Genomic DNA, 72,089 nt, shown 5'->3' on the forward strand with positions numbered 1-72,089 from the left:
CTTGTGCATACCCTTTGCATACTAGTCTTGCCTTGTTTCTAACAACTTCTCCATCTTCATTCAACTTGTTTCTAAATACCCACTTTGTACCAATTACATTTCTATCATCAGGTCTAGGAACAAGTGACCAAGTGTTGTTTTTCTCAATCTGATCAAGTTTTTCATTCATTCCATTTAACCATTCATCATCCTTAAGAACTTCTCTAACTGTCTTCGGTTCAACTGTAGAAATCAAACAAGAGCTTTCTCTTATTTTCCTTCTAGTCTGCACTCCAACATTCTTGTCACCTATGATCTGGTCTTCAGAATGATTTAACCTTATATATATAGGAATTACTTGTTCTAGTTCAACAACCTCTTCTTGTTCTTCATCTTCTTCATCTATCGATTGAGCTTCTTCCACTTCATTGTTCTGCTCAACATCTTTCTGTACATTTGATTCAATAAACACAAGTTTTTGTTCATCATTTGTTGGATCAGATTTGTTGGTATCAGTAGTTTTATCAGGAAATTCATCAATTATTACATTCACACTCTCCACAATCTTCTTTGTCCTTTTATTGTAACACTTGAAATATTTTCTCTTAGTGGAGTATCTAAGAAATGTTCCTTCATCACTCTTAGCATCAAATTTACCAATATAATCATCTCTTTTTATAAAACATCTACTGCCAAAAACTTTGAAATAACTAACACTAGGAGTTCTACCATACCATGACCCATAGGGTGTCTTATCATTACCTTTCTTCACCAGTACTTATTTCAATGTGTATACAACTGTGTTGTCTACTTCTCTACAAAACATCTTGGGTACATCTCCCTGTATCAACATAGTTCTTGCAGCTTCAACAATGGTTTGGTTTCTCCTTTCTACAATTCCATTCTGTTGTGGTGTCCTTGGAGCAGATAATTGCCTCTTTATTCCTTTTTCATCACAATATCTCACAAACTCATTTGATGTAAACTCTCCACCCTGGTCAGATCTCAGGCACTTAAGATTCTTACCGGTTTTCTTTTCTACTAAGGCCTTGAATGCCTTAAACTTGCTGAAAGCATCTAACTTTTCCTTCAAAAAAGTAACCCACATCATTCTATAAAAATCATCAGTAAATATCATGAAATACTTGTCACCATAAAAACTTCTAGTCCTCATAGGACCACATAAATCAATGTGCACCAAATCTAGAATATGCTCAGAAGAAAAAGATTTGCTCTTAAAAGAAGATGTAGTCATCTTACCCAACTGACATTCTTTACACAACACATTGTCTGGTTTAACAAGTTGTGGCACACTTCTCACCATACTAGATTTGCTAACCTTAACCACATTATCAAACTTCACATGACAAAACCTTCTATGCCATAACCAGCTATCTTCAACCTTAGAAACCAAACAACTGTTCACATTAGCATTCAGATGGAATAAGTTACCTTTAGTTTGCTTACCAGTAGAAATCAGTTCTCCTTTGCATCCTAAATTCCCGCAAACTCCATTCTTAAACTCAAGATGATAATCTTTGTCATTCAACTGACCAACACTCAACAAGTTATGTTTTAAACCTTCAACCCAAAATACATCATCAACATTACTTGTACCATTCAAAGAGATGGAACCTTTACCTTTTACCATACAAGGTGAATTGTTTCCAAATATTACTACACCACCATCAAATTCTTTAAGAGAAATAAACTTGTTCTTATCACCGGTCATGTGGTGTGAGCAACCACTATCAATAATCCATTCATTACTATTGTCAATGTGAGATACTAAAGCCTTCTTATCAGATAGCTCTTCCTTAACATCAACAAAGAAAATCTCCTCATTGTCTTAATCCTCAGATTCCTCATCAGTAGCACCTTCATCAACTACAACATAACACTGTTTCTTCCCTTTTCCCTTATATTTTCTAAACTTTTCCTTTTGATCATTATTAGGACAGTGTGCAGCAATGTGTCCTATCTTGTTACAAGAGAAACATTTGAGAGGCAACTTACCTTTGTACTTACCAGTGCCTCTAGGAAGTCTTTTAGCCAATAGAGCTTCAAACTCCATCAGATTACCTTCATCATCCATATCAAGTTTAACTTGACCTACATTCATGACTTTGACAAACATCTTTACCTTTTCTCATCGATACACTAGATACAGATGCTTTAAAAGTAGATTATGTCTTAGGTACACTGTTATCAAAAATATTTAACTCAAAAGAAATGAGCTTACCAATCAAAGAATCAATAGTAACCTTATCCTTAGTAACTGACCTCAGCTCTTGAATAGAAGACACTCTGATTCCATAGGCAGGTAATAGAGTTGTAAGCATCTTACTCACAATAGTATCTTCATCTACAGTACCACCGACACTTTTGATTCCACCAGCAACCTCTTTAATTCTCTATACATACTGAGTAATATTTTCTCCTTCCAACATTCTCACATCATCAAACTTTCCTCTAAGACTCTCTTCTTTAGCCTTTGAACATGCTTATCACCACCATAGTTTAAAGCAGTCTCTAAACCATGGACATCAATATATTCAGTATTAGCCAATGTACTTACTATGGCTTCCAGTGCTTGAATGTTTTCTTGCTACTCCTTCAACTGATCTGTAGTTAGAGGACCAGTAGGAGGTACATACTGATTAATAACATATTGTCGGAACTGAGCACCCATACCTTTGATATATATCTTCATTCTATCACTCCATATCCGGTAGTTGTCCTTAGTGAATTTGGAACCCTCCTTCTTCACCATCTTCCTTGGATCTTTTCCTTAAATGGTTAAGTTTCTACACAAAGAGGACCTAATGCTCTGATACCAATTGTTAATGTGATGATTCGGTTAACACTGAGAGGGGGGTGAATCAGTGATAATAGTAAATTGCAAACATTCACCAATCTGAACAATAATTCACAAAACAGTTCATAACCAGTATCGGTAGTTGATCAAACAATCACCAAAATAGATTTACCAAACTAATACCGGTAGCAACTTAAGTGTTCATCATAAAGAAAATATAGTAAAGATATCAAATGCATAATCCATCACAACATGAACACAAATATTTTTCATGTGGAAACCCAAATGGGAAAAACTATAGTGGGAATTGGTAACCACAAAATATTTGCACTCTTTCAGAATGAGCCCTATTAGGAGCCTAGCCCGGTTAGGAGCTTTACAACAATGCTCGATTAAGAGTAGACCCTATTCGGAGTCACGCGTTCAAGTTATTTTACAACTGAGCTCTGTTAGGAGCTTTACCCTGTTAGGAGTAACCTCGTTGGAGGATTTAAACTCAAGTTGTTGAGATACCCAGTTAAGGGATTTTAACAATCAGGCATGTTAAGACCTACCCAGTTAAGAGATTTTAATGTTGCTGCAACTGTTAGGAAACAACAAATAAAATGATCTAGACTCAGAACATCATAGCTTGCTATTATAGATCCTTGTCAGCTCCAATCTGCTTCTCTCATGTAGACATCTTAATCTGATTAGGCACACACACACTTCTCTGATTACCGACACACTTAACCTTCTTAAACTCAACCTAAATACATTTTACAATTAGATCAATTATAAAACCCTAACCTACAATGAATATACACCATAGCTCATATCAAATCATTATAAATTATTACAGATCAATATATAGATTATTACAACAAATTACAAGACAATTACAGTCATTGAATGATTGTAACTCATCACCACACATCGATCTGATAAGATGTCAAACCCTTATCACATTCTGCTAAGCACTTCGTTGCTTCCCAAGAAATTTGATCCTTGTACATGTCAAAACAACATCTTATCTTTTCACATGAATTCAAACACATCATCACCAACTTATGAACATGAAAAGAATCACAGCAAAACCATAAATCATAACCGGTCAACGATCTTGATACCGGTTCTCAAACCCTAGTTGTTTATACAATAGTCAATAACAAAAATGACTTTCGGTTCTCCAAACATGATGCGGTTCAAACGTTATGATGTCATAAGCACACATTCCAAACCACAACACCTGACTCAACACGGATCTCTACCGCAATCATCTCCTTCTTTGTTCATGCCTACCAGTTCACTGCTACTTGATAGTTTTTCTTTCCAATTCAATTAATTATCGATTAGACTTAACCAGTAGACTTAGATGACATACCAAGCATAAACAAACATGGAAAAACATGGTTGTCATCAATGACAACACAAATAACTGATCATAAAGTATCATATCATAATTATATTATCACCAATAGTCCATTACCGGTACACCATCATCTCCACCAGTTATGTCACCATGCCAACAATCCTCTCTTGAACAAAATTACCATGTATGTTATGATTGCGAGGAAGTTCATATGGTTATTCCAAGGTTTCTACATTCAACTATTGACAAGTGGATAAGTTTAGTGGTTTGATGTGATATTGTTGGAATCATAGGGGGGCTTACGTTGTACATGAATGCTCAATTGCACTGAATTTCTTGATTCAAATCTAACAAAGAATTTTCTAAAAAAGGACAAAATGGGAATACGGCTCAATAAATCTATTCTAAGCCTAGGAATGTAGGAAATAATGAACAAATTTGGTGGAATCAAACTAGGCAAGGTCTCACCATCAACTCAAATAGATTTTGACACGATCTTAGTGTAATAATCTAAGGTGTATTTCATAGATTTGCAAATTACTATCATCAAACATTGAAACCATCCAATTTGATGCATAACAACGGACGTATAATAATTGAATTTAAAGTTTGCATAAATTTCTAGTTGACCACGCACGACCCACATACAATCAGCAAGAGGCTAGTGGTATGGATTAATAGATTCCACACAAATACACTCAATAATTCTTTCATTCAATCTAACAAACATTGAAAGAAAATTCTAATCTAACTTCAAGGAATTGAGAACCTCGAATGTAAAACAACACTTGAAAAAATAAAATCACCATCAAGTCGAACAATGATTTATATTCAAAAGTTGCAGCATATACCAACAATTCTACAAAATCTCTCTCTTACAAATGAGAGGCAATGAGGTATATATAGAGTCTCATACAAAATGGATGGCTAAGATTCAAACAAAATGCCAACAAAGCCCTAGAGTTTCCCTAATTAGGGTTTACATCAAAAATGGTGCCACCAACATATGGCCCAATAGAAAGATACATAGTCATCAAATAGGGAATCTTCTATAAGATTTTGTCCTACATCTATCTCTCTCCTAGCATACTCCGGGAATCTAACCAATACAGAATCTAACTCCTCCATGGAAATGTTGGGTAAGGTATCCTGCTATAAATCAATCACGTCCAATGCATCCAAGCAAGCATCCAAGGTGTTCTCCCAATTTGGCATGAGCTTCTACGAATTATGAACATGAATCACCAAAGTGACCAAGTCATCTATCTAACTCTTCTTCAAAGAGTCCAACTGATTGAAATACATACATTTCATTTTGTCTCTTAATTCTGCTAAGTGTAACCCACTGGCTTCACTGAAATCAACCCCCAATAACTCCTCAATTGAGGTAAGGATCTTTGACTAAATATCATTAATAGATCCTTCCATCTCTGCACAACTCTTTTGTGTGCTCTCATAAGTTGATTTCTTCAAGGCTAATGAACAATACCAACCATGGAAATCATATCTATCTCCATTATGTACAATATTCTCCCTAGTCAATGTGGACATAGAAATATTCTTCAAAGCTCTAAGGCATGGAATAGTGTTCTCCTGAATCGATCGGAATTCTTCCCAAACTCCCTCCAAATATTGTATCTTGAATATAAGCCATGTTGTCCTATCAAAATCTTGGACAAAACGAGTAAGGAAAGCATATGCCTGTCTCTTCGTATCCTCAATCCATTTCTCCACTTCCAAAAATGTATCTCTCGCTGCCTCATAATGTGTAAGTAGTCCACGATCACCTACAATAGGGGAAATAAGGGTGGGATTCTCGCGCCTTATCCCTGCAATATACTCTCGAAGTCTGATATTCTTTGCTTCGTACTTCTCTCTTGTCTCTATTTCTTGGTCCAATCTTGCACTGATTGCCTGGAGGGTATCACCAACCTCCTGAAATTCCTACTCTTTTATAGTATGACCAAGGCCAACTGAAGTAATCTGGAAATCCATGGGAGTAGCAATGTTCGTTGTCACATCTCCAATAGGAACAACCACCTGTGCAATTTGCATCCATGTCTCATCTCTATCTATGTGTGACAAAATCTCAGCTTTCTTAGGTTCTTTCTCCTTGTTTCTTATAGCTAAGTAGTCATCAATATCGTCAATAGGTTGTGCCTCTATCATCTTCTTACTTTTCTCCATACTCTTCATCATCCAATCAAGAATAGCAGCCATCTCCATACCATCATCGAGACACATCTCTTGATCAAGCTCTCTCAATGCTAAGATAACATCATCATCATCATTAGGATTATACCTGGTTAAATCATATTCATTCTTTCCCAAACTAACCTCCAAAAGGACAGTAGGAGATCTCGGTTGATCATCATCCTCATTAGGTGGAGCAGATTTAGCTGTGGCATGTAAATCCTAAACATTCTCTTGTAAAATCATTGTGTTGGAACATTTCTCGGCCTCTTTGTTCTATTCTGGCATTTCAACTTCCTTGATTGATGAGACACTAAGGGTTGGTGAAGGAATGATTCCTCATGTTTCATCTTTTCATAAGTGAAGGTAACAACCATGTCAACTAATTTATTCGTCTGATGGTCTACCCATGCTCGGGAGAAACTCAAGACCTCTCTCATCAATACATTCAAATTTGTTTCTTCTAGTTCTGACCAATTAGGCAATAAAATCGCTCTCTTTATTTTAATCTCGTGGATGTCTATGATCCTTATCATCTAATACCTGATCAGGAATGAGGAAAAGTCCACACTTCCTCATGAAATCCACTAACATTTTGGACCACATTCTTCTCTATACTGCTTGCTCATCCATCAGGTTGTCTCGATAATCTTCTATGTCTACCTTGTGGATGAACTTATCTCCCTTGATCCTTACAACTTTCTTATCTAGATCAAAACTTTATCTTCTCTTGTATGTTGCAAATTGATAGAATGCAAGCTCTTCAACTGTTATGTTAGCTGCTACAGTGGATTGGAAAACCTTCAATGTCTTCCCCACTGAAGTAGGAAATGACATGTCTGTTCTATGCTTTTCCTTTTGGATAGAATCATATTCCAAAAAATTTTCACCACTTCCAACAGGATCATTCTGTCAGTAGGCGATTCAGGAGCATCCTGGTTCATAGCAATCTTGCATCAACTAAAAATATTTTCCTTTTTGTTTTATTTTTTGTTTGTCATTTCAGCATTTCTTTTTGTGTGTCCTGGTTTTGGATCACTCAATCCTGTGGAGTTGCATTCTACTTGAATATTTGATCATCTTCCTTATCCCCAAACCACAAAGCATTTGGATATTTTTATGACAAGTAATCGCTATCGGTGTCCATGACAGTTTCTTGTTACCGGTTGACAATTTCCTGTTACTGGTTGCCTAGACCTATTTGCATTTTTTATCTACTGGACCCCTTCCATATCTTGCAAAGCCCTGAGCATTGATTCCAATATTTCCTAGCATGTGGTTGACCTTTTCCCATGATCTATACTTCATCCTTTGGATTTTCTGAAGGAATCTCTTGGTGGAGGCCGACCTTGTTGGTTTTACACGTTAGGTCTTGTTCTTTGGGTTTTGATCCCTTTAAGGGCCGACCGGATCCTATTGGATTGTATAAATCATTGTAATTGAGCATTAGAATGGAAGGGATCGAACAATCAAGTAGTTAGACTGAGCGTAGAAGATAGATCTTAAGATTGAAGTTCCCGGTTGTGACCTATTTTGTACTTTGAGCATGTTTTAGCAGGCCTGTGAGCCAGTTTCTATAACCCGGTTGTTACCGGTTGATTGTAATCAGTTTTCATGAAATAAATCAATTTGTTCTACATTTCCTCCATCATATCTTTGTGTTTTTGTTGTGTTTACTCTTGCTAGATTGATCTCTTTGAGGTCCCTCCTAACCAGTGACTGCTTCAAGTGGTATCAAGGCGAATTTTCATTCTGGAGGTTGTGTGCCCTGAGATTTTTGTTGTAGGGTGGCGGATTATGGATTCTATATGAATGCTAGAATCTATTTGGTAGATGGAAGGAAATTCCTGGATGGATTGAGACATGAGAATGTGTGTTTTGCCTTAATTCCTAGGAAGACTGAGAATCAAGAGCATGAAGAGGAACAACCATAAGAGATAAAATATTTTCTAACAAAATATGAAGACATCATTTCGGATAATGTACCTGATGGATTGCTGGACATTTTGGTATTGACAAAACAGTAGCATTGGTGAGTGAGAAGTACTTTTGGCCCCAGATTCATAAGGATGTTAATAAATATGTGCAAAGTTATAGAGCTTGTCAAGTTGCAAAGGGTAGTAGTCAAAATGTGGGATTGTATAAACCTTTGACAGTACCGGTAAGACCTTGGGAGGATATAAGCATAGATTTCATACTTGGATTGCCTAAAACACCGAGAGGGAATGATTCTATATTTGTGGTAGTGGATAGATTCTCGAAGATGGCTCATTTCACACCATGTAAGAAGACATCAGATGTATTACATGTAGCAGACCTATTTTTCAAGGAAGTAGTGAGATTACATAGATTACCTAAGAGCATAGTTTCAGACAGAGACACTAAGTTTGTTGGCTATTTGGAGAACACTTTGGAAGAAGATGAAGACAAATTTGAAGTTCAATTCTACTTTTCATCCACAAACTGATGGACAAACATAAGTAGTTAACCAGAGCTTTGGAAATTTGTTGAGATGTTTAGTTGGAGATAAGACCGGACGTTGGGATTTTATCCTTGCACAAGCAGAGTTTGCTTAAAACAATTCAGTAAATAGGAATACCGGAGTGCATCCTAGAGGTATATTAGAATTAAGAGACATAAAGAAGTGAAGACCCAAGAAGTTCAGAAGAAGAAGACTTTGTTGATCACATGCCAGCCTTGCATATTCAGGTTAAGCGGCATTTGGAGGATGTGAACAACAGTTATAAGGAGAAGGTAGATGAGGAGAGGAGACATAAGGAATTTGAATTTGGTGATGAAGTGATGGTGTATCTGAGAAAAGACAGATTCTCGAATGGAACTTATAACTAATTGCAGATGAAAAAGTTTGGACCTTGTAGGATTTTAAGGAAGTTCAGTTATGGGAATGCATATGAAGTGGAGTTACCAGATAGTGTGAGTATTTCACCTATGTTTAACATTACAAATCTTCATGAGTATCATGAACCAGAATTTAGTGAGGATTTTATTGCAAACTTGGAGAAACAGTTGCCTCGGAAGGAACCGGATCAGATTGAAGACATTTTGGATGCAATCACTGTTAGGGTAACCAGTGAACAAGTGAGAGGGGGGGTGAATCATTTGTTAACAGATTATGTGAATTAAAGAACTTAAAACCTTGTATCAGTATAACTGATTAAGAATTAAAGCATAAATGAAAACCAGAGAACCAATACCATGCAACCATAACACATAACACCATGATTTGTATCTAGAAAACCTCAATGAGGAAAAACCATGGTGGGAAACCCTACCCACAATCAAATGATGCTTCTACAACAAGTATATGATTACAATAGGGGCCTACACATGAAGGAAGGCACACTACCTAGAGCGTACTGCTCATCACAATGGAGTCTCATTGACTACAGAGATGTCAACCACCTCAAGATGTTTGGACTACAATCCAGAGAGATGAACTGTCGGTGATAGCATCAAACATGCCAGATTACAGTTCCGGTTAAGCTCAATATCGGAGGTCTAAAACCTCTTACATAAACCCAACTCGATCACCTATGATCGACCAAATCCTCTGCACAAATGATTATTACATTATTCGCTCCTTGCCATACTACCTGATCTACAATGAGATCTTACATACATTTATACCAACCCGGGACCTAACCAATTAGGTCGGCCACATGAATGATAATACAATAGATCCATTACATAATATTGAAATAAAATCATAACACATGTCGGCCTAAGGCTAGACAAATATCATCCAATCAATAAAACATCTTGGAAGCGCATCGAAGAATCCACCAACATGTTTCATGCAAACCAGTCCACAACCTAGATAGCATCGGACCTAAATTAGATCCACACATGCCAAAGAAATGACACCAATCAGACGAGGCATGAACACAATCACCATCAGCATCTTGAATCCCTTCTAGAAACTGCACCAACACCACTTATGCATAACATCAAAGATCTTCAATAAAGCTCTGCCAGTGAAACCCTTACCGGATCAATAAAGCAAGCTTACTAGAACATAGGATAGCATCCAATCATCAAGTCAATACCAACTGACTGAAACATACTTCATAAGCATATGAACCATCCATACAAACATATTCCATCATCCAGATCATACCGGTGGCAATCAACTAATTATCTTCCCAATCCAATCCATCTACCGGAAGCCAATAAATAACCAAAACAACAAGTGTTGACATCAATGACAAAACATCAATGTAACACATAATCAATTCCATCATATGGCCAACAATCTCCCCTTTTGGCATTGATGGCAACACTAGATGTGAAAAACATCCAAGTGCCAAGAAAATGCCAAACAAGTCTCCCCCAATGGAAGACCGCCAACAATCTCCCATGAAATGATATAGAAATGAAGCTTTGAACCAAAACTTAAACAAAAGGACCAAATACCGCAAAACTCCCCCTAAGGAGTGCAATCAATGGTTTTTCACATATATTCCTCCCCCTTTGATAGCAATGCCAAAGAATCAAACAGAATATGAAAACTCTAAATCTCAAGGCTGACTACTCCCCCTGAGTAGTAGCACTGATTCATCAATCCAAAGAAAAAAGTAGCTCTGATAATGCATATCGGACCGATGCACATCTGCATCAATTAAGTCTCTACCGGAGGGGTAGAAACCCCCAATTGTTTCTCAAATACTCAAATGATGTCCGAGACAAAGGTTTAGTGAAGATGTATGCTATCTACTCTTTAGTGTTCACATAAACCAATCTAACTTCTTTTGCTTCCACCTTTTTCTTCAAAAAGTTATACTTGATTGATATGTGCTTAGTCTTGGAGTGAAATATTGGATTCTTTGATATGTCAATAGTTATAGAGTTATCACAATGGATAACTACTAGATCATTACAACTCACTTGTATATCCTTCAACATCTTCTTCATCCATAAAACTTGAGTACAATTGGTTGCGGCTGCAACATATTCAGCTTTAGCAGTAGATAAGGAAATGCATGACTGCTTCTTGCTAATCCATGAAACCAACTTCTTCCCAAGAAATAATGCTCCACCGGATGTGCTCTTTTGGTCATCAACATCACCTGCCCAATCTGCATCTATATATGCACATAAAGTAAAGTCATCATCTTTAGGGTACCATAAATCATAATCAGTTGTTCCTTGCAAATACCAGAATATCCTTTTTATTGCACTTTCATGATTTTCTCTTGGATTAATTTGAAATCTTGATACAATATTGACTAAATTCATTATATCTGGTCTAGTCTGAGTTAAATATAGAAAACCACCAATCATGGATTTATATCTTGTAGAATTTACTGAAGGGGATACATCCTTAATTGATAATTTTTCACTTGTAACCATTGGAGTACTAACCGGTTTAGAATTTTCCATACCAAATTTCTTCACCAATTCCCTTAGATACTTAGTTTGAAAGAGAAAGATACCTTTGTCAGCCTGAGTAATCTGCAAACCTAGAAAAAAACTTATTTCTCCAGTCATAGACATTTCAAATTCACTCTGCATATTATCAGAAAATTCCATGCACAATTTTTCTTCACCTCCAAAAATGATATCGTCAACAAATACTTCAATAATCAGAATATCATCATTAGTGATCTTATAATATAGGTTACTGTCAGCATTACCTTTTATAAAATCAAGCTTCAAAAGATGCTTGTCCAACCTTGCATACCAAGCTCTAAGAGCCTATTTTAGTCCATATAGGGCTTTCATTAATTTGCAAACCATATTTGTGTCATCTGTCAATAAAAATTCATCGGATTGCTCAATAAAGACTTCTTCTTCAACTTCTCCATTCAGAAATGCACACTTAACATCCATCTGATAGACCTTGTAGTTCTTATAGGTTGCATAAGCAAGAAATAGTTTAACAGCTTCAATTCTAGCTACCGGTGCAAAAGTTTCACCATAATCAATTCCTTCCTTCTGATAATATCCTTTGCAGACTAATCTAGCATTGTTTCTTATAGCTTTTCCATCCTCATTCAGTTTGTTTCTGAAACCCCATTTAGTTCCAATAACATTCTTATTTTTGGTCAAGGAACTAAAGTCCAAGTATTGTTCTTTTCTATCTGATCTAATTCATCTTCCATAGCTTTCATCCAACATTCATCTATACAAGCTTCAACTACTGATGCTGGTTACATTTGAGAAATGAAACATGCCTCTTGATTTGCCAATCTTCTCCTTGTCATAACTCCCATGTTTTTGTCTCCAATGATCTGATTTTCAGAATGATTTAGCCTTACATACCTTAGTGTTTTCTGATTTCCAGGTTCTCTGTGTTGCACTTTAGTTATAGTTGAGTTTTGTGATGATGTCAAGGTAACTGGTTCAGTATTCTATTTCGATATAGGTACTACCAGTTCAGTTATGATCATTTCCACTGTCAGTTCACTATCATAAGATTTAGCTTGGTCTTTGTACTGCTCATCCACTTTCACATTAGCACTCTCCATAATTCTCTGTAATCTTTTGTTATAACTGTTGAAATGTGGCGACGGATCAGCAAAGTAATGTACACTCAGCATGTATCCTTGTTGGGGTTCGGGGCCAGGCCAGGCCCCGGGCAAGGGTTCGGGGGCGGCAACCCCTGAGAAAAGCGAGGGTTTGGGGGCGAGAGCCCCCGAGGAAAAAAAATTTGGGTATTTTTTTTTGTTGATGAAAACCGACATTGTAATAAAACCCTAAAAAGGTCGACTTTGTTTTTGCCCTAAAAATGCATGTTATAAGCGGTTGGGATGCTTAAGGCATTGTAAGGTTGATGTACTATTTTTGCTGGATAAGAAGAAAGATTAGACGGCTGTGTATGGTGGACGTAACCCATTCTGGGTGAACCACGTTAAATCTTTGTGTTATCTGTGTCCTATTTTATTTCTTTATCTTTTGTATTTAAATTTGCATATAATTGTTAGTTCATATTTGCTTCAGATCTACTTGAAACCCTAATAATAACATCTATATGTTTTTCTTTTCATTGAATAACCAAGAAATATTCCTTCATCACATATAGGATCAAACTTTCCAATGGAATCATCTCTTTTGATATAACACTTACTTCCAAAGATTCTAAAATATTTAAGAGTAGGAGAATGACCAAACCATAATTTATAAGGGGTCTTACCAGCATCTTTGATATGAACTATGTTGAATGTATAAACTATTGTACTTACTGCTTCTCTCTAGTAGATATGAGGCAAATTAGCTTCCATCATCATGCTTTTGGCTGCATCCAAAATGGTAATGTTCTTTCTTTCCACAATGCCATTCTGTTGAGGTGTCTGGGGTGCAGATAACTATCTCCTAATGCCATTTTTCTCACTATAGCTATTAAACTCACCGGATGTGAATTCACCACCTTGATTTGATCTCAAACACTTGATTTTCATTCCTTTCTTTGTCTCAACCATTGCTTTAAAGATCTTGAATTTCTCAAAGGCTTCAGATTTCTCCCTTTGAAAAGCAACCCACATCATTCTAGAATAATCATCAATGATTAACATGAAATATCTATCACCTTGAAAGCTTCTTGTATAAGAAGGACTACATAGGTCAATATGAATCAAATCAAGAACATCATTAGATTTATCAGGTATGCTCTTAAAAGAAGTTCTGATTCGCTTACCCATTTGACATTCTTTACATCCGGGATTATGAGGCTTCACAATCCTAGGTAAATCTTTAACTACCTTAGTTGAACTGATCTTTATAATGCAATCAAAATTTACATGACACAACCCCTTATGTCATAGCCAACTTTCATCACTATGCGCAATCAAACATGTCTTTTCACCGGAGTTCAAATGAAAGATGTTACCTTTTGTTTGTGTACCGATTGCAATCTCCAAACCTGATTTTCTAATGATTTTGCACTTTCCATCCTTGAATTGTAATTGAAATCCTCTGTCTACCAACTATCCTACACTCAAAAGATTATTCTTAAAACCTTAAAAATAATAGACATTATTAGTGTTATGCTTACCATCCAATGAAATGGTTCCTCTTCCTTTGATCATGCATGCCTTGTTATTACTAAATCTAACTTGACCACCATCAAATTCTTGCAAGGTTAGAAACTTTCCTTTATCACCTGCCATATGATGAGAACATTTATTGTCTATTACCCATTCATTTGTATCTTCAACTTTTGCTGCAAGGGCCTTTTCCACATTCTTGGTGACTGGTTTCGGATCATCTTCCTTCATAGCATAAAATACCCAGTCTTTTTCATTGTCGGATCCACTAGCTGAATCTCCTGTCGGTTCTTCTTCTGAGTCATCAGTTACTCCTTCCTCATCAGCATAGTAGCATGATTTTTTTTTTGTATTTCCTGTACTTATGCTTGATCTGATATTCAGGGTTAGGCTTAAAATATCTTCTTGCTATTTCTTCCAATTTTGAATTCCTTTCAAGACATCTAGATGCAAAATGACCTATCTTATTAAATGCAAAACATTTGAAAGGATATTATCCTTCATACTTACTTCCTGACAGACCTCTAGGTATCCTTCTAGCAAATAGAGCTTCAAGTTGCTCAAGTTATTCATCTTCTTTCCTGATCTCTTCCAATTCCTTTGAATACAAAACTTTCCAATCTTGCTTGTTGGTTGATGATGTAGATGCCTTAAATGCAATATCAACCTTTGTAGCTCCAAGAGGGCCAAATTCTTCAAGCTCAAAAGTAGATATCTTCCCAACAAGAGTATCTCTATTGACTGGAGAATTAGGCATGGTTCTTAGCTCATTAATTGCAGTTACCTTCATCTTATATGCTGGTGGCAAAACCCTTAACACTTTTGAAACAATCTCTTCCTCGCTCAGAGATCCACTACAACATTGAATTCCCAATACAATTTCATTAACCCTTTCCATGAATGTAGAAATTCTTTCATCTTCTTCCATCTTCAAGATTTCATATCTTACCTGGTTACATTCAAATTTTGCAATTTTAACAGTAAGATCACCTTCATTCAAAGTCTCCAACTTGTCCCACATAGCTTTTGTCGATGATTTGTCTAATAGTCCCATGATTTGCTAATCTGATAAGGCGCTTAAGAGGGCTTCTCTAGCTCTGCAATCATTCTCAATGTTTTTATCCAAGTTTGTCGGTGCAGGAAGACCAGATGTCGGATTATGAGGAGTGTAACCATTCTGAGTTATTTCCCAAATTTCCTTTCAAATGCATCTTAGATGAGTCTCCATCTGAATATTCCATACTCCATAGTTTGTTCCATCAAGCCTAGGGTTGTCCTTCTGGAAAACATGAGTTGAACAATTAGTTGCCATAGGATCTTCCTCTTAAGCAGTTACGCTTCTGCAATAAGAGGACCAGGCTCTGATACCAATTGTTAAGATAACTGGTGAACAACTGACAGGGGGGGTGAATTGGTTGTTATCAGATTATGTGAATTAAAGAACTTAAAACCTTATACTGGTATAACTGATTAAGCATTAAAGCATAAATGAAAACTAGAGAATCAATACCATGCAACCCTAACACATAACACCATGATTTGTATGTGGAAAACATCAATGAGGAAAAACCAAAGTGGGAAACCCTACCCACAGTCAGATGATACTTCTGCAGCAAGTATATCATTACAATAGGGGTCTGCACATGTTGCACATGCTGCACATGTAGGAAGTCACACTGCCTAGAGTGCACTGCTCGTCACAATGGAGTCTCGCTGACTATAGAGATGTCAACCACCTCAAGATTGTTAGGCCCAATATGGAAAGCTAATGTACTAAGAGGGGAGGGGTGAATCAATACTCCAAAACTTTTCTTCAATAATAACTTTACTGTTATGCATAAACCGAATAGTGCAAAAACATAATATAAAGCTAAAACAAATAGATAACAATCATACATGATTCACTCCATAACACATATATTTTGGTTACACAGAAACTCTTGGTTAGAGAGAAAAACTATGGTGGAGATGGCACCCACAACTTCACTACTGCAATAATAAAGAGTGCTCAGTTAGAGCTACATGTTTAGCTATTTCTAATAGCTTACCCTGTTAGGAGTATCAAGATCTGTTAGATCTACCTTGCTAAAAGATTTCACAACACTTAAACTAAATGTTGCACCTGGTTAGAGGCTTTACAATTTATAGACTTGATTAGAGTCTTTTACCCTGTTAAAGGTTTCTCTTACAACTTCACAATATTAAAATAAAATCATTACAAATATCTGCAACTTTACATTTGGAATGTTATAGCAGATTCTATGTACTTAGAATAAGATTACCTTGCTTATAGCATACCTCGGTAACCCATATAGTAACTCGATAAACCCTTATGTTTACTATGTTCTTTGACTGTTCTCTGAAAACCTTCTCGGTGACCTTTGTGTCTCTGTAACAGTCTTCTTACACTTCATGCACACACCTCTTTAACTCTTAGCTCATGCTGTATAAATAGATCTCTTATGACGGTGATCCTTTCATTGCTTCGATCTTACAAACACGATTTATTGAATGAATAACCATGCAAATTATTTCATTGGTTAGATGACATCAAAATCATACACAATCTTTAAGTGCAATTTCCAATGTGATAACGGTTAGATGTGCCTCGATCTTGTAACACGTTTTCATATGCATGTCCAGGTTCAATGAATCTGGTAACACATTTCACTCAATGTATATCAACTCGATGTGTCATCTTTGCTACTCGGTAGACATGAAATGATACTCGGTAGATAGCTCGATGTATACTACATTTTGAGACTTACTTTCTTTTGTAACCGACTAGACTGTGCATACCGACTGAATATCTCAGTAATAGATAACCGACTAGAGTATATAGTATAACTTTGACATAAAACTAATGGCAATCTGATAAGTAGTAACAAAGATGTTTGGACTACAATACAGAGAGTTGAACTATCGGTGATAGCATCGAACATGCCAGATTACAGTTCTCGTTAAGCTAAATACCGGAGATCTAAAACCTCTTACATAAACCCAACTTGATCACCTATGATCGACCAAATCCTCTGCACAAATGATTATTACATTATTCTCTCCTTGTCATACTACCTAATCTACAATGAGATATTACGTACATTTATACCAACCCGGGACCTAACCAATTAGGTCGGCCACACAAATGATAATACAATAGATCAATTACATAATCCTAAAATAAAATCATAACACATGTCGGCCTAAGGCCAAACAAAAATCATCCAATCAATCAATAAAACATCCTAAAAGTGCATTGGAGAATCCACCAACACGTTTCATGCAAACCAGTCCATAACCTAGATAGCACCAGACCTAAATTAGATCCACACAGACCAAAGAAATGACACCAATCAGACGAGGCACGAACACAATCACCATCAACATCCTAAATCCCTTCTAGAAACTGCACCAACACCACTTATGCATAACATCAAAGATCTTCAATAAAGCTCTGCTGGTGAAACCCTTACCGAATCAATAAAGCAAGCTTACTAGAACATAGGATAGCATCCGATCATCAAGTCAATACCAGCTGACAGAAACATACTTCAGAAGCATATGAACCATCCATACAAATATATTCTATCATCCAGATCATACCGGTGGCAATCAATTGATTATCTTCCCAATCCAATCCATCTAGCGGAAGCTCATAAATAACCAAAACAACAAGTGTTGACTTAAATGAAAAAACATCAATGTAACACATAATTAATTCCATCATATGGCCAACAGTCAGTATAAGGAATATCTAGTGAAGTGGAAGGACAGACCAGTTGAAGATTCATCTTGGATTTCTCAGGCAGAGGTAGACCGCCTTGTTTTTCCTCTGACCCCAATAAAGTGAGAGACTCGCTTTTTCAATAACCTCGTATGTTTGATGCAAGAGCATCCCCGGTTCATAGCAATCTTGCATCAACCAAAAATAGTTTTCTTTGTGTTTGCAATTTCAACATTCTTTATGTGTGTCCCGATTTTGGCTCACCAGATCCTGTGGAGTTGGATTCTACTTAAAGACTTGATCATCTTCCTTGTCCCCAAACTGCAAAGCATTTGGATATTTGCTATTGGTTTCCATTACAGTTTCTTGTTACCGGTTGCCTGGACCTATTTGCATTTATGATCTATCGGACCCCTTTCATAGCTTGTGGAGCCCTGAGCATTGATTCTAATGTTCCTTAGCATGTGGCCAACCTTTTCCCATGATCTACACTTCATCCTTTGGATTTTCTGGAGGAATCTCTTGGCAGAGGCCGACCTTGTTGGTTTTACACGTTAGGTCTTGTTCTTCGGGTTTTGATCCCTTTTTGGGCCTACCGGATCCCCTTGGATCGTATAAATCATTGTAATTGAGCATTAGATTGGAAGGGATCGAACAATCAAGTAGTTAGACCGAGCGTAGAAGATAGATCTTAAGATTGAAGGTCCTGGTTGTGACCTATTTTGTACTTTGAGCATGTTTTAGCAAGCCTGTGAGACCGTATTTGTAACCCAGTTGTTACTGTTTGATTGTAATCATTTTTCATGAAATGAATCAATTTGTTCTACATTGCCTCCATTATATCATTGTGTTTTTGTTGTTTTTACTCTTTCTGACCGGTCTGGATTGATCTCTTTGAGGTCCCTCCTAACCGCCGACTACTTTAGTAGGATACCTAGGAAGCCTGTAAGGTTCAGATTGAAATCCATGAATCCTTAGTTTTGTGAAAGTAGGAAACTGTATATACCACAATCCATATTTCTCTATCAACTATGTTGCCTCCTTGGACAACCTCATGTGGATTGTGCCTTGCAACATTTGCGTTATGTACATAGTGAATACATCATTCACTCTCTTATAATCTTCAATTTGATACATATTCAGTTGTGGATAGCACTCATAACTCTTGAATTGTCCTTGTCCATTCCTAACTTCACCTCTGCATATCAATCCCTTGTAGGTAACAAATCGTGCAAGCAGCTACACCAAATAGGAAGTCATAGCAAATGACCTGGATCGCTCCCCATTCCTCAGCTGAAAATCTAGATTGTCACTTATGATTTTAGACCAATTAATCAACATTCCTTTCAGACAATCCTGGATGAAATAGAACATCCATCCATCGTATATTTCACCCTACGGCATCCCCATCACTCTGTTAAGAAGGAATATTAAATCACTATATTCATCTTTGAAGTTTGTACACATGAGTGTCTTGGGAGCCTTGGAATGATGAGTCCTAGGATCAATCATCCACTTATATTCTTCTTATATCTTTCTTTATATTCATCCTTAGTTATATCTTTCATGTCTGCTCCATGTGGAATTTCAAACACCTCAGCAATCGCATCCTCAGCAAGGTAGGCAATGATGGCACCCTTAGGAGTTTTGATCATTTGGGAGCGAGGATCATAATATCGTGCACACTCCAAGATAAGCTCATTGCATTGTATGTACAGCAGGAATCTAGCGACCTAATAAATACCACTCTTCATAATGTTCACATAAGTTGGGGAAGGAATCCGGCTTCCAACTCCAAACATCCGTTGTTGCATCTGGCCCATGTTTAGGAAATGCATGTTCGTGTCTGTAATCTCCTTCAATCTGGATGACATCTTGGATTCTGAATAGAATCTCGTCTCAACTATCCTCTGTTGTTCTCTCCTTTCCTTGATTCCAAACTTCGACATCGTATTTGTACGAAGCTAGAAGTTAGAACTTCGGAAAATCAATCCTAATAAGCTATTTTCAGAATTAAGAAAGTTTCAAATTTCTTAAAATGTAGATAAATTTGGGAATGGAAATCAAGAATTTTGTCCATATTTAAACGAATTCTGAAAATAGAACGTAAATACATAAAATTAGGGTACAAGACCCTCATGAAAGTTCATAAAATTAATCATTTTCAGACTTAAGAAAGTCTTAAGACACCTCCTTACACTTAAGAAATTTACCAAAAATAGAGCGCAAAGGAGTATACCAGATCAAGAAATGACTACAGAAAGGTGTGAAAAGGATAACTTTCAATAATAAAAAAGTATGAGGACACCCTTCTGAAGTTAACAATGGTTGTCAAAAGTCTAAAGACAACCTGCAACTGTGTAAATTAGTCCTTAAAATCATGCTACAATCACTCAAAATGCAAAATATATGATGAAAATCAATTTCTTCAAGGCAAACATGGATAAATCTGAGCATGTATGTAGGGCTGGAAATGATAGTTAAGTCTGAAGACAAATCTAAAAATGGAATTTTCAGACTGACCAACACCCTTAGGAATGAAGATAAAATCAAAAAATGGCCTCGGAATGAAGCAAAAATGCTTCCCAAGTGAAATCGCTTAGGTTGACAAGTGGTTGAAAATGATGTTTTTTGAAGATAGACCCTTATCAATGGAGTTCCAAACCTATAACAGCATGTAAATGGTGTGAAAATACACACAAAACTCCACAAAATCCTTCCAAATGCAAATCGTCCAAGTTGGAATTGGTTGGGCAATGAAGAATGAAGTCTGAAAATTAAATACCAGCCAACAATGGAGGTCACATAAGTCTGAAAAATGATGTAAATCAGGTCTAAGAACAATTATTAGCAAGTTCCCAACAATGGCACCACCACCCAAGGAGATTCAATCGCCAAAATGGAGGTAAATCCTCCCAAAACAAAAATCACCTAACTCCCAAAATTGCGCCACCCTCCCAAAATTGCCAAAGTCTAAAAAATGATGCTTCAAACACACTCAAATGGCAGCTAATAAAAATCGCCTTGGTTGGGAATAGGGGAAAAATGAACAATAAAACCAATCTTCAGCCCAATGTGTCAACTTGACACCTCACCAAAATTCGCCAGCTAGAGGAAAAATCACCTAAGTAAGCACACACTTAGCAAATATAATAATATTATAATGCTGGTATCCCTCTTTTAAACTTGCTTTCACCTTGAACTTCCACCACACAAGCAATGTGGGTTAAAACATTTATACTTTTACACACTTGTGGGAAAAATCGACTTGCCTGGGAAATAATTAATTTTCAATTTTAAATTGCAAGTCATTTATTAATTGTTAATTGTTTTTATTTTTTAAATAATCGTCAACTTCATTAAAAACAATCAAATTTGGGTCACATGATTAAAAATATTTTAAAATTTTATCCAAAATTGGACCCATGGGGAAAATCGATCCCTATTTGGATTAAAAATTAAAAAAATAATTAAAAATTTTCAAAAAAATGCACATTGGGGAAAGTCGACCCATATCTGGATAAAAAATCCGAACAAAATTTCATCATAAATTGCACAAAATTTCCTTCAAGGGAAAATCGACCCAAGTTGGGAGTCAAAATCCCAACTAAAATCATCACTTTGGCCAAAAAAACACTTTGGGGGAAAATCGACCCCAGTCTGGATAGCAATCCAGACTTAAAAATCTTCAATTTGTACTTGGTGGAAATTCGCACCAAGTTTGGAATCATTTTCCACACTAAAATCCACAAAAAGTTGTCATGAAAGCTCTAGTGGAAAATCAATAGTCATCAAGAATCCTCACTTAAGCCATCTGCAACTTCATCCACACTCCCTAGGGAAAATTCAAAAGGTAGTCAGGAAAATTCCAAACACTTAAACAAAATTAAATCATCCTGGTGGAAAATCGCCCTTAGTCTGGATTTTGAATGGGGAAAAATAGGGCATGTTTGGATTTCAAGGGAAATCCATGTCCAGTCTGGATTTTGGGTGGGAAAAATCATGGGTAGTCAGGAATATGAGGGGAAAAGTACCTCTAGTCTGGAATTTTGACCTTTTGACCCTTAGAATATGGATTTTCATTCGGAATAGGATGATTTTTCCACTCAAAACCGCTAGGAAACTTCAAAATTCAATAAAACTCATCTGGACTTAGACAAATTCACCAAAAAATTGAGTGAAAAACAAGGAAACTTATTGGGATAAAGTGCAAAAACAACTTGAATAACTTCCTAGGAGCAAGAAAACAACTCCAGAAGGTCCTAAAACACCTTAGCACTTAAAAATCACTGACATAGACGTTCAAAAACACGTTAACACTCCAAGGGTCTACACTTAGACAAAATTAGGATCATTTAAAATCTCAACTTTACGTGCTTGATCCTATAACTTCAAAACCTTAAATGACAATTAGGCATGGTCAAAAAACTTTGAGACTCAGGCATGAGAAATCAAAATTGCCCACTATGCTCCCAAAACCCTAAACTAACCAACGCAGAAAGCATGAAAGAGGGGGTCCCCGTTTGCAATGGGGCGATGTGTGAAAAGGTCACAACAGGTGGTTCATCCTATGAGGTGCTATTTGGATTTTGTCTAGCCTTAAAATATGTGGGGCGTGGATCTATTGTATGTTTTTCCTCTTGGTGATTCCCAAGCTTGATGGTTTCATTCCTGGCCTCAAACTTGGTTTTGAGGTTTGTGTGCAAGCAATTGTGAGTAAGCAAAACAAATTGAAAATGCAAAACTAAACAATCTAAACTACACAAATACCCAAGCAAACACTCATGATTGGATGTTAAAAAGAAGCTAAGAAAGTAAAAGATTCAAACTCCAAGCTTCTTTGATTTGGTTGTCCCTGATTTGATGTGTGCTCACTTTGGTAAGAGTGCTCAAAATTGCTCCATGATTATGCAAATATGAAATCTAAGCTAATTATGGATGCAACATGTACATAGGTTGACGATGCAAAATGACATTATAACACTACTATGATATGAAAGTAGATGGATTGTGAAAAAAATGAGGACATTAAATAGAAATGGAAGGAGGGATGAAGTTGCTTCAAAATGAGCCACTTGTCTCCTGGTGAGGCCAAGTTGCAAGGCAAATAGTGACAATTGTCTTGTTTGAGGCCAAGTGTCAATGCTTATGATGACAAGTGGAGAGAAGTCAACATGTCAATTTTGGAAGCAAGGCACCCAAAATATTAGATTCTTTTTCAATTTGTTAAAAATAGAAAATGTGCACATATTAGGATAGGGTTGATTAGCAGCCACGGGTTAGTTAGTGGGTTAGGATTAGAGGAAGGGTTAAAGTAATTTCCCTAACTATTTGTCAATCAACAATTAAATACATTATGAGAATTATTTTTAACAAGGCATAGAAAATAGAGATGTGATAGAAGGTGTCTTGTATGTTCTATATTTCTCCCATTTATGAAAGATTCTTAAAGATAATTTAGTTTTATATCTTTTAAGATATTGAGCAACAAATTTGTCAATCTTGTTGCATTTGCTTCCCGTAGCCTAGATTCACATTTTTTTCATTATCTAGTTGGCAATACTTTTTGCATGAATACTAGCCTCTTTTATGGTTGTTAAATTAATCGTGAAATTTTAAACAAGCTACCTAGAACAACAAAGACATGGATTTAAAGACATAATTTTAGAAACCCATAACAAAAAGTTAGCATAGAGAAATAGACCACCACTCAAAAAACCATAACAGATGTTGAAAAGCCTCATCCACTTCTAGCTCCTAATAAAACATAGTATGTAAATAGGATTTACAAATTCAATATTCATTTCTCTAAGCTTGAGGACGTCTAATACCTGAAGAGGGCTTCTTTATTTTTTCATTAAACATCTTGATCCCTAAAGCCCTATTTTTACTTGTGTTTGCTTAAATCTAACATTTTGCTCAAATTTTCTTTGCTATTTTAAAGATCTATTTCCAACACGTCAATTATTTCCACCTAATTAAAATTTTCAACATGAAATCTACTAATCTTTGTAATAGCTCTCTAATGCTTGAAGAATAATTGTTCTTCAAGCGGAATAAGGATCTCCACATCTTTTTTTTTTTTAAATAAAGAGATTTTAACATTGAACCATTAAATTTTCAAGAGAACCATTTTATGAAGTTATGTGAAATACAGATTTTTCATGAAGGCCAAAAATCTTATCAATGATTTAATTAATAACTTTCATATATTCAAAGTCCAATGGAAATGATCTACCCAATTCCAAAAAAGAGGACACCGACTATTGTTTTTTATTAAAAAGGGAGCAAAACAAGGATGCTAACCCTATACAAAAGCTAGCCAAAAAGGTTGCATACAACCAGTCAAGACAATGACAACAAAGGTCAAAACAGTCCATTTATAGCACACTAACAAAGCAGCTAGTAACACACATCAAGGCTGGGTAGAAGTTTCACCCACAACTTGGGGAAGAGTTTGGGAAGAAGAGGAAGAACGGTCTCTCCTTCGTCAACGAACAACAATCCACACAACACTATCATTTGGAACACCAACACAAAGGGGAGCAATTCCTTCAATGAGTCTAACAGCACCAAGAGTAGGATGTCAATCAAGCAACAAATCCACCACTAAACGTTGGAGAAAAACAGAGCAACAGGTGGAGAGGGGTCCACAAGCCCAAACAGGAACACACTAGTAGCACAAGGCAAAGGAGGATCCACAAGACCTAAGAAGGCCACACTGGTAGTAGGAGGATCATCCTGTGAGGAATACAAATCCAAACGGGAACACACCAATAGCACAAGGCAAAGGAAGATCCACAAAGCCTGAGGAGGCCACACCAGTAGGAGGAGGATCATCCATTGTTGATCCTAAAGAACTCCAAAGATTTCATCTTTAATAGTTTTGGTGAAGTTACTTTGAACCTACATAATTTTTATTGTTATTGATGTTGAAAAGTTTCAAAGCCTCCATCTTTAGTAGTTTTAGTGAAATCATTTTGAACCAAAAAATTCTTGATCTTGAAGAGCTCCAAGGGCTCCCTCTTAATGGTTCCAAAGCTTCCATCTTTAATAGCTTTAATGAAATCATTTTGAACCAAAAAATTCTTGATCTTGAAGAGCTCCAAGGGCTCCCTCTTAATGGTTTTGTTAACCCAAAAAAAAATGTTGGTATGTTGATAATTTTTTTATTAAAGATCAAAAATCACTTTGGCAAGGTTATTATAACTAGAGATTCATCACAAGAAGGTGCTCTCGATGAACAAATTAGTAGAAATCCTAAAAGTCATGCACCCTATCTCTATCTGAAAAAATTTCGGCGCTCAAGGTCAAGCTACTAACAAGAGATTCTATGGAAGAAGCAAATTTCAAACTTTACCCAATTAAATCCAAATGACATTCGCACCCCAACCCCTTCCTCTACTTTATCTTGTTCTTTTGGACCACAACAAATGGTGGACATTTTCAGGAAAATGCGTGTGATGTGTAACCAATAGATTGCCTCATTGTAATGGATTCCAAGGATGGAGTTAGCTGGCAAATCCAAAACATGATTGTTAAGGTGAATGAATTTCAAGTTGCTGAGAAAAAGAACAGCAATGTCAGTGTATCAATAGGAATGGATGATTTGGAATATAAATATCAATGTATCAATACGAATGGATGATTCGAAGTGCAACCATTGAACTCCCCGAGCAATAAGTCTACAATAATTCCCAATCACCGTATTCAATGGGAGAGAATGAGTATTCTGTGCACGAAATAAAAGTTGAAATTGGCCTTCAACAATCAGAATTCAATGAGACCATGGATGCCTAGTTCTCTAAGGGTTTGTATAATAATAGAGAAGCTAACCCTTTGGCCATCTTTCAAAACATTATCGGAAACTCACTTCCTCCATACTCATCTTCCAGTACTATGTATCTATTGAGTTCTACATTCAACATCCATTATTTTAACCCTACCTCCCTATTCATCCCTGATTCCAACCCCTTCAAGATACCCATGGATGTAAATCAGACATCTTTGCATCTTCCATATAACACTACCCAAATCTACACTCAAAAAAATGTTAATTTTCCTCTGCCTAATGTTGTTCAAGATTATATGGGCACTCACTCAGGTTTTCCCGAGCTTCAGAAAGTTAAAGTGGTAGCAGTTACAGCACCAGGATGTTCAACCTTCGTGAAAAGTACATTCATATAGGTATCAGAAACCCATACTACCCACAGTAAAAATAGAGTGGTCTCTACTAAGTATCAATTACAGCGTAGACTAAAAGGAAGTTAAAAATTGTCTACTTCGGCAACTACTTGATGCTGCCAAGTGTGCTGGAATAGGCACAATAGAAATTGCAAAGACAATATTGGCATGGCTCAATCAGCACATTTCCCCGCACGGGAAGCCACTTGAGGAGCAACATATTATTTAAAAGAAGCACTTGATGGCTTTGTATCAGTGCAACAGAATCGAGCAAATTCTTATGTTTATCTCATTTCCAACTAGTTCAGAAGAACAGTGCATATAAAACTTTTTCTGAATTCTCTCCTATCTGACAATTTCTGACTCCTGCTAATAAAATTGTTCTAGAGGCTTCATGTCATTGATTTTGATATGGGCATTGACGGGTAATGAGCATCTTATAAGAAATTGCATTAAGGCCAGGAGGGCCTCCAACTCTAAGGTTGCCAGAAGTAGGACATGAATTGATGGAAACGCATCTGATAAGAGATAAATCTAAGCAATTTTTGTAAATAAACCAAATGTAGCATTCTTTTCACATAGTTAAAGCTCCCCAGAATGAACATCCAACTCTTTAAATGTTCAAATCTGAGAGAATAAAAAGAGCATTTAGATATTCTCTTGGATGCAAGGATTACTTTCAAAAGACACTAACTTTCCTTTTGAATCTGATTAAATAGCTATATCCAAAGGTATCAGCATTTGAGGTCAATGCAAATGAGCAAATTGAAGCTTCATTTGCACAAAAACTCCTTGAGGCTTTTCATTGTTGTGCGCTTGTATTTAATTCCCTTGAGGTTTGTAAACATAAATATGAAGAACAACTGTAAAACAGTATGGTCCCTGGTTCTTTCAACAATTTGGCCTTTTCATTGCTCCTGCAGCTGCTAAGGCGCAACTATCCCTGTTTGGATCAGACTGTCCAACTTCCCCCCAATCACGTGAGACACAGTTCTTATCAGAAATCTGATCGATCAGGGGGGTCCTCTGTGAAGTTGTATTTTGAGTCAGTAGCTCCTTCAACCAGATTCACTAGGATTGGCCCCTTGATTGACATTTAAGAACCAGTGCATCAATCTGTGCAACTCACTCCTCTTTTCGAACCTGCACTCAATTTTTAAATTATGAAGGTCTAACCCTCGGATGCTTCCAATGTAACAAGAATGACCAAAAGTCTCTGGATGCACCACAAGTAAATCTCCAGGTGCAAAGGAGATTAGTCTCGAAAAGTGGATAAAAAAGCATGGCTCTCCAGATGAGCATTTTGTTTGGTGTAATCATGGTAAATTCATCGAACTTTTAAGGATAATAAATCTGTTTCGGTGACTCCTGCAGTGCATCAACTCCTGCAGTTACTCCCCAATCCCAGTTTCCCTACAAATATGACTCAGTGGTATTAATCTACAATCCGATAAGGAGGACTAAAGCTCTGACGATGGGGGCTCCATCCCTTTCATGTAAAACAATCAAACATAAATTAATGTCTCTCTACAGCAACAAACCAATAGTAAAAGTTGAATTGGAACCAAAGTAATAGTCATAATAATTATAAATATAGATTGCTTTCCACTTTAGATCAGACCTAATCAATTAATTGACATGATTTGTATTTGACAGAAGTGCCCACAAAACAAGGAACGTGCCTATTATGAACTGTACAACATTAGGAAAGGTGTCCAGAATTAAAATGAATTTTGAAAAATGATCAAACATGAATTGAAATCTGTCTACAGCAACAAACCAATAGTTAAAGTTGAATTGGAATAAAAGTAATGGTCATAATAATTATAAATAAAGATAGTTTTCTACTTCTTTGCCTTTAAACCGGACTAGTTACAAAACTGTTCAGCCTCTTCTGTTTACACTTTTTCTCATTGCACATAGGTGATTCAATGAAAATAGATGACAAAATATTCAACTATAAATAGAAATGTAGGGCAAAATTTCACTTGCCCATTTAGAATAAATTTCCAGTATGGATCATAAGACACTCTGCAATCTCTATGTAATAACAATGCCAAAAATCTGCCCATCTTGATCCTTCTGTCACATTCCTTTCATTTTCACAGAAATTCATTCTGCCCATGCCCAGGTTTAGCTTCTCATCAATTGGAAGTCCAATAACCATTGTCTCTGTTCTAGGCAGTGGTGAAGATGCAGTGCAGCAAAATTGCAGTATAAGAGATAGAAGTATCATTAACAAAAGAAATCATGTTAAAATAAGACTAAATAGAAAGTATTACCTTTCTGCATCAACTAATGCAAAATTGATGTCATATCAACACACCTACCTTCCACATCGAAATAAACTTGATTAGCAACAAACTCCAAGAATGAAAATGAAAACTTCTATAAATCATAGTGATGTATTTCAACTTCACAATCATCCAATTCAATTTACGATGGGAAAACCGATTACTTAAAAGTAAAAGCATCTTGTCTATATTGAGGTAACTAGCCAAGCTAAACGCTCATTAGAAAAACTTCTAGGTTGTCTATTTTAACTTTTCTTGAAGCAAATTTGTCACAGCAAGTTGCTTTGCACCTTTTTTCCTTCTCAAATTTTGCTACAAAAAAAACCTAATTTATATTAATATTGTCAAAAGCCAATCGCAGTCCAACAAAACTGCTGTAATGAATTGGAATTTTGTAACAGGAGATAATCTCAGAGAAGAAAATGCTCTAAAAACAGGGAATATTGAGATGAACTGGTAACATACTTAAATTAGTGTAATTAATGTTAACGTTGGGAAGTTTGGCCTTCACCTCAGAAGCTCCACAATACTTGCTAAAGAAGAAGCACCCGTTAGTAACTTCAACCATATGCTTAACTGTCTCTTCTGCTGACTTGAATTCATCATGAAATTCAATGCCCAGTAACAGAGTCAAGAAGCTCTCATCCAAAACAACACTAACCCACTGCATCACTGAAACCAAGGAAGGCACCCACCTGGAAACATTAGCTGCCGGAAATTCCAAAGGTCCTGTCAAGTGGCAAGATGAGTACACTGCCAACCATTTTGATAGGTGCCTGACCAGCTTTTAAACCTCCCTGCTGTCAATCCACCCAATAACCCATCCCAATGCATTCTCATCAACAAATGCTGATACCACAAAATGGAAACGGAAATCAGTGATTGAAAACCTGTCAAAAGCAGTGGCTACGAGCAGAGCAGTCTGCTGAAAAGCAAAATCGTGCTTTCTGTATTCGTTCATCTCCATTGCCTTCAAAGCTTACTGCTTCCGTTCCCTTCGGAAGGAGCTAATGGTGTTATCATCTTTTGAAGGGCAGAGAAAATAATTTAAAATGAGCAACAAATCGGGTGGCTGAATATCAGTCATACTTTCCAGCATAAGACACAGCATGTCACTCCGTTTTGCTTCCTTCAGTTTCTCAACCAGGTGGATATGTAGACACAAGCTGGTGGGTAAGTATAGCCCAAGGAGGAGCTTCAAGGGCCTCCAAAAACTCAGCTACGTACAAATTCTAACCATTTCCTTAACAAGTTCCCGCCCCAGATAAGACCCCATCTTCTCCAGCAAGTTAAGGCTGTTCTCCGACTTATTGCTTTTAACTTCGACCTACTCCTACACCATGTTAAGAAAGGGGTTTATGAGAGCAAAGAACGTTTGTGGGGTTAAATTAGCCGGGTTGTAGAGTGAAGATTACTCAACGTCTCTGATTCTGCATTGATTAGCCGTTCGTCATTATCATAAGTTTTCCAGGTGGAAAGTCTCCTCAAATATTTATATGTATCTGTGACTGTGGCTGTGGTCTTTACTTCGAAGAGACTATGAAGAATTGCATCGCCATTTGGAGTGAGAAAACATTTTGAGGCATCCTCTACCTCTTCTGCGGCTGCCCTTCTTACAACATCTAGCAAAGTAAGCATCATTCAACTGTAAATGGAGATACTATGAAGTCCTGGTTATAAACCCTCTGGAGCAACTTTCGCCCCTAAAAAGCTCGATTATACCGATTTTCACTTTAAGCCACAAATTACTGATTATGGCACTGTTCAATTAGAAACCCTCTTTCAATTCAAAACACAAAATTGCTGCTTTAATCACTGTTCAATCCAGCGGTTTTTTGAACAAAATTTTACCGCCAATCCTCTGCATCAAACATTTATGAAGACCTTAGCTTTTTCATGTGAGAAGAGATGAAAAAACAAAAGTAAATAAAATCCCACGAAACCCCCAAAAAGACTGCGAACTTAAGATAGCTAATCACTGTTATAGACTCATTTCGTATCTTTTCATTGGCAAATTACAACCCAGGATTCCAATTGGATTATGGCTGACACAACGTGTCAGCATTGCTCCGCCTCTGGTTTTCCATGTGGAATACAACTTATATATCATAAGTGCATTGAATATCCTTCGGCTCAAATCCGAAAATATGAATTCACACAGAAATCTACATCCTCGCCGCACATAAAAGTAAGGCAAGCAAACCTGTACACTCTTTGTCATTTGGGAAGCTACCGCGCTACATCTTCTGAGCGTTATGCATGTTTTTGCTTGCTCCTTGTGATGCAATCTACCACTCAACAATCCAACAAAAACTGATCCTCTGAAACAAAAACTACCATACCAAAGAAGAAGAAAAGCCCGCAAACCCTAATAAGAAATCTTGCTAAGCCTTAGCTAAGGTTTAGGTTTAGATTGTACTTAATTTAATATAAACACATGGAGGGAAGCAGAAATACATAAAAGTTGCTATCCTTTATTTGAATTAGTGCTAAAATAAAATAAATTAAATTTGTGTCATTCAACATAACACATTCTACATTGATAACAAGTGGTGAACTGTAGGAATCTGACTGCGTTAATGAAAAAATAAAAAAATATAAGAATGAAAAATCTAGCTTTTATTTTAAATTTAAAAAATTTCACGTTAATAAAAAAATTAAAAATATAAGAATGAAAAATTGCTTTTATTTGAAATTTGAAATTTGAAAATTTTCACTAAAAATAATTGTTTGATATGCAAAAACAAATGTTTTCAATGTACCATCTATCACAAAAGAAACTTTAATAAGATGTGAGTCATGCTCCTTTTAAATAAGAAATATGAAATGGTTGAAACTTTCAAAATAATAAAAGAGAAAGTGAAGTAACAAATATGATTAAAAAAATAAGATTAAATACAATGACAAATACAAATATAATAATATTGCTTAAAAAATAATACTTAAAATATATATTAATATTGTTAATTTTTCTTGTATTATTAGAAGTTTAAGAGAGGTGCTAAAGAATAATTGATGGAAAAAATATTATTATTAATTAATAAAATAATATTAAATATATTTAGAATAGTTAAATAGTATTATAGTCAAATAGAAGGCAAGTCTCACTCTAACCGACCACTCTAGAAAAGCGAGAAGAGTAGTGGAGGATTTATTAAGATTTGGTTGACTAAAATAAAAACCTTCATAATCAAGAAGCAAGACAACCATATATGACGAAATAATACTAGTTTTCTAGAATATTACTGGTAAAATAATGAATCTTATATTCACGATTATAAAATCAAATTGTTGGACGGATGCATATATTATATTTATTGTTTGTCGATGAATTTCCCAACTGGCAATTAAACAAAAACTTTAACTAGCAATAAATGGTGGACCTGCTCTATGCATAATAGTGTGTATTCTAGCAATAAATGTTTTACCTACTCCATGCATAATAATGTATATTTTTTTGTGACAAATTGAATTTTACACTTACATAAACCATGAGAATAGAGAAAATGTGTTTTTACAATCATTTAAAATAAAAATTAAATTTAGACTATAGAGTTTATATGCATTTATTGGTTAAACTAATTAAATAATAGAATTCAATGAATGCAATAGTGTCATGTCTTTGGTATGAACTAATGAAAAGTATAATTGTAAGGGTGATGGGATATTCTTTAATTGCTTCATTCATAAAAGTTCAAATATGTTATATTAAGTACAATTTGATAATAACAATAATTGTGAATGGGACTTGTCTACTTTTCTTTATAATGGTGGTCTACCTCTAAAACTTTGTCTTCGTTGTGCTACTTGAATTGGGATCAAGGTGGTGTTAAAGAAGACCTTTTTAAGTCTTGGTGTTGTTAAAGAAGATCTTGTTTTAAGTATGTGGTGTTATGATTGAAATTAGATACTTTGTGTGATTTAGTCAAAACTCTTATTGTTTATTTTGCACAATGTATGAATATTTGAAGACGTGTGATATACAAGATGTTCAATGTAGAACTCATTAGTGCTATAGTAGAATGCTCTAAATGTTATCAACAATGATGATTGGATGTTTTGGAAGCTTGTGAGATGTGTTGATTTAATGCCCTTTGACTTATCTTTAAATATGGCATCCAAGTTTGAATATATTTGTTTGCAATTTGATAGGAAACAATCAATTCTTGGGTGGGAGTCAACTCAAGAAGTGTGAAAAGGGGAATTTAAATAAAGTGGGTGAGATTGCATACCATTTATTTCTAAAAGACAAAATTATGATTCTAACCAAGGTGGGGAAACAAATAAAAATTAAGTTGGGTCTAGACCATAAGAGTTGAATCGACAAAGAGTAGAGGAGATAACACCAACATGACTACCTAATGGCAAGGCTAAAGTGAGTACAAAACAAGTGAGGAATGTTGGATTTATTACATTCTTTTATATAGTATATTTTATAGTTTAGAATATCGTGTGTGTATATACATGTATATATGGATATCATATACATGTACATATACTACTGTAGCGTCCTAAAATTGCACTCTTTATAATTTTGACCACATTTGGGGTCCTCACTTTAGTGTTCTCATCTTCATGCTTGATATGGACTCATTTATGTGTGTACCATGAAACAAGGTTCATATTATATCATTTCACCTTGCATAGCACCTTAACCCTTGCCCAAATATGAGGTAGGACCAAGGCGTGGTGCCTTCGTCCTCACTGGGACCATAGTGCCACACCATGGTCCTCCTTAGCTAGGCCCTAATTTGAACCCCTTGTCCCATCTCAAATTTGAGCAGTAAACTTTGCTCTATGTCAGCCTATGTTCGAAAATTAACATAATTGATGACAAGCAAGTATATAAGGAGGTATTCCCCTCTCATTTAAAAAAAGAAGGCAGTAAGGCGAATAAGGCAAGGAGATAGGTGAACATAAGGTGAACTACTATCAAGCATTCAATAATTGAAGCATTCATCATCAAGCATTTCTAGAGGTCTTCAAGGCTACATATTCTTCATCTATCCATTGTGGAGCAACATTACATCATTCATTTGCAAGCATGTGTGTGTGATTAGGTTTTTGTCATGTTCATGTCATTTTCATACAACATATGTGATTACATTCAAGAAGCAAAGCATCGTCATCATTCATTGTAGATTTGAGGTATACCTTCCCATCATTTATTTCAAGCATTTGCAATATTTCATTCAAGGTTGATTCCAAACCGGGGTTTGACTTAGGCAAACCCCTATTCCCAACCTTTTTCCCCTTCTTTTTGTGTGTAGGAAATATGTACAGAGTTGTACTCTTTAGAATAAGCTCCATTCAGAGAGACAAATCAACCCTTTTCGACACGCGAAAAGTTCGAAGGACTGTGGTGCCACCTCTTGGTCCTGGCTTTTTAGAAGCTTTTTTTAGGGTCAAATCCAAATTTTCTTACACTGCTAAATTATAAGTGCTCGGGTCAATCCCACATTTGTAGCTCACTGTTTTCTCAGTTTTATCTTCATTTTTTAGCACTTTATCCTATTTCAACATTTCAACTTACAAAAGAGAGGAAAACCCACAAAAATCAATATAATTCATTCAGTATTCAGTCCTTATTTGATTTGTGACTGAATCTAGTGGATTCCCTTCCCTCTTTTGAATGTAAAGGTTTCCCAAGTGAAAATTTATCTGGTGATTTCTCCCTCCTATGTTGCAAATTGCCAAATCAAATTTCCCCTTTTACAACTACATACACACATATATATGTATATACATGATATACATGTGCATATACATGTATATACACGTGTGTGTGTGTATATATATATATATATATATATATATATATATATATTTGTGTGTGTGTGTATGTGTGTGTGTGTGTATATGTATACATGTGCTATACATATACATATACGTATATATATATTTGGGTGAACCCGCAATAGTGGATTACACTTTTTTGGACAAATAAATTGCACTCGTTTGTCCAAAACATAATTTCTACCACTTTTGATTGAATGCCATGTTCAATCGAACCCAAAAACCGATTTGATCGAACCCCCTTTTGAATGGTTTTTTAAAAGGATCATGGCCATTTAAAAAACAATTGCTCAAAGGGGTTTGATAGAACATGGGTTTGGGGTTCGATAGAACCCCTTTCGATAGAACATATGTTCTATCCAACCCACTTGCTAGAGATCTCCGGTCTCCCCCCCAAACTCTCCTGGTTTTTGCAAATTTTTTGCCTTCGAAGCTCAAATTGGGGGCTCAAATGGATGAATTTTGACAAACCCAAATGCATGATAGTAGTACTCAAAGCGAGCTTTCCAATGATTATTATTTTAATATATATTGAGTTTATTAAGATTTTTTTTTAGGTTAACTGAACATAGGTTTCACACCAAACATCAACTTCTGAGTTCAACACTTATGGAAAAAGAGTAAACAAGTGAAAAAAAATTCTGAAAAATATTACGCACTAGGTATTGAAGTCCTCTTTACAAAAAAAAAAAAATGATTTTCGTTATATATACAACAAGTTATGTAATATCAAATAGACATATGTCAAAATTACAGTTAACTCGACTTGAAATCTTAATAAAATATGAAATATTGAAGTTAATATTACAAAACCAATTGAAAACACTAGATATGCATGTTACAAAATCAAATTCAAAATAATCACATTCATATCTATTATAGAAAAAAAGTTATGCTACATAGAGTGTATCACTCTTTAAAAATGTTGTTTTTTGGAAAAAAAAACTAGTTTTCCAGGGAGATAGAAAAATGAAAGAAAATTGATTCCAAAAATTATCAAAAAAATATTTTTAGAATCTACATACAAAATGACACAAATCACTAGTTCACATCATCTACAAATTCCTTACGGTTTAGTAGTAATAGGTATCTGAATCTGAAGTTTTTTCTGAAAATGAATATTGCAGTGTCAAAGTTGACAAAAAAGTGTAACTCACTGTTGTGGGTTCACCCATGTATATGTATATGTATATGTATATGTACATACATACATACATACATTCATATACATATATGTATATGTATATGTATATGTATATATATATGTACATACATACATACATATATACATACATATATATGCACATATACATATACATATACATATATACACATACATATATACATACATACATACATATACATACACATACACATACACATATACATGCATACATACATACATACATATACATGTATATGCATAATATATATATATATATATATATATATATATATATATATATTGATGCAAGATGGACCTTCCCTCTACTCTTCAATTCACAGAGACTAAAACAATAGTAGAAACTCTTTGCTTTCAAACATATTTCATCATCATAGAATAAGATTACTACACAGATTTTTATTCAGTCTGCAATTCTACAAACACTTCTACTAATGGAGTTTTCTATAGCTTCCCTCTTTCACATTAATCATGCCTACTTCTGAAGATGATAAAAGACTGGTGAGGTGGATTATTTAATAAGCATGCAAATCAAACATGGAAGTCTATGAAATCAAAGACATAATTTGAAATGCATGAAAACATGAATAATGAAAATGTATATACCTCACACAATCCTTTTACCTTCTCCTTTGGATGGAGCTTGATGAAGTGAAGGCGCCCTTGGGTGATGCTCCACTTGATGTGCTCCTCTTGTTTGCTTGATGTGGATGGCTCTCCAATGTTGTGCACAAATGGAATGGATTTGGAAGATTATGGAAATGAGATGATTAAGTGTGGATGTAGGATGATTTTGACATGATAAGGATGCTAAAATGATTTTTCTAGGCTCAAAAGGGCAGCATAAGATTACTGAACTTGGAGATGAAGAATGGAAGGATGGAGTCCTCAATTTATAGGAAGAGGAGAGGAAGAATGGATGGCTAGGATGGATTCAAGATGAAGGGCTAGGATTGCTTGTGAGCTCACACAAGGCCCAAGAGAGGGTGTGGAGACCAAGAGATATGCCTTGAAGGCATTTCTTGTCTCCACACTCCTCAAGGTACATTGGGAAGACTTCCCAAGGTACCTTGAGAAGAGAAAAGTGCATTGGGAAGACTTCCCAATGTGCCTTGAGAGGAGCAAGGGATGTGGCATTCCTTGAAGAATGGGGAGGAGGAATTTAAAATTCTCCAAAAAGGGATAATCATGGGGATTGGAGGAATAAGAAGGAATTAAAAATTCCTTGGGAGAGGAGATGCCTAGAGGATTGTGAGATTTTGAAGATCTCACATTCACCTAGGAAAAGAGCATTAAAAGCTAGTGGTTGGATGGAAGGGACAAGGAGTTGACTTCGTGGCTAATCATGATGATTAGCCATAAGCAACTCATTAGGAGGGGGATTAGAGGAAATGTTAGGTGGGATTAGGATTTGTAGGAGGATTTGACTAGGAGAGAGAATGAGTGGAGGGAATTAAAAATTAGAAGAATAAGGTTAAGTGAGTTTAGGGAGTTTTTAGAAGAATTTATTAGGTTAATGATGAATTAAGAAGATGATTTGTAGGAATGATGTAGGTTAGCTAATTAAATGAAATTAATTAGCCAAGAGGAAGATTTGTGAGGATTTAATCTTTTAGAAGAATAAAGAAAGGGATTGATTTATTAAGTAAACTAGTCACATGCTATAGTGACAATATCAATTATATTTAATTAATATTGAGGAGAATTTGAATTAACATAATTAATTAATTAATTATGTGAGGAATTAAAAATAATTAAAAACAATTATTTTTAAGTGTCTATGACTTCAAACTAAGAACAAATCAGACACAAGCTCAATTTCATGTTATATATTAAATAACCCATATAGAAAAGCTATATAATTTGTAATGAAACCAAAGTCGCATGTTGGCCTAAGCTCCTACGCATCCACAAACATTTGAGGCCAATATGCCTACACAACCACTCTTTCTCTTCTCTTTAACTACAACCCACAAATTAAGCGATGGGAAGGGTATCCTCTTTCCCTTAGCTGCTTGCAACTCACCACACATCCATATGCACTTCCCTGACTCTCCCCAAGTGATGCTACACTCTTTCTTTATATCGCATTACCCTTCTAGCTTTACATTGATTCATATTTTAAAGCCTTTTCATATCATTTCTGTAGACGTCCAAAATTAATTAAATTAAATATTTAATTAATTTTATCCTTCTACGTAATTAATTGATTTAATTATGTTACCTTTATTCTTCTCATAATTAATTAAATTAAATTAAATTAATTTAGCAACTATAGTTTGATAATTGATTATTCTCTATTTCTTATAAAGTCCTCAAAATTAATTAATTCTTCTAAATTCCCTTTGAGCTAATTAATGACAATTAATTAACTTAGTCATGTGATTCCTACAAATCACTCTTCCTAATTCTTCATTAGCCTAATTAATTCTTCTAGAAGCCTCATTATCATTATTTTTAATTCCTCCACTCATTCTCTCTCCTCTTGTCAAATCCTCCTACAAATCCCACTTGTCTTGAAATCTTCTATTATCTCACCTAATCACCCCTTTAAACATTTGCTAGTGGCTAATCTCCATGATTAGCCACCAAGTCAACCAATAGCCATAAATGGCTAAGTCCACTTGTCCCCTCCTCACCTCCCAACCTTAAATGCACATAATTCAATCATTTCTATAATTTCAAAATCTCGCACTCTCCCATGTCTCTCGTCTTCCCAAAGAATTTTAAATTCCTTTTCCTATTTCCTTTTCCCATGCACTTCATTATTTGAGAATTTTTAATTCTATTGTTCATCCCCCAAGGAATTTTTAATTTCTTCTTGTCTTCCCAATGTACTTGGGATATCTTCCCCACGTACATTGTGGAGTGTGGAGACAAGAAATGCCTTTATGGAAAATCTCTTGGTCTCCACACCATGTCCTCTCAGTCCATGTGCTCCCTCTCCTTCAATCTCCACCCTTGATTCATCTTCAATCTTTACTGTCCATTCATCTCCCTTCATATCTTTAAATTGGGGTCTCCTCCCCTTCATTTCACATCTCCAATTTGTGCAATCTTGTGTTGTCCACATAGCTTTAGCAATCCATCAAGAGCATCGCCACTATAGCCAAACATCCACTTAGCATCCATGGCATCCATATCCATCCTTTGAGAATTCATCATCCACTCCATCTCTCTTTGTTGTGCAATCTTGGAGAGCAATCCACATCCCATCTTAGAGCCAATCCAATCAAGTGGAGATAGGGAACTTCTCTACTTCATCAAAGGCTCAATCGGAGGACAAGAGAGCTTCAAATGAAGGTATAATTGTTTTTATTGCATTTGATTATATGTTTTATGCTTATTTGATTTGAATCTAACCATTATATTCCTCTTTTGATTTTCCCTTGGTTCACTTTCTTTGGCAACTCAATTGGGAGGTTGATTGAATCATTTTCTTTTGCAAGATAATAACATCTCTTTGTCTTTACCTTGGTGACCATTCACATTGTTTCTTTCCATTCACCAAAACAAATGGAATTTCATTAGTTATTTTAAACACCTAGTAATTGCATTTGTACAATCCACATATCCCTTCAAATCTTAATTTTTCCCTCAATGCATGATAATTATCTCTATATTTTAACACATTCTCAAAATTCGGTCATTGTTGTACACGTGCTTGAATCACCTAATATGGATATGTTGATAAAGCAACAAAAATATTTGAAAATTCTCTCATGGCAACATAGTCTGCAGAAGTCAATACTTCATCTCCATGAATATTTCCATCATTGCATTGCTTGTTTTTTTATTTAATTACAAACTTGTGAGATCCCTCATATGTTGTGAATTGATAGTTTTGGAGGCATATTGGAATAAAGACTTGTTTCAACAATTACTAAAGTCTCTCCATCAAATACACTTGGTTCATAATCTTAAATAATCTCTAGACTCTTGTGACAAGATATAGTAAATGTAAGAGGTCGTAAAGAAGCAATACAAAATGGTTGGGAATTACTCCATGCCAAAAAACTCAAATTGACATTGCTTCCCAATGATCTATGTTACTAAAATGATTTTTTTATGCTTCAACAATTTGCATACACGTCTACCAGGGCAGTTGTGATTACACATCTGATGAAAATATTTATGATTTGAGGGATGTATATGCTTTGTTCCAATGGGCGGTGATGATGCTTGGGGACTTCACCCTCTTAAACTCGGTATATGGATTTTATAGATAACAACTGTAAGAGGATGTCGAACATTCATTGGATAACATCATTTGAAGTGGATGGATAAATGTTGAGTTGAGAATTTCAATACATAAGTGTCTTTTCCCAACCTCCAATTATAAGAAGGAAACTCTACAAAATTGAATGAAGAGAACCAAAACAAAACTCAGAAAACAAACTGACAATTTTTTTTGGTGGTGTCAATTGCTTGTCTGCCCATGTGCTCCTACACTAGAAACATTGGTAGGAAAAATAATTTGAGTAGAACTCACAAGATAGAGTTAAATAATAGTATTATCCTTTCAGGTTGTAAACAACCTTTCGTCAACTCCATCATTGTGTTAGGTACACAAAATCACTTCTTTTTCCTCCTCTTCCAAAATCTCATTGGAACAACAATCATCATCCTCCCACAACTCTTCTTACCACTCTTCTCTTCCCTCGTGGATTTACATCCACCATACATGTCATCTTCCTATGCCAAAGACTCTCTCATCTCCTCTTCTCCTTCATGAGATCCAACCCACCACAAACTGACCACCTCCACCAAATACTCCTAAAGTATCCTCTACTACTTCCACGTGCAACCAAGAAACCTTCTAACACCAATCTGCAATATCCACTTTCACTCTTTCTCTAACTTTTACATGATCATATGCAACATCTACTTGCACTAACTCATCCCTATGTATCTCTACTTCACTAAACTTGAAAAAATCAACAATTACCTCTGCTAAAACATCCTCTTCAACCTCCATTGTTGTAATGTCTTTTTCATCACTTCTCGCTGCAACTTCCTTAAGTATCACTGTTATGTCTTCTTCTTCATTCAACTCTCAATCTTTGTGTTGGATCCTTATTAGTTTCTTGATCAACCTCCAAACCCACATTTTGAACTTCATCTTCTACTACCTCAACCTATGAGGTATTTTCTTCACCATCATTTTTTTTTGTTTCACTATCCAGCTGATGGTTCACTATGACCATGTTCTTCTCTCTTTTCTCTTTGTTTCTCACCTTATAATTTGTGTGGACTGCTACCCGCATTTTATCCTTCTGACTGCAATTTTCCTTCTTCATTGGGATTCTCCACATCCCATAACTCTCTTCCCAATGTTGCTCCATAAATAAAATCAATACAATTCTTCTGATGACTCACCTCATCCTCTTCTCCAAACATCCTCTTATCTACTACAATATTTTATTTGCATTCACTTTTCTTCGCAACTTCACGATCTCAATCGATTAGGACTTTGTACACCTACAACGATGTTATTGATCTCTCCACCATCACTTCACACTTTCTTCTCTTTTTGTGGCCCATCCCTATGAACTCTCAATTGCTTAAGCCTCCTCACACACCTGCAACAATTTCTCGTACCTTTGAGATAACTCCATCACTTCAACTTCACACACAAGTCCTGGTGGATCCTCTCCACTCTCAAGACCCCTCGCTTTGATACCAATTGATGCAAGATGACTCTTTCATCTACAATTTGCAATTCACAAAGTCTAAAACAACAACATAGACTCTCTATTTTCAAACTAATTTCGTTATCATAGACTAAGATTTCTACACAAATAGTTTTATTTAGCTAGCAAGTCTACAAACTCTCCTACTAATAGAGTTTTATAAAGCTTGTCTACTTCACATTAATCATGCCTAATTCAAACTAAGACTAAACCATATACAAGCTCAATTCCATGCTAAATATAAAATAAATCATACAAAAAAGCTAAATAATTTATAATGAAACCAAAGTTGTACATTAGCATAAGCTCATACGCAACCACAAACACTATAGGTCAATACCCCTATGAAACCACTCTTTCTCCTCTCTTTAACTGCAACCAATAAATTAAGCGATGGGAAGGGCCTCCTCTTTTCATTATGTTCCCCTTAAGTCCATATTGCATAACCACCACAATTTCACGAATCGCCTGATTTTTTTAATTGTCTATAGGCATATGGCATCACCTATCAAAAATTTCATAGGATATATAGAGACACCCCTGAGTACACTTAAAACCATCTCTCTTAACCGTGGGTGGATCAATCTCTTGATTTTTTTCTTGGTTTGTTTGACGTCTCCAATAATGTGCATGATATTGCAAACAAATCATTTTGAGGAGATTTGCATTGTGTGTGTGAACCCTAGCCAAATTCTTCTCTATAATAATACTTTGAATCACCCCTTCTTCCACATCCCTAGAGTAATAAAATGCCTATTTTAATTGCTCTTGTTGCAAATATGAGTTTGTGTTGTCACTGATGTCAAACTTGTTGGTTTGATGTCAAGAATATTGATCTGAATGTGTAACTTGGTAATATTCTTTGGTCTGGATGTGGTCTAGTATAATTCAGTAATATTGGGTTAGTATTGTGATTATAAGAATGTGTGAATTCTACTCGTGAATTATTTAGAAGGTGTATAAAGATGTACATGAAGTCTTTGAAGCTTTGGTGATGATCTCTAAGGTCTACAATTGATATTTAGCTAAGTGTGATTGTTCCAGTGAATAATTTGTCAGTCAAATTTTTATCCAAATTGTGGTGAATATGTTTCATATATTCATAAAGTTGTAATATGACGTTGGTGAATGTAAATTCTTCCTATATCTCATTTTTTTAGATGCTCAAGTGATCTATAGTTGAAGATATTTTGGTATGAATTCTGGTTGGTACTATAACAGAGTGACAATGTATAGGATTGTGTTGCATTCCTCTGCCTTCATATGGTTTGATTGGTTTGGTCCATTTATTTGATTTTCTTGGTGTCAAGTGATGCTTTGTTGTGCATCTGCAAGTATTCTTGGTGGTCTACAGTATAGTTTGAGTAAGTTATGTTAGTGTGCTTCAACAATGTTATCTTCTAGAGCTGACCTATGATGTTTTAGTATGTATGGTTGCATAAGAGTTAATTTGGAATGGTTTGGAAGGTGTGTCGACATGGTATGATGTCTCACACATTTCATTTTTACTTTTTCATTGCCTTGGAGATTGTTTTTTGATCAACTATTCTTTATTTACATGTTACATCTAATTAGGTGGACCTAATTGAGGTTATTGTGATTGCAGATGGTATATAAAGGATGGAATCATTTTGGAGATGTATATATGAGTTTTATGTGTTGTGTGAAGTGTTTGTAAAGCAATGAAAAGGTTTGCAAGTACAGTAGTGTAGAAATGGAGGTAGTTTTAGATTTGTTTTAATAAAGAACCGTAATCAACATATTAGTGGATGCAGTTGCCTACAATTCAATCCTTTTGATGTATGTCTTTCATATGCAATGTATCTTGCCCCGAAGAAGTAATCTTCAATGTTTGCAAGTCTTTTGTATCTTTTGCAAGGTTGTGCACCTCATTCTTGCAATTCCATATTAGGGGCAGTGAGATCCTTGGCCTTGACCCTTTATATTGTAACATATTCTTCATATAGCGAGATAGTTCTTACCATGATTTTTCCCTCATTGGTTTTTCCATGTAAAAATATTGGTGCTCATGTGTGATTGCTTTTGTCTTTTTATCTCTTTATTTCTACAAATGTGGCAAATGATATTTGAGCAATTAAATCATTTAAGTTTTAATATATGTTGATTCAACACCCCCCCCCCCCCCCCCCCCGCTCTAAGCATTTAGTAGTGTTCAACAATTGGTATCAGGGCAAGGTTCTTGAAGAAAAAACCTAACAATTGAGGTAGATTCCGGATTTGAACACTGTTTGAATTTGAGAAAGATTTGAATGTTATGGAACCACATCAGTGGGATATTGAAGTTGTGATGGATATGGAAGGATAATTATCTAAGAAAGAAAGTTGAATGTGGAAAGAACAACATTGATGATATTGAAATAAAAATAGACATGAAATCTGGAGATGCATCAAACTTGAAGAAGAAGTAAACATGTTGAGGAAAAAGTTGAAAGAAGAAAAATAATAATTTGACAAAGGCCTGAAGCTTAAAGGTGGTAGTGAAGTGCCTGATGTGATGTTGAGTGCTCATAAGCAAAATAAAGATAAAGGTGGACTTGGTTTTAAAAAAGGTGAAAGCTTTAAGACTCTCACTAAAGAGGACAAATGAAAGGAAAAGGTCAAGGATGAATTGGTGAAACTTAATGAAGATCAAAAGAATTTTATTCTAGTTTGGAACAAGAACAATTTTAGGAAGCCTCATCTTGCTCAAGCCAGGTATTTATCATCCTTTAATGATAATTGTTTTTCATGAAATAAGTTTGGACAAAGACCTAGTGAATGTAGAAGTCAGATCAGATCTTAGTCATTTAATGTCAGTACTACTCTTGTAATATGTTTGGACATAAAAAAAATGAGTGCAGAAGTAGGATGGTATAGAATGGATATGTGAATACAAACTATGGTAGAAATGTTCAATCATTCAATGGATATTGTTATGCATGCAACAAATATGGTGGTGCAGGGCACCTAACACTCAAAGTATGGAATTTTTGTTTTCTTTCAAGTTTGTGAGTTATCTTTGTGATATAATAATGGACCAACCATTTAGGACTCAGTAGAGCCATGGTTGAGGTGTCCAAGTTTTGGTTTGAGTCAATTGTGTTCAGGATGCTGACAACCTGAGAAGTGAGATGCTTAGGTAGTTCATAGGTGAAGTGCTCCAGATGAATGTATTCATGTATTAGGGGTCAATTGTGTTGTGTTTAGGCCTTTTAGGGTGTTTGAGTACCTACAGTTGTCTTAAAATGCATTAGAATGCAAAAATTGCATCTTGGAGCCAAAAAGATGTAAAAAGTTGTTGAGCAACATTTTGTAATTTCTTGCAAAAGTTGCATTTTTGGTTGCAGGCGTTAAAAGCTGGCTGAACCAACTGAAATAAGAGCATAAAATCTTAAATTCACTTCATTGTATAGGTTGGAGGATTGGAAATGCAAGAGCAAGTTTTTGGATTGTGAAGCAAACTTGTTTTTGACAGTTTTTCATTTATTTTCATCACTTGTACGGTCCAGTACGGACTAGATGGTGTAAACTCATTGAAATTATTGAGTGTTCATTGTATTTGACTTCATTAAGTTTGATTTGCAGGTTTGATTGTCCTAGGTTGCAGAGATTTCTTCCATTCTTTGCAACTAGGTGCAAAATCCTTGCAAGTAGGGTTTAAGAGCAAGAAAATGGCTCTAACCTAGGCATTCTTGGATGGAACCTGTTGAAATAATTAAGAATGATAGGTTAGGGTCTATGCATAGATTTAGGATAGGATTTGTGGTTTTGCAGGTCCTTGTGGAGGAGAAACAATGAAGCCCTAGGCTCACCGCTGGGAGTAGGTGAGTTAGGACAGCAAGAAAAGTGAGATTTATGAGCACATGGGGATTGGTGCAGGAACAAGTGACACATGAATGGAAAGACCTCTGAGTGAACTTGAAGATTCATAAAAAAATTTGAATAGGATTTCTTGACTGGTAAAGAGTTTTAGACCCATCTTGCCAAGTCACCCGGTGTGGCCTAAACCCTCCAAAATAGTGCAGAATTGGAAACCCCACTTGTACAGATAACCCAAATGCACTTTTCTAATATTGTTTGTAACTTCCAAAAGGGTTTTCAAATCCATGATTTATTCCTATCCTTGTTTGGTACTTTTACAAACTAAGACCCTAAAACCGCCAAGGGGGGGCTAATGCAATTAGGCCTATTTTGAGCCCGGTAGAGACCTAGAAAGGTTAGGAAGCTAAAGCGATGGGTTTGGTGAGTCTAAAGCCACAAAATACTTCAAAGACACCTGGTAGAAGCATTGGGAACCCATTGGAAGTGGTTGTGTGTTGAGATCCTTGCAAGAGTGGTTTGAGCCAGAAGTAGAGTGTGTGTGATTGAGGTGGCAACCTCAAGAGGTGGAGTTGAGTGTCCAAAAAACCATTGGCTATACCTAGGAGGCAAGCCAAAGAGGTTCAAAACTTGGAGGTCTCATTAGCATAACCCCTACTAAGTGTCATTGGATGGACTTGAGTAGTTGTAGGGCTGAGTAGGACAAGTCACTTAAGAAGGTGTATTGAACCAAGCTCCAAGACTCTCTGCATCAAAGTGGTATCAGAGCCATTCTTTGAAAGATTTGGTGTATGTCAGATTGTGAAGAATTAGAAGCAAGTTCAATGCCTCCAAAGGCAATGACTCCAGAAGCCATTCGATAGTTGGTGGCAGAGATGATAGAAGGATTGAAGGATGTCGAAGGGAGTAGAGGAACCAGAGAGGTTAAGAAGGAGAAGGGGAAGGTTAAGGTAGAATGGGGTGATGAGACTGATGAAGAAGTGGAAGATGGAGAGGAACTAGCAGCAATAGCCATGCCTCAAGACCAAAAACTATTCTTGGATGCAGTCAAATCCATTTCCAAAGACAACTTGGATGGATTACCCACCTATGGAGGAAACCTCAATGGAGAAGAGTTGCTAGATTGGATAGAGGCTCTCAATTATCATTTTGATTTCAAAGAGGTAGCAAAAGAGAAAAGAGTAAATGTGGCCAAATCAAGATTGAGAGGATCAACACTAGTTTGGTGGAATATGATGCAAGAAGAAAGGATACAAGAAGGCAAGAAGAAGATAACCTCATGGGAGCATATGAAGATCAAACTTAAGGCATAATTCCCTCCAGGGGATTATGAGGTTCAAATCCATAAGAGATTGCAAAATCTGAAGCAAAGGGAGTTAGATGTCAATGCATACATTGAGGAATTCCACAAACTCAATTTGAGGGCTAGGAAGCATGATAATGAAGTGGAGAAGTTGGCCAGGTACATGAATAGCCTTAGACAGAATATACAAGATGAGATAAGTATCCTCACACCAGACACTGTTCATAAGTGTTTTCAATTGGCCCTAAGGGCGGAAGAGAAGATCAAAAGGAGGAGTGAACAAAATCAGAAACATAGGGGAGGTAAGAATTTCAAAGGCAGAGGAGGCTTTGGTAGAGGGCAGCAATCACCAAGAAATGAAGAGCAACAAGGCCAAGAAGGCAGTGGGGACTCTCAGAGAGGAACATTTAGAGGATCCTATAGAGGAAGGAGCAATTTTAGGGGCAAGTTTGGAAACTCGGGAAGAGGAAACACAGTCTTCACCGGTAGGTGTTATCATTGCAATCAAGTCGGGCATACCATGAGTAAGTGCCCGAGAAAAGCCTCAAGCTCCAAAAGCTCATACATGGGGGAAAGAAGAACTCAATTGTTGCAAGAGGAGGACACTTAGAGTGTAACTTCTTCAATTAGCAAGGTAGGGCCAGTGACAGATGGAGAAAACTTGATGATGAGAAGAACAATGCTCAAGATACCCCAAGCTCAAGAGCCACCATGGAGGAAAATTTTGTTTAGGACCACTTGTAGGTCACATGGGAAGATTTGTAAGATGATTGTAGATTCAGGTTCCACTAAGAATATTGTCTTAGTTGAAATGGTAGACAAACTCAAACTGAAAAGATTACCTCATCTCACTCCTTACAAGGTATCATGGCTCAACCGGGGTCAACATGTCTTGGTTAATGAACAAGCATGGGTGGATTTTGAAATTGGTGAGTATAAGGATAGATTACTATGTGATATATTGCCTATGGATGCTTGTCATTTTTTGTTGGGTCGTCCATGGAAATATGATGTGAGAGCTACTCATGATGGAGAAAAGAACAACTATCTTGTCACCAAGAATGGGAAGAAGTACCAAATGGATCCACTACCTGATCCAAAGGAAGAAAAGAAAATAGGCTCAAGTGTGATGCTGATGAGAGGTAAAGAGTTTCTCAAAGTGTTGAAACAAGAAGGTCATCAAGGCTATGCTATAGTATTGAAGCTTAGAGATGAAGCTAAGGCAGATCCAATGAGTGAAGTGCCTCAATAGGTGCAAGGTCTACTCAAACAATATGCAAAGGTGATAGGGGATGACATGCCTGATTCTTTGCCTCCAATGAGAGATGTGAATCATCAAATAGACTTAATACCAGGGGCCAATCTACCAAACAAAGCTGCCTATAAAATGACACCTAGTCAAAATGAAGAGATCGCCAAATAAGTACAAGAACTCTTGGACAAAGGGTTTATCAAGAAGAGTTTGAGTCCATGTGTTGTTCCTACTGTGTTAGTGCCTAAAAAGGGAGGCAAATGGAGAATGTGCACAGACTCCAGAGCAATCAACAAGATTACTATAAGGTACCGATTTCCTAACTACCCTCTTATCATTTTATCATTTTCTATACCTACCCTTTAATCCTAGCTGACCATTTTTCTGTTCACCTCTTAATCTTATCCCTCCATTTTCTAAAGTGTCTTCTGTATAGGAGGATTCTTTTACCTTTCTAATCCTAATGTGTTTATCATCCTAATGCATTTATCATCCTAATGTGTTTATCAGCCTAATGCGTTTTGTCAAGCTTTCTTGCGATCAAGCGACTTCACAACCACAATCTGTTCTTTGTTGAGCTCTTGTACAGAATGCAAAATCTGAGAGAAAATATATCAAACAAGATCAATGGAGATAGGAGACAATTGAGATCAAACCCTACTTGGCATGTGAATGGTATTATTGTTTCAATTTGTTAATTTGCATGTTCTTAGGTTTCTTCATTGGTGTATGGTGAATGTTTTATTGTAGAACTAGGATTGTTTGTGGTTGGATCTTTGTGGTTTTGCAATATTTTTTCATTATCATTTTTCACCTCACATAGAAGGAACTTACAAAAGATGACCTAATTACATTCAAGAAGTAGGACAACAACATTCCAAAGATAGATTTGAACATTTGGACGGATTTTTCTGATTTTAGCTAGATGAAATGTGGAATCAAATAATTTTGAGCCAAATTCATAATTATGTGATGTATTTGAACTAGCCATACAAGATCATGAAGGATGTCATCAAGGAATTTTCATTGAAGAAGATGGTGAAAATGATATTTATGTTGAGCTTACTTGTTTTGTGTATGATGAAAGAGCTATGACCGTGGAGGACATCATGTTAGACAATTCAAATAATCAGACGACAACTGAGAGGGGGGGTTGAATCAATTGTCATAAATTACCAGAACCATTAGCAATTAAAACTTTAATACCAGAACCCAAAACATAAATACTGGAATAGAAGTTAAACCAATTAAGCATAAACAATAATCACAGAATAAATACCATCCACATGACACCAGGATTTGTACGTGGAAAACTCAATAAAGGGAAAAACCATAGTGAGAAGCCTACCCACAGTCAGATAATACTTCTGTAGTAAGTATGTGAATTACAATTGAGGGTCCTGCACTTGCAGGAAGGCCAACAGCCTAGAGCACACCGCTCATCACAAAAGGAGTCTCACTGACTACATAGAAATCTAGACTACAATCCAAAGAAGTGTTGAACTGCAAAAGATAGCATCTCCTATGCCTGAGTACAGTTCTAGTTAAGCTCAAAACCGGAGGACTAAATCCTCTTACATTAACCCAAATCGATCTCTAATGATCGACCAAATCCTCTGCTTGAGTGATATTACATTATTCACGCATTACATCCCTTGACCATGATCTCTAACATAACCATGATGGTCTACAATGAGATCTTACATCTATACATACAAACCCTCGACAATAAACAATTAGGTCGGCCATCAGATAATAAACCAATTACATAATTACAAACCATGTCGGCCCTAGACCAAACAAATAATATCCAACACATAAGAGATCCCACAAACACATCGATGGGTCCAATCCACACGCTTCATTAAAGTCGGTCCATAACCTAGATCAACCGAGACCCAATATAGGTCCACACGCTACAACAATGATCACAATCCACCAAGTCTCGAATATGATCACCATTAGCATCCTGAAACTCCACCAGAAGCTGCACCAACACCACTTATGCAATTTATCAAATATCTTCATCAAAAGCTCTGCCGGTGAAACCCTCGTTGGAACCAGAAACCAAGCTTCTAAGCAAACAAGATAGCATTCGATCATCGGACCAAAATCAACTTACAGAATATGAGAATGAGTATCATGAACAAGCTAATTCCATAACCAAATCATACTGGAGCCTATTGGATCATGTCGGATCCAAATCAACTAGAAACCACTCAACCTACCAGGACCAGAAGGGTGCCGATAAAGCATCCAAACAACTAGTGTTGGTATCAATGAAAAAAAATCAATGCAACACATAATCAATTCCACCAAATGGCTAGCAATATTCCCCTTTAGCATTGATGGCAACACTAGATGTGAAAAACATCTAAGTACCAAGAAATGCTAAACAAGTCTCCCCAAATGGAAGACAACCAACAATCACCTGCATACAGCTCTGAAATAAAGACCAAACTCCCCATGTAAATAATATCTCTGTAAAGCTATGAATTTCTCCCTTTTCCTTTTTATTTTTCACTTCCTTTTTCACATCAATATCACTCCCCCTTTGACACCAATGCCAAACATCTGACAAAAATATCAAAGCAAAAACATAAACCACTGAATCACTGTTAGGTCCCAGAGACAACTGAGAGGGGGGGTGAATCAGTTGTCCAATAAATTCAACCAAAATTAACTTAACCAAAACTTAATGCTTAATGCTGACAAACCAAACTTTATGCCGGTAGACAGTTTTATCAGTTAATTGCAGTACCGGTAAAGATTAATGCATGAAATAGAAAGACAATAACATCCACAACACATAACACAAATATTTGTACGCGGAAACCCTATAAGGGGAAAAATCATAGTGGGAAGCCTTACCCACAATCAAATGATACTACTGCAGATAGTATGTGTGTACAATATGGATTCTGCACATGCAGAAAGGCCAGCTGCCTAGAGCTCACTAATCAATCAAAAAATGGGAGTCACACTGACTACAATTGGATGGTTAAATCCAATGATAATGTACTGTATAAAATAGAATCTTCATATGCTGGATTCAGTACCAGTTTAGCTCTGATTGCCTTCACAAAAACCTTCCTTCAATCTTCAAATGATGTCTGCGTGTATAGCTCTACTTATTTTCACATATACCTTATTACAATCCTTTTTCTTATCGCATATCAATCTCATAAATGAGATCTTACATTTATACCATAATCTAAGACCAATTGAATAGGTCAGATCACTAAAAGATATTATAATAAAATCAATTATAAATAAATCATTAAGTGATGCATCATGTCGGCTCAATGCATTTACAATAATAATAAATCATCTCCACAACGTGTCATGTTGATCTGGAATAGATATGCTTGTCGGTGCATAACGTGGACCTATTTGTCGGTAACAGCAAATATGCAAACCTGAATAGACCAATAACCAAAATGCCAAAACCAAGTGATCGAATAATGTCTTCGACATAACCAAGTAGTCTCCAAGTCATTCCAAGTTCCAGTGAACAATATAACCTGTCGGTGAACCAAATACTGGTGACTGTGCATAAGTCTCTGACTTGTCGGTGAACAAAACAAAGATCTCCAAGTGCTGATAAGGTTGACAAGTGTTGACATCAATGACAAAACCATATCAACATATCCAAAATACCAACAATCACAAAGATGACTACTCCCCCTGAGCAGTAGCAACCCCACATCAGTGTCGGAATGAATAGTATCTTTGATAATGCATACCAGACTGATGCCAAACCGCATCAATCAAGTCTCTACTGGAGGAGAAAAAACTCCCAATTTGTCTCTCAGGTACTCAAATGATTCCTTGGACAAAGGTTTAGTGAAAATATCTGCAATCTGCTCTTTAGTGTTCACATAAACCACCTAAATTCATTTGCTTACACCTTTTCCTTCAAAAAGTTATACTTGATAGATATGTGCTTTGTCTTAGAATGAAATACTGGATTCTTTGATATATCAATAGCAGCAGAGTTATCACAGTGAATAACTACCGGTGCATCACAATCCACTTTTATATCCTTCAACATTTGCTTCATCCATAAAACTTATGTATAGGTAGTAGCAGCAGCAACACACTCAGCTTCAATAGTAGATAAAGAAGTACATGATTGTTTCTTGTTGATCCATGAAACCAACTTCCTTCCAAGAAAGAAAGACCAACAACCTAGAGCGCACTTATCATCACAAAAGGAATCTCACTAACTACATAGAAATATAGACTACAATCCAGAGAAGTGTTGAACTGCAAAACATAGCATCTCCTATGTCTGAGTACAGTTCCGGTTAAGCTCAATACCAGAGGACTAAATCCTCTTACATAAACCTAATTCAATCTCCAATGATCAACCAAATCCTCTACATGAGTGATATTACATTATTCACACATTACATCCTTTGATTGTGACCTCTAACATAACCATGATGATCTACAATCAGATCTTACATCTATATATACAAACCCTCGACCATAAACAATTAGGTTGGACATCAGATAATAAACCAATTACATAATTACAAACCATGTCAGCCTTAGGCCAAGCAAATAATATCCAAAACATAAGACATCTCGGAAACACATCGAGAGGTCCAATCCACACATTTCATTAAAGTCGGTCCATAACCTAGATCAATGGGGACCCAGTATAGGTCCACACGCTACAACAATGATCTCAATCTGCCAAGTCTCGAACATGATCACCATCAACATCATGAAACTCCACCAGAAGTTGCACCAACACCACTTATACAATTTATCAAAGATCTTCATCAAAATCTCTACCGGTGAAACCCTCATCGGAACTAGAAACCAAGCTTCTAAGCAAATAGGACAGCATTTGATCACTGGACCAAAACCAACTTACTGAATATGAGCATGAGTATCATGAACAAGCCAATTTCATAACCAAATCATACCGGAGCCTAGCGGATCATCCCATATCCAAATCAACCAGAAACCACTCAACCTATCGGGACCAGAAGGGTGTCGTTAAAGCATCGAAACAACTAGTGTTGGCATCAATGAAAAAATATCAGTGCAACACATAATCAATTCCACCAAATGGCCAACATGTCGTTGATCTGGGAGTCTATTATGTAACTAAGTGTTTGGTGTAGGAGAAAGGTTTGATCTCTGTGAACTTTTGAGGAAACAACTTTTATATAACTTGGAGAGAACAAAGAAGAGTAAATATAAGTTTAGTTATGGGTCTTTGATTATCTATTTGACCTTCATGTTTATAAATGAGGTTCCAGGAGTTAGAGATAATGTTTGGGATAATTTTTCCACTATTATCGTTTAGATAAAATAACATATTAGGATTTTTTGTACTAATAATGAAGCATGTGATATTATGTACTATAGATGGTTTAAGAATTTTTAGGATAAAATACAAGAGAGAGAAAGGATTCCTTTTGAATTAGTCTAGAAGAAATGGTGAGTAGAGATCACTACTACATTGAGACTGTTGAGCCAAGAACTACTTGGGTACCTAAGTTTCCATATGAGGTGTCAATGAAAGAAGTAGAGAAGCAAATTGCTACAATATAGAAGTTGCAATTTGATCCTATTGAACCTAGGTTTAGAACCACTATTGAGATCATGAATAAGTTGAGGTAGGAGAAAGTGGAGAAAGGGTAGGAAAAGAGAATAAAGAAGCTTTATCATGAAATCAATCTATGCCCAATGTTTGAGGTATTTGGTGTAACTCCTATTGAGGGGCCTTCTAGTTTAACATAGAGGAGAACTAGGTCTGTCTCCACCTCTCCTCCAAAATCCCTACCAGATCTACAATAAGTAAAAATAAATAAAAAAGACATAATAAGAAAGCAACAAGAAAGTTGGATGGTCCAGAGCCGATGATAGAAGAAGTAGAAAACAACAACACTAATGGAGAAGTGTAGAAAGAACAATTTGTGATCTAGACTGGTCCAAAAGGACAAAATTTGAAGAAAAAGAGGAAGAAGAAGAAGAGGACATAGTGTCTTTAAGCCAAAGGAAGAGAACTCTAATCTCTTTGGTAAAGACCCCAAACAAGAAGAGGAAGCAGGTGAAGGAGAAAGAACCAGTGAAGAAGAAGAAATTGGGTACTCCTCCAGTTGATTCCAATCATCAACCACTTGACTTGATAGTTTAATATTTACTATTTGTGTGCATGATTATTTGAATGAGACTGTAGGGTTGTATGTTGAGTCCCCTCAGGTTGATAGGTAAAAGATAGAAAAATCTATAATCAAGTGTATACACCTAAAAATGTCTCGTTAATTCTACACTAATTATTCATCTATTTAATTAAGTAGTTCTTTAATTATTTGATTAAACTAACTATTCCTTCTAATCATCGCCCTTCAATTAGATGAAATTAGAAAAAGGTGATTGAGAGTTAAAAAGGATGATTGATGAGTTAACTGAGTTAGCTGATTTGATCAATCAATTCTTATTTTAGCATGTGTTGTAGGAATTTGAAATTGAATTTGATTTTCATTTTCAATTTGGATTTGAATTTGGTCATTCGAATGCTGAAATGCACATGAAACTAATTGAAATTCAGATTTGGGGAAATGTGAATTTGGAAATATGAAATTAGATGAAATTAATTGAAATTTGAATTTGGGAGGAATGAAATGAAATTCGATGGAATTAAGTAGTTCTTTAATTAATTATGACATTTTCCTTAGTTAAATAATCTTTATTATTTAATTAATTCTATTTCCTAGGTTTAAATAATTTCATTTAAATTATTGAAATTAATTAATTATTCCTCCAATTCCTCAAATTATAATTCCAATTAATTCCATCCAATTTCATTTCATTTCTCCCAAATTCGAATTTCAATTAATTTCATCTAATTTCATATTTCCAAATTCACATTTCCCCAAATCTGAATTTCAGTTAGTTTCATGTGCATTTCAGCATTCGAATGACCAAATTCAAATCCAAATTGAAAATGAAAATCAAATTCAATTTCAAATTCCTACAACACATGCTAAAATAAGAATTGATTGATCAAAACAGCTAACTCAGTTAACTCATCAATCATCCTTTTTAACTCTCAATCACCTTTTTCTGACTAATCAATCTATTCAGTTTTCTAATCAATCAAGTGAGTCATCTCCCCAATCTATTTAGTTTACTAATCAATCAAGTGAGTTTACTAATCTATCTATTCAGTTCACTCTTTAATCAATCTAGTTGAGTACTCAATCAAATGAGTTAACAAATCAATCAATTGAGTTCACTGATCAATCAATTTCAGTTATCTCTCAATCAACACTTGAGTTCTATTTATCACCTTCTTTGTGTTGAAAATCTATAAATTCAACCTCTTTTCATCAATTCAAGCTAGCTTTTCTAGAATCATAGAATCACAATATTCAATATCGTTGCTTATCTTATGCAGGAAATCAAGTGCAATACCTGAGAGCCACCTACATCAACAACAATGGAGAAGAGCAATGGAAGCCTTTCTATGTCAATTGAGGGAGTCTTAGATAGATCATTTCAATTCAATTGATAATTAGCTTTATTTCATTGTTATTTAGGAGTAATAATTAGATTTAGAGTTGTGATTCACTCTTTGATAATCTGATTTATGCAATTTATGCCTATTTACTGGCTGAGTACATTTGGTGAACCCGACGTGAACTAACAGTAATTTGAAATTTTGTGTATGCTTGCAGGTTTCCATTTTTGGCAAGTTTTTCATTTTTGGAAAGTTTTCATTTTTTTGCAGGTTTCCATTTTTGGCAGGTTTCCACTTCTGGAAAGTTTCCTTTTTTGGCAAGTTTTTCATTTTTGGAAAGTTTCCATTTCTAGCAGGTTTCCATTTTTGGCAAGTTTCATTGTTGGCAGGTTTCTGTTTTTTGCAAGTTTCCATTTCTAGAAAGTTTCCCTTTTTGGCAGGTTTCCACTTTTGAAAAGTTTTCATTTTTGACAGGTTTTCGTTTTTGGTAGGTTTCCATTTCTAGAAAGTTTCCATTTTTGGCAAGTTTTCATTTTTGGAAAGTTTCTATTTTTGCAGGTTTCCATTTCTGGAAAGTTTCCATTTTTGGTAGGTTTATGTTTATGAAAATTTCCTATTTTTGGCAGTTTCCATTTTTAGCAAGTTCCTCATGTACCAAAAAAAACAAAAAAACTCTCTATTCTTTCATTTTTCTTAAATTCTAGTATTTTAGTGTTCTGTTTTATAACAGATCATTGATAAACACTGAAGCAGATTTTTGTAACCAAAGGAAGAAAATTAGGCTGGATAGCCCACCATGTGTCTACTAACGTTATTTTCTCTACAGGGTTAGAGTAGATAACTTCTTTTGGTGCTTTTAAAAAGAACAAAATTAAATTATTTCTTGTTCTTTCACAAATTGCTATGAAGGTTAAAAATGAACACCATGCCTATGTGGAGCAACATCTCCACTTAGAATAGAAAATCATTGCAATGGAAGGATAAAAAGAACTTTGTTTTTTGTGTCTTTGAAGGGATAGGTATTATGCTCTCCCCTTCAATGGGTGATAAAAAAACCAGGCTCTCTTCTTTTATGTTTTTAGTAAATTTTTGTACTTACATCCTTGAGAAGGCTTGCCCTCCTGAGTTGCCCTTAGGGCGCCATTGAGGCTGGTGAGAGGGGACGACCTAAGTGGCAACGACTAAAGCCAAGTAATCCAAGCCATTATAAATAAATGTGTATGTGATGAAAATCATATACGATGAGTGTACGTGTTGTCACAATGACGTTATGCCTCTCTTAGTGCCTATACGGTACGTTAAAATCTGTAGAGCGTAACCTCTACAGACTGGGAGACCTCCCTCAACGAAGTGTAAAACGTTGTTGATTGTGACCACTTGATTGGAACCCTGTCTAAACACCATAGAAATTAGAAGTCCAGCTGAGTCAGTAACCAAACACTTGTTTTATCATAGTGCAAGGGTGGGGAAAAATCTGCTCCCAAGACACTCACCATATATCTCCCAGAATAACGGGCCAATCGAGGAGCAATCTTCTTTGGTCTAATTTTCAGAAAAAGGCAAAAACAAAAATAGGTGCACCTTAGGGTGTGACAGGGCTATTTGAGCTGACGGAGTATCAAGATGTGGGCTATGATAATACTTGTGACTTTTTGACCTTAGGAGAGTTTGTTTGATGTGATATCGAATTGCCCAAATACAACGAAAACAAAATGGGATCTTGAAAAAGACTCCAACATTCATGGGAATTTGAAAAAATTTCCTTAAACAAGTATTCTTTTCATGGTTTAATTCTTTTTTATGTGTCTGTTGTGTCCTTTGCTACATTTCACCAAGTTCAAACATCTTAGAAAATACCCAAAACAAAGTGGAATCTCAACCAAAGTTTTGTCAAAAAAATCAACAAGATCAAATCCCTCAACAAAGTCAAGTTTCAATATCAACAAGATCAAAACCCTGCAGCAAACAAGCTTGTTAGCATCAACATCAAATCAAACTTATGCAACATTCTAGAAATGAAGAAAATATCTTACATGTGATCTTAGGATCAAACCAATCAAGCAAACATCATGGATTGGCGTTATGCATTTCATAGGGAAGGTGAAGAATTCATCTCTTCCATTCCTATTCCATCACCATCCATAGAAACATTAGCTCAACAAATCAATACTTTGCAACAACAAATGAGAGACATGACTAGTCCTAGCAACCATAGGGGTTGGTTAGAAAATTGATGAGGGAAGTGATAACCATGAGGGAATCATTATCAAGCCAACCACCTTCTTCTTGTGAGGCCATTCAAACATGCCAACCTTTATTCTTGAACAAAATCATTCCTACCTTAGTTCAACCAACATTACAGTCATGTCAACCTTCTTTCAACCCAACATATCAATCATACCAATCATATCAACCCAACATTCAAATTACCTCTTTCAACCAAAATCAAACCCCTTTCAACCAAAGCCCAAATCAAAATTCATTAAACCAAAATCAAACCATTTTCACCAAAAATCATACTCCTTTCAACCAAAATCAAATCCCATTCAACCAAAATCCAAATCAACCATATCTATCCACCATTTCATCATTCCTTGAAGTTACACAAGACCAATCCACGCTATCTTCATCCAATAACACAATCTCCTAAGGGATATGTACCATACAAATCCAACCTAATCCAAGTCATGATTCTGAAAGTCTCGTTCAAAATCCTTTCTCATCAAGTCAAAGTGTTGGAACCTTCGAAAAATATCCCTTGCAAACTCCTTCCCTATGTCAGGAGGACAATCCAAAATCAGAAGAAATCAGTCATGAAATAAATCAAGATCAAGAACAAACCTTTTCATCAAACCCAATTTTCTGATCAAGATCCCGTCGACCAAGAGTCTTATGATGATCCCCTCATTCTTTTCTATTCCACTCATAATAACACCCTTGTTTCGCAAGAGCAAGATGTTCTTTCAAGTACCATCCAACATCCACCTCCTAAACAAGATCCCATTATCATTTCTCCTAGTCTCACTCATGATTCCAATTCACAAGTTGTTCATGAACCCCTTATCAATAAAATCAACAATCCAGATCATACTACACAGGATAACTTGTCAACAATTGTATGTGCACCATCATCAAATGCCAATGTCATGACAGAAACAAGCATAACACCAGCTAATGAAATCAATACCTATATTGTTACGTCATCTTCTTCAAGCACAAGCATAACACCACCAAATGAGAACAACACTTGGTTGGCTTCATCATACTCTTCAAGTGCATCAATAAAAATAGGCATACCACCCACTCATGTCACAACTTCAAAACCAAAATCTATTTTTCTCATACACCTATACTTGAAAGATTGGGGGCAAGAAGATTTACAACAGCTGAATTGGTTTGAAAATAAGGAGGCTATAGCAAACACTATACATGAAAGACTCCTAGTTGACTATCCTATTGGAAAAGACAGGTTCATCCAACTCTTCAAATAAAGACCAATGAATTATCTACACAAAGATCATACCAACTCAATAACAACATGCACCTAAAAAGATATTACATCTAAGGGTGGGTTCATTTCAATTTTTAGTATTGCATTTGCATATTTCTTTACTGCATTGCATATCTCCATTTTAGAGTGCATCATAGTTGCTTGCATATCACCATTGCACAATATATAGTTGCATATCATTATTGTTTTCTTATATAGTTGCATCAATAAAACATGATGATTGTCTGAGTTATTCACTTGCCTACACTGAAAGGAACGAAGGTTGTCTCATTTCCTAGATACTTCTTCATGAAGTCTTTAGGAGCCCTTTACTCATTCATCTTCAATGTCACATTGTGATTAAGCTTTATCCTTGGTTGGGTAGAGGTTTCCTTATCAAGTCTTGCTACCAAAATTTATCAACTTCTATATCTCACACATTAATCAAAAGCTCTAAGTCATTACAGATACCTAGTTGATTATGTGGCTAGTGAAAAATCCAATATTCTGCTTCAACATCATTGTAATTGTTATGCCCAAGTAGGTTTCATTTCTTACAAGTCAAGGCAAGAAAATAAAAGAAAAAAGTGTTATGTCAATCTCAAAAAAAAAAAAATTTAAAAAATGATATATTATTGAAATATCATGCAAATGCAACAAAAAAGAGAAAGCTTGACTATGGGAACATGCAAGTAACTCCATCAGGGCTATGGACGCTTACTGGAAATGGAGAAATGTTTGAGAGATTACAGTGCATAACTTCATCGGAGCCCTAAAAATCTTGCTGGCAACGAGGCTCTATCCAGGTTGCTTTTGAAGTCAGAATAACCCACATAGCTAGCCACATAGGATTCCAAGGGTCTTTGATGGTTATAAGAGTCAGAATGAACTCAATTGCACACACATGGGCAAAAGAAGATCAAAATTTCAAGAATTGATGGAAAAAATTTCCTTGCCTCCATTCATAAATCTTGGTTACATAGTGTGTTAGGTTGGATGGTCTAAGTCTTTTGAGAATGGATTGAACTCCTATCTCTGAAACATTTCACACCTTTAATCCAATTAGTGCATTTCAGAATGAAAGACACACACACTCATCCTTGTTCGAATAGGAATTGCATTTTTGTCATGCATCATGCATTTGCATAACTCATATAAAAAATTCATTGTCTTCATCACATTATGCATCATCATGTTAGGTCTGCATAGTTGGAGGCATAACTGAAAAAATCAATCAAAAATATTCACAAAAAGTCCAGAAAAAAATAAAAAGCATTCACAAAAAGTCTTGAAAAAATCAATAAAAAATATTCAGATAAAGTCTTGAAAAAATCAATAAAAAACATTCAGATAATGTCATGAAAAAATTGATCAAAAACATTCACAAAAAGTCGTGAAAAAATAATCAAAAATATTCACAAAATGTCCTGAAAAAATCAAACAAAAACACAAAAAAAATCAAAATATCGATCCCCAAAATCCAAAAACATTCAAATATCAATTAAAAAAAAAACTTGCAATAAACATGTCTCGCAAGAATCAAATATCCTAACAGATGTCCAACAAACACTTCATACAAAGTTAAACAAAAGGTACAACTAGCTTGTCAAAATATCTACAATCACACTGATCAACTGTCTAATCTATCGATTTATCAAACTATCAATGTGATCAACATCTTGTCTTAAACAGAATTGGTACACTCGAAACCAAATAGATCGGTCTTATACGGGGTCCAAAACTTTTGAAACCAGACACTATCAAAATCACACCAAACATATCAAAGCAAAGACACAAATCAGTATGGTTGCTGCATTTTCTTCTAGTTGGTTTTATCTTTTATCAAATTAGCGAAGATCATTTATTTTAGCTACTCAAGGATGTCCAAAAAGTGACTAGAGGAGTCGTGATGGGCATGATCCTTTTCTTTGTTTGATGTTTATGGTTTGAACCAATGAAGTTCTAGGGCAATTGCTCTAGTGGGTGTCTGTGATAGGAGAATTTATCTTGTGAATGCCACACATACCTTGAACCCTACCATAAATCCCAGAATGGAGGGTTCATTCCTTGTTTTCTATGTGTTTGTTTCTTTGCAATGAGATATCTATGCATCTTGGTTCCTTATACCCTGGTGTACAAAGCTTCATTGTTACATAATAAGGCTCAATGATGAAAATGTATTGCACTATGAATAAGGACAAGAAGACTATTCACCATCAATCAAATCATCATCATATCATTTCAATTCATACCAATTATTTCTGATCTCATCATGTTGATTGTCTCTTCAGATCATTCTCTCATCAAGCATTTTTTCTACTTGATCATTCTTTCCAATCATTCTAACATGATCTCTCTCATCACTTAATTCCAATCTTTTCATCTATAATTCTATCATTGTTTCATATCAACTATTCTATCTATCGATCAATTATTCCTCACTTTCATCATATTTTATCATTCATCCAATTTTTATCTATCTTTGTCTTATAAATGGTGTATCCTTCCTGAAACCAGATGTGATCATCTATCTTTGTCTTATACAAGATGTATCCTTCCTGAAACCAGACAGATTAGTCTTATACATGATGTATCCTTCCTGAAACCAGACGTTTTGATCATTTTTTTGTCTTATACAGGATGTGTCCTTCCTAAAACCAGACTTCACCTTTATCAGATCAATCTTATCTACAAATCATTCTAACCATTTCTTATCTCTAATCAAACTCATTCATGTCATAAATTAATCATTCTTCATCGTTCATCTAACATTCTTCTTCTTTCGAGAGATCATTCATGTCTTCAATGCACAAACAATCTCTCGAGGGGGCATTATACCCTAAGCGTCACCAGGGCATACTTGGACAGTTTTTCTTTCTATTTTCTTTGAAACAACGTCGTTTCGACATTGTCTCAAAGAGGGGCAAATGTAGACACCTAAAAATGTCTTGTTAATTCTACACTAATTATTCATCTATTTAATTAAGTAGTTCTTTAATTATTTGATTAAACTAACTATTCCTTCTAATCATTGCCCTTCAACACTTCTAATTATTCTATTTCTATTCTCAAATCATTTTAATTAGTTAACCATGTCTCAATTATTATTTAAATATCAATTATTTAATTAATTATGACATTTTCCTTAGTTAAATAATCTTTATTATTTAATTAATTCTATTTAAGTTTAAATAATTTCATTTAAATTATTTAAATTAATTAATTATTCCTCTAATTCCCCAAATTATAATTCCAATTAGTTCCATCCAATTTCATTTCATATTTCCCAAATTCAAATTTCAATTAATTTCATCTAATTTCACATTTCCAAATTCACATTTCCCCAAATCTGAATTTCAGTTAATTTCATGTGCATTTCAACATTCGAATGACCAAATTCAAATCCAAATTGAAAATCAAAATCAAATTCAATTTCAAATTCCTACAACACGTGCTAAAATCAGAACTGATTGATCAAATCAGTTGTCTAATCAGTTAACTCAATTAACTCATCAATCATCCTTTTTAACTCTCAATCACCTTTTTCTGACTAATCAATCTATTCAGTTTTCTAATCAATCAAGTGAGTCATCTCCCCAATCTATTTAGTTTACTAATCAATCAAGTGAGTTTACTAATCCATCTATTCAGTTCACTCTTCAATCAATCCAGTTGACTACTCAATCAAATGAGTTAACAAATCAATCAATTGAGTTCACTGATCAATCAATTTCAATTATATCTCAATCAACACTTGAGTTCTATTTCTCACCCCCTTTGTGTTTAAAATATATAAATTCAACCTCTTTTCATCAATTCAAGCTAGCTTTTCTAGAATCATAGAATCACAGTCTTCAATATTGTTGCTTATCTTATGTAGGAAATCAAGTGCAATACCTGAGAGCCACCTACATCAACAACAATGGAGAAGAGAAATGGAAGCCTTTCTATGTCAATTGAGGGAGTCTTAGATAGATCATTTCAATTCAATTGACAATTAGCTTTATTTCATTGTTATTTAGGAGTAATAATTAGATTTAGAGTTGTGATTCTCTTTGATAATCTGATTTATGCAATTTATGCCTAATTACTGCCTGAGTACATCAAGTATTTGATTACTTATGACAATACACTTAGTGATAATTCTGACAAGATGCCCAATGAATTACTTGAGGCTATGATAGCAATAAGAAAAGATGCATTGATAAGGAAACCAATATGAGGACACGGGCTTTAGACAAGGTGTGCAACCCTCTATCTAAGGAGGATAGAATCAAAATTGTATAGACACTAAACACTAGATTCAGAACCAAGGAGAGAGTGAATCTCATTATAATAGTAGATTCAAATACCTCCAAAGGATGATTAGACAAATTGAAGATGTTTCTATAGAGGTTGCAGAACACTGAAAGAGGACTTTGTCTTCTCCTTTAAAGAAGAGAAAAAATTCATCTGTCTAGGAGAGAGCAACGGTAAGACTAATTTGAAGAAGAGAACAGAGGAGTTGAAGAGTGAAGATGTCGATCCAAAGATTGATCTAGGTGATCAAATGGACACAAAGCAACATGCAAAGAATATTTTTATAGAGAATAGAAGATACTAAGGAGAAAGAGTTGAAAGAGGATTCAAAGAAGGAGAAAACATAAGAAAAGGAGGAAGAGAAGATAGAAGAGAAAAAGGAGAGTCCAAAGAAATTTTTTTCCAAATGAAACTTTATACAAATTTGGACTTTTGCGTTGAATCTTAAACACAAACACTTAAGAACTAATTCTAGGTGGGTTTAATTTAAGGTAGCCTTCTGACAGAGTTATTTTACGATTGTGTCTTTTTAAAAAATGACCATATATGTGTATATATATGTATATATACACATATACATGTATATGTATATATATGTATATATATTTATATATACACATATACATGTATATGTGTATATATGTATGTATACACATACATACACACACACATATGTATACATACATACATGCATGCATGCATACATACATGTACATACATATATGATTAGTTCAGTAAATGACCAGAGTAATGAAGAATTTAATAAAAATCATAATTAAAAGATGAAAAATTAGGGAGACTGAGGATTCGTAACAATGCTTGTGGAGGAGGACTTGAGCCTCTTCCACCCAAGTTTGAATCCTAATTTTGTAAGCACCCATATGTACCTTGATCTATCGACATTCCCATCTTCTGCAATTATTATTCATGTATATTTTTTACTTGTTGTGTGGCTCTTGTTGTATTTGCATTATGATTTTAATGTGATTAGGGCAAGTGGGTTATCACATCCAAGATGGACGGTAACCCATGATCTCCTATAACTAATAATCATATTTCTCAAAAAGTTGTTGAAATTAAGTCTTTCAAAGATTCTCTTGTCAATTGTCCAGTGATGGTGCTAGAGTCTGCAAAATTCAAAGCCAAATTGATCAAAGTTTCAGAAGGTAATGGGGACCTAGACAAAGGAAGAGGTAAGAACACTGACTACTCCTAAAAACTTACTATCATTTTGAATGCTAAGATGTTAAATGTGTTATCTGAAGAAAAAATTAGGTTAAAAAATATTGCTATATTTCTTGTTGTCATGGACATTAACAAAATCTAGGCTAGAAAATTTCTTGATGAGTGGTTTAAAAATGTAAGGTTAAACAATTAGGGGTTTCAAATATTATTCTATAGAATGATCCAAAAAGGATTATTTGTTGTTTTTTTCAAATATTTGAGGATGCAAAATGCAGTTGTTAATAGACAATATTGGACTATAGGAAATTTCACCTTCAAGGCTTTGCAATGGTCCTCTTATTTCATTAATGATAAAATCCCAGCACTCTCATGCCCTCAGTGGATTAGTGTTAAAAAACTTCCTCCACTCCTTTGGGCTCTAATTTCACAAGTTCTTAATTCTATTGGTAAATTTGTGAGGCAAGATGCTACACAAGCTACCCTACCCCATGTGGACATAAGGGTTTTAATTTCTCTTAATCTTGGCATTAAGATTCCAAAATATATTAAATTAATTATCAATGGAGAGATTTTGTCTTACTGAATTAACATTCTATGAGGTCTTGATGTCGGCTAATTATGTTGTAGAGAAGGCCATATCCAAAATAATTGCCCTATCATTTTGAGAAAAACTATCAAGCACCCTACTAAACCTGCACCCATGAGGTCTAAAGGCAGTTCACATTATGCTAACCCTAGTACAACCTCTTTTCCCTCACAAGTTGCAAAGGATAGAACCCCTCTATCTTTGAATTCTTCCCTTGAGCCTCCTAAGAATAATATCACTTCCTATTTGGATGACCTAAAGCTTTCTCTTAGTCAAGCATTGAGTACCCCCTAGGATGTCCCTCAACTAAGCAGTATTGGGAATGATAGCCTCATTAATGCAAAGACAACTAGGGTTCTCCTGCCTCGACCCCTCTTCCCCTCGACCCCTCCCTGGAGGTTGAGGAATTCAATGTCAACCATGCTCCATATCCTCCCATTACTGAGTCTTTATCCCAAATCTAGGACCTCCAAGGAAAAAATGGACTGTTAGGTTTGAACTCCCCAACTAAGCAAAACAAAATGAGAAGGAAAAGTGCCCAACAATTAGCTATGGACAAGATAAGAAGCAAATTTTTCAATAAAAGTAAGGATTTTGTGGCCACTAAAGTTGGAGAGATAGATACCATCACCCCTAAGGATTACTCTTAGGGTGACATGGATATTCAACCCCTAATTGCTTGTGATATTTGTGTATGGTGAAAATGGATAACAATAACAACAATATTGAAAGGCTAAATGGATTCAACCACCAAACCCTAGCCTAACAATCAACAAAGATCCACCATAACATATGAAGATTACCTAAGACAATGCAAATCACATGAAATCACAAAGATTATACCATCACATGTCCAATAGGGTTTTGATCTCCATTCTTCCTATCTCCATTGATCTTGCTTGATATATTTGCTCTCAGATTTTGTATGCACAAGAGCTCAACAAAGAACGGAATGTGGTTGCAAGTAGGATCGTAGTGTAGTCAATTGATCAAGTAGTTAGGGTTTGATAATGAAGAAGGCATCTCCTTAAATAGAAGACACAATATGAAATGGAGGGATAAGATTGAGAGGTGTAAAAGGAGGTCGACTATGATTAGAGGGTAGGTAAAAGAAATAATAAAATAATGAGAGGGGTAGGTAGTGTATGAATTAAGAGATGAATGACATGTGTCATGTGTAGAAAAGGATAATGAATTAATTAAATAAATAAAGATTTATTTAATTAATAGAAGAAGTAGGATAATTAAATAAATAAGAATATTTATTTAATTTAGGAAAAGGATAATTTAAATAAATAAATGTATTTATTTAAATGAGAAATAAGGCTAGAAGAGGATAAATGAATTAATTAAATAAATAAAGATTTATTTAATTAATAGAAGAATTAGGCTTGGATAATTAAATAAATAAAATATTTATTTAATTAGACTGGACAATTTTAGGTGTCTACATTTTGCCCCTCTTTGAGACAATACGGCTTGTCGCGTTGTTTCAAAGAAGATAAGATGAACTGATACAGAGTTGCCCCAGAATGGGAATGATATGCCCCCTCGAGAGATTGGATGAAAAAGTCTGGAAAGATTGCAGACAATCTCTCGATAAGAAAGAAAGGCTAGAATGGAATGGTCGGATAAAGTGACAAAGTCACGGGATAATGAAGACTGACTCGGGAAATGAAGGCGAGGGCTAGGGTAGGCTATAAGATAGACCACGGGCCAAAGACATCCTCATTGTCATCTACACCCTCACGAGATCATAGTGCAGAGCGAGAAAAAGAGTAGCAGCAGTCAGCAGCGATGGCTTTCGTACACAGATTCGACCGCGTTCACCGATTTCAGAGACCAGCAGAGGTAGGAGAGCCAGTAAGTACCACCAAACCTCCTCGTACTTTGACGCATTCAATTTTGTCATTAATGCATGCTAGTTAGCAATAAATGCGCTTAGGAATAGGGCACAAAAAAAGTGCAAAAACGTGCAACCGCGTCTGCGTCGGTGCCAGGCGCGTCTGTGTCCGCCAGGCGCGTCTATGTCGGTGCCAGGCGCGTCTGCGTCCGGAACCGCGTTTGTGTCTAATGCGGGCGCGTTTATGTCAAACAGGTGCGTCTGTGTTGTTCAGGCATGCTTGTGCAGTCTATAGGCGCGTTTGTGAGTTAGAAACGCGTTTGTGTCTGAAAATGCAAGGTTTTTGTCTTCTAGGTCAAATCGGCAGTTCTGTGATGAACATACGCTGTCGATTGGATAAGCTACTGAGAGGATAGACTCAAGCAGGTCCTCTAGGAAGAGTAGGATAGATCAAGGCACTTTGTGATGAATAGGGAGCACCAAGATAGAGTACTTTGTGATGAACAGGGAGTACCCAAAGTATGAGCAGCACTTTGTGATGAACAGGGAGTGCAAAATGTGAGTAACACTTTGTGATGAACAGGGAATGTCACACACGTAGTACTTTGTGATGAACAGAGAGCACTACTAGGATAGATAGCAACACTTTGTGATGAACAGTGAGTGTCACTAGGATAGATAACCATATGCATTTAGATAGCGAGTAGCATTTTGTGATGAACAGGGAATGCCACCATGACTGACATGATTGATTTGTTTGACTGCAGGAGTATTTGCCTATGCTAGAGTCACGGGAGAGATTCCCGTCCACACAGAGGTTGCAATCGGAGTTGTCTTTTCAGGATAGAGCTGCCATCGAGGAGATGGGTTTGAGACACGTATTGTATGTGCCCGAGTTTCGGGCAAACATGGGTTTGCTAACTGCGCTGGCCGAGAGATGGCATTCAGAGACATGCACATTTCATTTGCCGATGGGTGAGATGACAGTCACCCTGGAGGATGTCTACCAAATTCTGCGGATACCGATTGATGGAGAGCTGATTCCATATGATCGTGATGGAGACAGGGAGGCATTGAGACGGGTGTTCCAGGATCCCGGACTAGAGATGAGAGCAGGACATGTGGCATGGGATACCATGACTGCGATAGGGTTAGCTTTGCCAGCTGTGATTGGAGGAGCTATCAGTGGGTTCCTGTGTCCGGACAGAGCGACACGGGGGTTGGCAGTGGGCTGGGGTGGAGCATTGGAGACATTGGTGATGCAGCACACCAGATATGCGTGGGGTCCATGTGTTTTGGCCCACCTATATTATGAGCTTCACCAGTTTGTCTACCATGGATCAGTAGGACTGGGTTGTGGAGTGACACTATTGCAGGTTTGGGCATACGAGAATCTGCCTATCACGCGACTGATACATTTCAGAGGCAGGGGTCATGGATGGAGTTTTGTTCATCTGTACAACATGATCACGTCACAGCCTCGGATTGGCAGGTTAGAGTATTGGCGGCGAGTGATAGATGACATTGATGTCGCCATCTGGAGGCCGTATCTGGGATGTGAGGAGTGGGAGGATGACGTAGTGGAGCTGCCTTACACCTTCAGGAGTAGATATTTGATTGGGTGGATGCCCTATATATTAGAGAGACAGCTGGTGGACAGGGTTGGCCGACAGTTTGGCCGGATCCAGCGGATGCCACGAGGCTCGGGTATGTATGCCCGTACAGTTAGGGATCAGGCGCAGTTCGGGCCGTTGTTGTCATATGATCAAGCAGTCACACAGTTGGCAGAGATGATACCCCTTCCTTGGGACATGTGGCCTGAGATTAAGGACGTCGGGATGGATGCAGAGTATACAGCGTATTGGGCCGAGCATCCATTCCCCCGATTGACAGATCCAGGAGAGGTACTGGATGGAGATGGAGGAGGAGATGATGATGATGATGGTGGGGGTGATGGGGGTAGGGGCCGACGGCGGCGGAGGGGAGTACTTGGGGAGAGGAGGGTGGCACCTCGGAGAGAGGGTGGACAGGAGGGACAGGCCCAGGTGGTGAGGGGTCGCGGTGGAGTGCCCCTGCAGGTACCAGCAGCATAGGGTCCTAGAGCACAGGGACAGAGACAGGGACAGGGACAGGGACAGGTGCCAGTACAGGCACAGGGATAGAGACAGGGACCTAGGCATGTACCGAGACAGGTACCCGTTCAGGCACCAGTATAGGTACAGGGAGAGGTACATGGGCAGGCACCCGCAGAGGGAGAGCCACGGGCAGAGGCAGAGGCAGAGGCAGAGGGGAGTGACCCAGTGGAGGCTGAGCTACTGGATCTGAGGGAGATCTGCCAGGGCCAGGCAGATGAGATTCAGGATCTAGAGAGGGAGAGGGATCGGCTCAAGACCAGGCTCAGGGATACTGAGCGAGAGCGGGATCAGGCTATCCAGCGCTACACAGAGGCTGAGACAGCACTGTGGGCAGGGAGGCAGGTGGCGGAGGACACAGGAACAGGCTACGCATATGTCCTGTGAGCCGGAGAGGAGATTGCCTACTGGAGGGACCTGTATTATGGTGCCATGCCAGCAGATCAGCGGGCAAGGAGCTTCCATAGACCATCGCGGACAGCGACAGCTACGGGAGGGAGCCGAAGGAGACAGGCATCGAGTGGGGGGGTCATGGGTCCTCCACCACCACCAGACAGGCAGGGTGATCCTGGAGCGGGTCCTTCTAGGGCTCAGATTCTGTCGAGGCTAGGCGGCTCCGAGGGAGGGAGTTCATCATAGCCATAGAGGGCTCCCTTGTATCAGTATTTGTACCATTTTTTGTATTGTAGACACCTGCGGGTGATTGTAGCCATATGATTTTTTGACATCATTGTATCATGACATTTTTTATTATATATATGAGAGATGATTCATTTTTGCGGCAGCTATATGCATGTGTACCTATGTGATGAGATGTTCTTATGTGATGCTTATGATATGGATGCAAATATTTACATGATGCAATGCAATATTTTTGTTCTTTTATGATTCTATATGTTATGCTAATACAAATGTGAATGTATGTAATGCAGATGAATATGATAATGCAAATGTAAATTGTGCTAACAGGTGTTGTGTGCAGGATGTGATGCAATTGTGATATCGATATGTATGTATGAAATGCTTATATGTGGTAATGCAGGTGCAACTACATGAAATGCAAATGTTTTTGGTGTGTCATTATACTCAGTCATGTGATAGCGAGCTACGCGGACTCGAGAAGGACGTTGGAAGTCAATCAAGAAAGGGGGGATGAAAGACAGAAGATATGAAAGTGAAAGAGCTTCTTGTGCGTTATCATCATTGAGCTTCATTATGGCAAGTAGGTTATGATAATCGAGGCATGTGTTCGACCCAGAAAGTTATTGTACCTGTTTACATGGAGATAAGACAGTCACAAACAAGGAATGCCCCAGTTCATACTAGACTCACAGTGTCCTCATATCCTTGGACAAGTCATAGCATTACTAAGAGACAATCCACAGACAACAAATACCAATAGGTGATGATACCCCATCCTCGCCTTTCTAGTCAAAGACATCCTGGAGATAGAATCTCTAGTCAGAGACATCCTGGAAAAGCTAAAAGACATGTCACCAAAAAAGATGAAATCAAAAATAAGGAAACCAAGACTCGACACCAACATACACTGTAGTCCTCAAGTTTAGTGTCTCTTGTCACTTGTATAAGTCTTATTTGATTGTGGTCACAATGTTCACTTTCACAGAAAGGATAGATAGCACTGAACCATAATGTTGTCTGAGTCTGTTGAAAGATTTGATTTGTTAAAGCCCATTGTTGCTGCCGTGTCTCATCTGAAACTGACTGAATCCATGAAACTAATACTTTATTGCGGAGAAGATGAAACTTTATTGTGGATCTGTGATGCAAATGTTGCTTTATTGCGGATTGTGCGCGGACAGACTGAAGGAAGCTGGAAGAAACTGTACTCCTCGAGACATGTGATGTTCTCAGTTCCACACCCATCACTAGACGTAGGATTTTGCCTTAGCCACAGATAGGATCTGATTTATTATGGATGGAAAGGAAGGTTTATGAATGTTTATTATGAATGGCTAACCAATCTTGGGTAGATCAATAACAAGCCATGATGGGAATGGGTAAGTTTATTGTGAGTGAATAGGTTGTGAGTGTGTGCAATGTGAAGTGATGAAAGAGAATCCTGAAGGAGGGAGGAGCAATGTCTCTACGCATGGCGCTGGTGACCCAGTTTTCACCATGGTACTTGCCCAGGGCGCCACCGAAGTGGTTTTCACCGTTGGACGAAATTATTTCTCTTTAATTTTTTTGATTTTTCAATGTTTTTTTTTTTTGTTTTTTTGTTTTTATAATTTTTTTGTATTTTTGAATTAGGATACTCCGACGAGCTATGTGTAGAACCTGCGAAGGTGTATGTTGTTGATAGGATCCTCCAAAGGTTCACCTTCTGTAGTAGAGAGCTGATATGCCCCAGAGCCATATACTGCTGTAATAATGTAAGGACCAAGCCAGTTTGGTTCAAACTTACCCTTCTTCTCTCTGTCTTGCTGATTCTTGGGGTTTTCTCTGAGAACCAAGTCACCTACCTCAAATGTGCGAGGCTTGACCTTGTGATTGTAGCTGCGATTCATTCGTTGTTGGTAAGCCTTGAGATGATTAAAAACAATTTGTCTCCGTTCATCCAACAGTTCTAGTTCTTGTAAGCGAGAGACCCTGTAGTCTTCATCAGTGATGATGTTTTGCAAAGAGACCCGTAAAGAGGGTAACTCGACCTCAATAGGCAAGATGGCTTCAGCGCCGTAGACAAGTGAATATGGTGTAGCTCCTATAGGTGTTCGGACACTTGTGCAGTAGGCCCAAAGTGCAGGATTAAGTTGGATATGCCAGTTACGGCCAGCGTCGTCGACTGTCTTTTTGAGGATTTTAAGGATTGTTTTATTAGACGCCTCAGCTTGGCCATTACCTTGGGGGTAATATGGTGTGGAGAAACGATGGGAAATATGGAAGCGGTCACAGAGTTCACGAACATCCTGATTTTTGAAGGGACGCCCGTTATCAGTAATAATGGACTTAGGAATACCATATCGGCAAATGATATAGTTAAGGATGAAAGTAGCAATTTGTTTTCTAGAGACTTGTGTGAGAGGCACGGCTTCAATCCATTTTGTAAAATACTCTGTGGCAGTGATAATGAATTTATGACCATTGGAAGAAGGAGGGTGAATCTTGCCTATGAGATCGAGTCCCCACTGATAAAAGGGCCAAGGAGACGCAAGTGGTTGTAGTTCTTATGCTGGTGCATGTATGAGGTCTCCATGAATTTGACATTGCTTACATTTCTTGACAAACTGATATGAGTCTTTTTCCATATTGAGCCAGTAATATCCAGTCCTAATGAGTTTCTTGGCCAAGGTAGGACCACTAGCATGTGGACCACATATCCCTTCATGCACTTCACGTAATGCAATCTGAGCTTCGTCGCTTTCTAGACATCTAAGAAGAGTGCCATCTAGACCTCGCCGGTATAGGATATCAGCTAAAATGACATATCGAGAGGATTGGCGAATGAAAGTGCG

The 72,089-nt window shown here is 36.4% G+C and overlaps 1 pseudogene; it reads right to left on the reverse strand.

Annotated features, from left to right (window-relative positions):
• Positions 1–28,204: 28,204 nt before the first annotated feature.
• Positions 28,205–30,187, reverse strand: LOC131066488 (uncharacterized; annotated as a pseudogene).
• Between the last annotated feature and the right edge of the window lie 41,902 nt (positions 30,188–72,089).

Source organism: Cryptomeria japonica, chromosome 8 (genome assembly GCF_030272615.1).
Source record: "Cryptomeria japonica chromosome 8, Sugi_1.0, whole genome shotgun sequence".
Lineage (NCBI taxonomy): Eukaryota > Viridiplantae > Streptophyta > Pinopsida > Cupressales > Cupressaceae > Cryptomeria > Cryptomeria japonica.